The following is a 72,089-nucleotide window of genomic DNA, read 5'->3' on the forward strand; positions in this document are numbered from 1 at the left end:
TAGATCAACGGTTGCGATTAAATCTATTATTTTCTCAACACCAAAAGACCCCAAAACCTAAATTTCTAACCCATTCTTCTCCCCCTCTCCTTGGCAGCAGCCACACACTCTCTCTCTCTCCAGCGCCGCTCCTCCTTCTTTCTTTTTCCGGCCGGCGAGGCCATCATCCAGAGGTGGCAACGCCCCTCTGTCGCCACCCCTCTCCAGCCGCCTCCCTTCCCGTCCTTCTCCCTCTCCCCGCCTCCATCTTTTCTTTCTCTCCTCTCTTCCCTCTTTCCTTCTCTCCTCTTCTCCTCTCCGACGAAGTCAGGCGACCAGTGGCAGCTCCGGCAAAGTCAGCCGCTGGCCACCTCTTCTCCCTTTCTCTTTCTCTCCCGTCGACCCCGCTTCTCCCTCTTTCTCTCCCCTTCTCCTCTCTCCCCTCCCGTCTCGTCTTTTCCCCTTCCTCTTCCCCTTTCTCTCCTCCTTTTGCAGGGAAAACCGGCAGCAGCATCTCGACGAGACAGCAACAGCAGCATCTCGACGAGACAGCAGCAACAGCAGACTCAGGCGAGCCCTGTTTTTTCCTTTGTTTCCGGCCAGCAAGTTCAGCTAATGAACGGCGTAGATTCCATTGATATCTCAACATATTGCGGCTGATTTTAAGATGAATTTCAACAGATCCGTCTGGGTTAGTTTCTGTTTTAGTTTTTTTATTTAGATGTTTAATTCGCCTAATGTTATGCATGTTTTCAGAAATATTTTGCTATGAGTATGAAAATATATTTTGATTTTCTTGATCCCATGGACTGTTCTTGTTTATTTTTTTCTTGAAACTTCGCAAAGTACATGTGTTTTAGCCGTGTTGAAAACAATATTGTATGATAATCAGTTCCTGCCTCCCATTAAGTCTGCTAAATGTGATTTGGGTATTGACATGCTAAGTATATATTGGTTTCACTTTGATTATTATTTTTTATGATAACTCTTGTAATTTTCAATAGTAGTTGCAGATTTCTTATATCTTTTAAAATATTATTGTCATTTTTAATTGACTATTTTATTTTACCTTGATTGACTTCAAATATATTATTAGTTGTTATATTTTTAGAAAAGTGATATTTAATTAAGGTAAAAAGGATTGTACTGATTTTACTCTCTACTAGTTAAGGAAAATAAGTTTAATTGATCTATTTTTCCTTATGAATAAACATACTGATTCCTTACTTGTTTGTATTATGGTAATAAATTATTTTAAAATATTCAGATTTGGTCCTCTTTTATAATGAGGAAAACAATATATTTAATTGATTCCTTTAAGTATTTCTTTTCCTTATTTGTTTCCTCCTCCTTGCTATATAAATAAGGCCCCCTCCCTTCATCAACGGATACACTCATTCACTCTCAATCACAAGTTTTCTCATCACTCTTCCTTCTCTTATTGCTCTCTTGCTACTCTAACAATACATTAAGATTCCGGTAATTATTCAAGTGTTCTTCTTCGCTATTTTAATACTTTGTTCGAGTAAAAGTTAATCAATTTGTTTTGCTTGACTGGTAAGTATTCTTAACATTTACACTATCTTTACATTCACACGTTTGTGTAAGCCATTGTCTATTTTCTTTTATATGTAGAATTCGTCATTAAACAATTGCATATTGTCTCACCTTGACTAATAAATGTGATTACTTGTGTAGTTATTTGATTGCTTTGACAGGTTTCAAACTTGAAGTTCAAGTTGAAGATTAACCACGAAGAAAGATTTATTTGTTTATTTGAATCTCTCTCTCTCTCTCTCTCTCTCTCTCTCTATATATATATATATATATATATATATATATATATATATATATATATATATATATATATATATTCCTTCTTATTTTATTTATTCGAATGTTGTAACATTTGTAACTCTAAAGATCATATATATAAATTTATTTTGGGGATCGTCTAGGGGAGGGGGATTTACATGCCTACTTGTTCATTGTAATTTTTTTTAGAAATCATGCCTATAGGTTTGACTTTAACCACCTAGAATCATTGTTTGTAGGTGTTATAATCTAACCAATTTTCTATTTTCTTGACGCTTTTTTTAATAAGTCTAAATAAATAAAAAACTAGATTCCATTAATTTTTAATGTTAAAATCAAATCGTAATAATTTAGTAGGCTGATTATGTGTTTTAAAAAATGTTATAACTTTTTAGCATTGTCATACCACGCCCGACGTCGTCCTACCGTGTATGCTGTCCAAGGGCGGTGATGGCATGCCACGCCCGACGTCATCCGACCATGTGTGCTGTCCAAGGGCGGTGATGGCATGCCACGCCCGACGTCCTCCGACCGTCTGTGCTTTCCAAAGGAGATGATAGCATGCCACGCCCGACGTCGTCCTTTCTTGTGTGTTGTCCTTAGCCGTTGATGGCATTCCACGCTCTACGTCGTTCAACTGTGTTTCCCGTCCAAGGGCGATGATGGGATGCCACGCCTGATGCCGTCTAACTGTGTCAGCTAGTCCAAAGGCGATGATGGCATGCCAAGCCTGACATCATTCAACCTTGTTTGCCGTTCAAGGGCTATTATGTCATGCCACGCCCGAATTCGTTCGATCGTGTGTGCTGTCAAAAGGCGGAGATGGCATGTCACGCCCGACGTCGTTTGAGCGTGTGTGCTGCCCAAAGGCAGTGATGCCATACCACGCCCGACGTCTTTCGGTCGTGTGTGCTTCCCAAAGGCAAGATGACATGCCACGCCCGACGTCGTTCGATCGTGTGTGCTGTCCAAATACGGTAATGGCATGTCATGCCTGACGTCATTCGACCGTGTGTGCTGCCTAAAGGCGATGATGGCATGCCACGCCCGACGTCGTTCGACCGTGTGTGCTGTACAAAGGCGGTGATGTCATGCCACGCTTGACGTAGTCCGACCATGTGTGCTGCCCTAGGGCGGGGATGTCATGCCATGCCCGACGTCGTTCGACCGTGTGCTGTCCTTTGGCGGTGATGTCATGCCACGCCCGACGTTGCCGATTGTCTGTGCTGTCCAAGGTTGGTGATGTAATGCCATGCCTGACGTCGTTCGACCGTGTGTGCTGTACAAAGGCGGTGATGTCATCTCATGCCTGACGGTGTTTGACCGTGTGTGTTGTCCAAGGGCGGTGATGTCATGCCACGCCCAAAGTCGTCCGATCGTGTGTGCTGCCCAAAGGCGATGATGGAATGCCACGCCTAACGACGTTTGACCGTGTGTGACGTCTAAGGGTGGTGATGTCATGTCACGCCCGACGTCGTTCGACCGTGTGTGCTGTCAAAAGGCGGTGATGTCATGCCACGCCCGACGATGCCGACCGTGCGAGCAGTCCAAGAGCGGTGATGTCATGCCACGCTCGACGTCGTTTGACCGTTTGTTTTGCCTTAAGGCGATGATGGCATGCCACGCACGACGTCGTTCGACCGTGTGTGCCTGCCCCAAGGCGGTGATGTCATGCCACGCCTGACGTCGTTCGACCGTCTGTGCTATCCAAAGGCGGTGATGTCATCCACGCCTGACGTCGTTTGACCATTTGTGCTACCTTAAGGCGATGATAGCATGCCACACATGACATCATTCGACCGTGTGTGCTGTCCAAAGGCGGTGATGGCATGTCACGCTCAACGTCGTTCCACTGTGTGTGCTATCCAAAGGCGGTGATGTCATGCCACGCCCGACGATGTTTGACAGTGTGTGCTGCCCAAAGGCGATGATGGCATGCCACGCCCGACGTCGGTCGACCGTGTGTGTTGTCCAAAGGTGGTGATGTCATGCCACGCCCGACAAAGTCCGAATGGTGTGCTGTCCAAGGGCAGTGATGTCATGCCACGCTCGACGTCGTCCGACCGTACGTGCAGTCCAATGGCGCTGATGTCATGCTACGCCCACATCGTTCGACCGTGTGTTCTGTCCAAGGGCGGTGATGACAAGCCACGCCCAACGTCGTTTGACTGTGTGTGTTGTCCAAGCGCGGTGATGTCATGCTACGCCCAACGTTAAAGACCGTGTTTGTTATCCAAGGGCGGTGATGTCATGCCACGCTCGACGTCGTCTGATCGTGCGTGCAGTCCAAGAGCGGTGATATCATGCCATGCAAGACGTCGTTCGACCGTGTGTGCTTTCCAAAGGCGGTGATGTAATGCCACGCCCGACATTGCCGACCGTGTGTGCTGTCCAAGGGCGATGGTGGCATGCCACGCCCGAAGCCGTCCGACCGTCTGTGCTGTCCAAAGGAGATGATGGCATGCCACGCCCGACGTCGTCCGACTGTGTGTGCTGTCCAAAGGCGGTGATGGCATGCCACCCCCGACATCGTTTGACCGTGTTTGCCGTCCAAGGGCGGTGATGTCATGCCACGCCCAACGTCGTTCGACCCATTTTGCCATCCTAGGGCTATGATGGCATGCCACGCCCGACGTCGTTCGACCTTGTGTGCTGTCCAAGGGCTCTGATGGAATGCCTTGCCCAACGTCGTTCGATTGTATGTGCTGCCCAAAGGCGATGATGGCATGCCACGCCCAACGTCGTTCGATCGTGTGTGCTTTCCAAAGGCGGTGATGTCATGCCATGCCCGACGTCGTTCGACCGTGTGTGCTGCCCAAAGGCGATGATGGCATGCTACACCCGTAGTCATTTAACCGTGTGTACTGCCCAAGGTCCATGATGGCATGCCACGCCCGACGTTGCCGACTGTGTGTTCTGTCCAAGAGCGGTGATGTCATGCCATGCCTGACGTCGTTTGACCGTTTGTGCTGCCTTAAGGCGTTGATCGCATGTCACGCTCGACGTCGTTCGACCATGTGTGCTGCCTTAACGCGATGATGGCATGCCACGCCTGACGTCGTTCAACCGTGTGTGCTGCCCAACGCGATGATGGCATGCCACGCCCGACGTCGTCCGACCGTGTGTGCCTCCCAAGGGCAGTGAGGTCATGCAACGCCCGACGTCGTTCAACCGTGTGTGCTGCCCAAGGGCGGTGAGGTCATGCCATGCCCGACGTCGTTCGACCGTGTGTGCTGTCCAAGGGCGGTGATGTCATGCCACGAACGACGTCGTCCAACTGTGCGTGTAGTCCAATGGCGGTGATGTCATGCCACGCCCGACATCGTTCGACCGTGTGTGCTGTCCAAGGGCGGTGATGTCTTTCCACGCCTGACGTCATCCGACCATTTGTGTTGTCCAAGGGCGGTGATGTCATGCCACGCCCGACGTTGACGACCGTGTGTATTGTCCAAGGGTGGTGATGTTATGCCACGCACGACATTGCCGGCTGTGTGCTGTACAAGGGCGGTGATGTCATGCAACGCCCGACGTCGTCCGATCGTCCGTGAAGTCCAATGGCGGAGATATCATGTCATGCTAGACGTCGGTCGACCGTGTGTGCTGTCCAAGGGGGTGATTTAATACCTTGCCCGACGTTGCCGACCATGTGTGCTGTCCAAGGGCTATGATGGCATGTCACGCCCGATGACAGCCGACTGTTTGTGCTGTCCAAGGGCGATGATGGCATGCCACGCCTGACGCCGTCCGATCGTCTGTGCTTCCCAAATGAGATGATGGCATGCCACGCCCAACGTCGTCCGACTGTGTGTGCTATCCAAAGGCGGTGATGGCATTTCAACCCCGACGTTGTTCGACCGTGTTTGCCGTCCTAGGGCGATGATGGCATGCCACGCCCGACGCCGTCCGACTGTGTCAGCTAGTTTAAAACGATGATGGCATGCCACGCCTAACGTCGTTCAACCCTGTTTGCCGTCCAAGGGCTATAATGGCATGCCACGCCCGACGTCGTTCGACCGTGTGTGTTGTCCAAGGTCCATGATGGCATGCCACGCCCGACGTCGTTCGACTGTGTGTGCTGCCCAAAGGCGATGATGACATGCCATGCCCGACGTCGTTCCGACTGTGTGTGCTGTCCATGGGCGGTGATGTCATGCCACGCTTGACGTCGTCCGACTGTGCGTGTAGTCCAAGGGCAGTGATGTCATGCCACGCCCGACGTCGTTCGACCGTGTCTGCTGTCCAAGGGTGGTGATGTCATGCCACGTCCGACCATGCATGCAGTCCAAGAGCGGTGATCTTATGCCACGCCCCACGTCGTCCTACCGTGTGTGCTGTCCTAGGGCGGCGATGGCATGCCACGCCAAACGTCATCCGACCTTGTGTGCTGTCCAAGGGCGGTGATGGGATGCCACGCCTGACGTCGTCCGACCGTCTGTGCTGCCCAAAGGCGATGATAGCATGCCATGCTCGACTTCGTTTGACAGTGTTTGTTGTCCCAAGGCGGTGATGGCATTCCATGCTATACGTCGTTCGACCGTTTTTCCTGTCCAAGGGCGATGATGGCATGCCACGCCTGACGCCGTCCGACTGTGTCAGGTAGTCCAAAGGCGATGATGGTATGCCACGCCTAACATCGTTCAACCTTGTTTGCCGTTCAAGGGCTATGATAGCATGCCATGCCCGACGTTGTTCGACCGTATGTGCTGCCCAAAGGCGATGATTGCATGCCACGCCCGACGTCGTTCGATCGTGTGTGCTATCCAAAGGCGGCGTTGGCATGCCACGCCCGACGTCGTTCGATCGTGTTTGCCGTCGAAGGGCGATGATGGCATACCACGCCTGACGCAGTCTAACTGTGTCAGCTAGTCCAAAGGCGATGATAGCATAACACGCCTGACATCGTTCGATAGTGTTTGCCGTCTTAGGGCGGTGATGTCAAGCCACGCGCGATGTCGTCTGACTGTGCGTGCAGTCCAAGGATGGTGATCTCATGCCACACCCGATGTCATTCAACCGTGTGTGCTGTACATAGGCGGTGATATCATGGCACGCCCAACGTCGTTCGACCATGTGTGCTGTCCAAAGGCGGTGATGGCATGTCACGCCTGACGTCGTTTGAGCGTGTGTGCTGTCCAAAGGTGTGAGATGTCATGCCACGCCTGACGTCTTTCGACTCTGTGTGCTGCCCAAAGGCGATGATGGCATGCCCTACCCGACGTCGTTCGACCGTGTGTGTTGTCCAAAGGCGGTGATGGCATGTCACGCCTAACGTCGTTTGACCGTGATTACCGTCCATGGGCTATGATGGCATGCCACGCCCGGCGTTGTTCGACCGTTGGTGCTGCCCAAAGGCGATGATGGCATGCCACGCTCGACGTAGTTTGACCGTGTGTGCTGCCCAAAGGTGATGATTGCATGCCACGCCCGACGTTGTTCGACCGTGTGTGCTGTCCAAAGGAGGTGATGATATGTCACGCCTGATGTCGTTTGAAAGTGTGTTCTGTCCAAAGGCGGTGATGTCATGCCACGCCCGATGTCTTTCGACCATGTGTGCGGCCCAAAGGCGATAATAGCATGCCTTACCTGACGGTGATGGCATGTTATGCCTGACGTCGTTTGACCGTGTTTGTCGTCCATAGGCTATGATGGCATGCCACGCCCGATGTCGTTCGACCGTGTGTGCTGCCCAAAGGCGATGATGGCATGCCACGCCCGACGTCGTTCGACCATGTGTGCTGTCCAAAGGTGGTGATGTCATGCCACGCCCGACGAAGTCCTACCGTGTGTGCATCCATGGGCGGTGATGGCATGCCACGCCCAACGCCATCCGATCATGTGTGTTGTCCTAGGGCGGTGATGGCATGCCACGCCCAACGTTGTCCGACCGTCTGTGCTGCACAAAGGCGATTATAGCATGACACGCCCGACGTCGTCCTTCCGTGTGTGCTGTCCCTAGGCGTTGATGGCATGCCACACTCTACGTCGTTCGATCGTGTTTCCTGTCCAAGGGCGATGATGGCATGTCACGCCCGACATCGTTCCACCGTGTGTGTTGTCTAAAGGCGGTGATGTCATTTCACGCCCGACGTCGTTCGATCGTGTGTGCTGTCCAAAGGAGGTGATGTCATGCCACGCCCGATGTTGCCGACTGTGTGAGCAGTGTAAGGGCGGTGATGTCATGCCACGCCCGACGTCGTTTGACCAGTTGTTCTGCCTTAAGGCGATGATGACATGCCACGCTCGATGTCGTTCGACCGTGTGTGCCTGCCCCAAAGCGGTGATGTCATGCCACGCCTGACGTCATTCGACCGCGTGTGCTGTCCAAAGGCGGTAATGTCATGCCACGCCTGACGTTGTTCGACTGTGTGTGCTATCCAAAGGCGGTGATGTCATGCCACGCCTGACGTCGTTTGACCTTTTGTGCTGCCTTAAGGCGATGATGGCATGCCACGCATGACATCGTTCAACCGTGTGTGCTGTCCAAAGGCAGTGATGGCATGTCACGCTCAACGTCATTCGACTGTGTGTGCTGTCCAAATGCGGTGATTTCATGCCACGCTCCACGTCGTCCGACCGTGGGTGCTGCCAAAAGGCGATGATGGCATGTCAAACCCGACGTAGTCCGACCGTGTGTGTTGCCCAAGGGCGGTGATTTCATTCTACGCCCGATGTCGTCCGACCGTGTGTGCTTTCCAAGGGTGGTGATGTTATGTCACGCCTGACTTTGCCAACTGTGTGTGCTGTCCAAGGGCGGTGATGTCATCCCACGCCCGACGTTGCCGACCATGTGTGCTGTCCAATGGCGGTGATGTCATGCCAACCCAGACGTCGTCCGACCGTATGTGTAGTCCAAGGGCGGTGATGTCATGCCATGTCCGACGTTGTTCGACTGTGTGTGCTGTCCAAGGGCGGTGATGTCATGCAACGTCAGACCATGCGTGCAGTCCAAGAGCAGTGATCTCGTGCCATGCCCCACGTCGTCCTACCATGTGTGCAGTCCAAGGGCGGCGATGGCATGCCACGCCAGACGTCATCCGACCGTGTGTGCTCTCCAAGGGCGGTGATGGCATGCCACGGTTGACGTTATATGACCGTTCGTGCAGTCCTAGGGCGGTGATGTCACGCCACGCTCGACATCGTTCGACCGTGTGTTGTGTCCAAGGGCAATGACGGCATGCCACGCCTGACGTCGTTCGACCGTGTGTGCTGCCCAAAGGCGATGATGGCATTCCACGCCCGACGTCGTTCGACCCTATTTGCCATCCATGGGCTATGATGGTATGCCACGCCCGACGTCATTCGACCGTGTGTGCTGCCCAAAGACGATGATAGCATGCCACGCACGACGTCGTTCGACCGTGTGTGCTGTCCAAAGGAGGTGATGTCATGCCATGCCCGACATGGTCCTACCGTGTGTTCTGCCCAAGGGCGGTGAGGTAATGCCATGCCTTATATCGTCCGACCATGCGTGCTGTCCAAGAGCGGCGATGTCATGCCACTCCCGACGTCGTCCTACCGTGTATGCTGTCCAAGGACGGTGATGGCATGCCACACCCAACGTCATCCGACCATGTGTGCTGTCCAAGGGCGGTGATGGCATGCCACGCCCGACATCGTCCGACCGCCTATGCTGTCCAAAGGAAATTATGGTATTCCACGCCCGACGTCATCCTTTCTTGTGTGCTCTCCTTAGGCGTTGATGGAATGCCAATCTCTACGTCGTTCGACCATGTTTCCTGTCAGAATGCGATGATGGCATGCCACGCCCGGCGCCGTCCGACTGTGTCAGCTAGTCCAAAGGCGATGATGGCATGCCACGCCTGACGTCATTCAACCTTGTTTGCCGTTCAAGTGATATTATGGCATGCCATGCCCGACTTCGTTCGACCGTGTGTGGTGTCCAAGGGCCATGATGGCATTCCACGCCCGACGTCGTTCGACCGTGTGTGCTGCCCAAAGGCGATGATGGCATTCCACGCCCGATGTCGTTCGGCCGTGTTTGCTATCCATGGGCTACGATGGTATGCCACGCCCGACTTCATTCGACCGTGTGTGCTTCCCAAAGGCGATGATAGCATGCCACGCACGACGTCGTTCGACCGTGTGGCTGTCCAAAGGAGGTGATGTCATGCCACGCCCGACGTAGTCCGACCATGTATTCTTCCCAAGGGCGGTGATGTCATGCCATGGCAGATGTCGTCCGACCATGAGTGCTGTCTAAGAGCAGCGATGTCATGCCACGCCCGACGTTGCCGACCGTGTGTGCTGTCCTAAGGCGGTGATGTCATGCCACGCCCGATGTCGTCTGACCATGCGTGCAGTTCAAGGGCGGTGATGTCATGCCATGCCACGCATCATTCGACCGTGTGTGCTGTCCAATGGTGGTGATGTCATGCCATGCCTGACGTAGTCCGACCATGCATGAAGTCCAAGAGCGGTGATCTCATGTCACGCCCGACGTCGTCCCACCATGTGTGCTGTCCAAGGGTAGTGATGGCATGCCACGCCCGACGTCATCCGACCATGTGTGTTTTCCAAGGGTGGTGATGGCATGCCATGCCTGACGTCGTCCTTCCGTGTGTGCTGTCCCAAGGCGTTGATGGCATTCCACACTCTACATCATTCGACCGTGTTTCTCGTCCAAGGGCGATGATGGCATGCACGCCTGACGCCGTCCGATGGTGTCAGCTAGTCCAAAGGCGATGATAGCATGCTACGCTCGACGTCATTTAACCTTTTTTGCCGTTCAAGGGCTATGATGGCATGCCACGACCAACTTCGTTCGATCGTATGTGGTGTCCAAGGTCCATGATGGCATGCCACACCCGACGATGTCGACCGTGCGTACTGCCCAAAGAAGATGATGGCATTCCACGCCCGACGTTGTTCGACCATGTTTTCCATCCAAGGGCGACAATGACATGCCACGCCCAATGCCGTCCGACCGTTTGTGCTGCCCAAAGGTGATGATGGCATGCCATGCCCAGCGTCGTTCGACCGTGTATGCTGTCCAAAAGCGGTGATGGCATGTCAAGCCCGACGTTGTTCGACCGTGTGTGTTGTCCAAAGGCGGTGATGTCATGCCACGCCCCACATCTTTCGACTATGTGTGCTGCCTTAAGGCGATGCTGGCATGCCACGCCCGACGTCGTTCGACCGTGTGTGCTGCCCAAAGGTGATGATGGCATGCCACGCCCGACGTAGTTCGACCGTGTGTGCTGCCCAAAGGTGATGATGGCAAGCCACGCCCGACGTCGTTCGACCGTGTGTGGTGTCAAAAGGCGGTGATGGCATGTCACGCTCGACGTCGTTTGACAGTGTGTTGTCATGAACTTTTCAATTCGGACAATACTCTGTGCGGCACTTGACGGTTTGCTCATGGTTCTTTAACGATCTCACAAACTCAAGTAAGCCTTTCACTACTTTGGATCGCTAAGAGAAATAGAAGGAAAGACAAAACACTGTTTTGGAAGAAAAGACTTGTATTCAAATGTTGGTGGATGTATTACAAATACAATGGCTACCTATTTATACTACTCTAAACAATAAGAGTAAATAAATACTAAACTATATACAATCCCCTAAGTCCATGCCCACAAGACATGCTTCTAAGTTTTCCAAAAAGGGACTCCTAGCTGCTCCCTAGTCTGCCCCACGTTCCAGAGGCCCAGCACAAGCCCCTCCAAGGCTGGAACCTGCCGCCTCCCCACATGCTATAACTGCTGAAATGGTCGTAACTGATGAAACGGCTATAACTGCTGAAACTGCCTGTAACGGCTGAAACGCCTGACCCTCTGTCTGCTGCCAGCTTGGACGCTTGCCCCTTTGCTTGCTGGCCGTTTTGGGCTGTCTATTCCCCTTGCACAGGCTGCTGGCTGCCTAGACGGGTCGCGATCTACCTAGGTATCTGGCGGGTCGTGACAAACTCCCCCACCTGATGATGCGACGACCGCGTCGAATTGCGTTCGTATCGGCGTTGAGTTCTACTGGGCGACCATCAACTCGCGTACTCGATCATTTCCTTCGAGCAGCCTCTTCATCGATGTCCCGACCTTTCTCGCCCCAATCTTCCAAACTTCCTCATTCAACGGAGGCAAGTGCTCCAGCGGCTTCTTCATCACGTCAGCGTTCTTACTCGGAACCTTCTTCCTGCGCGGTGACAAGGTCGTTCCAGGACAATTGTCTTCTCTCGAACTTGCAATGGTCGCTGCTGGTGTTAAGCTTCTTCTCACGTCGACCCTATCGAGCTTCATGGCTGTCAGTCTAGCCTATCCCTCCGTTGCCTGCGCCTTCACCATGGGAATTGCATATTCCCTTCCTTTCTCCATGATTGTCAATTTTTGGAGATGAGGATCGATAACTGCATGGCACTGCTGGAAGAACTTCTGCCCAAGAATAACATCAAATATATTGATGGGGGAGACGATGAACTTGGTTTTCCCTTGCCAATCGCCTACCATGATGTTCACCCCGTGCGCAACTCCAACTATAGGAGTCGGTGATGGGTTGACAGTTTTGATTTGGGCGTTGCTTGCAGTATATCGCAACCCCAACCTCTTTCCTACCGTCTTGGTCATAACATTGACCTCCGTATCGGTGTCGACCAACGCACGAGCAATCTTCCCATTGACCGTGATGTCGACTGTTTGTGCACACGCCTTAGACTTCACAAGTCCCTTCTCAGCATTCTTCAGCTCTGCTTGCCTTGGCTTATCTTGCCTAGGCCACGTCGATGGTTGCTCAATCACAGCTCCGCATAGGCTTACCATGCCCAACTGCTTAGTCTCCCCTACTTCCTCTTGGGCTTTCTCTTCCTTCCGCTCACGAAGGATAGCACCAAGACTTTTCAGTTCATGGCATCTTTTGTAACCATGCAGCCCTTTGCATATGAAGCAACCATCCTTGGAATCCCTTACCGTGTTGCAACGATCTCCGGGCTTCTTGCTTCTAGACCCGTAGGTGTCACGCCTCTTGGGTTGTGGCCTTTGCTCCTTGCCTTTGCCACTGTCTTCCCCACTATCATCATGACTGCCTACCTCGTCGTCCTCATTGGCACTAAAAGACTTCTCCTGCCTGAAGTCGATCCAGGCTTCAGCATGCGTGATGGCGTCGTCTATGGTCCTGACTTTCCGCCGTTCCAACTCCGTTCTGGCCCAATTTTGCAGCCCATCCATTAAGTAGAACAATGCGTCGTCGTCCCTGAGGTTGGGAATCTGAAATGTAAGGGTGGTAAACTCCAGCACATACGCGCGTATGCTGCCCTTCTGTCTCAACTCCCACATCATCCGCTTTGCCTCATACACAACGTTGCTAGGGAAGAACGACTTCTTGGAATCCACACGGAACTGCTCCCATGTGTTCAACGCGCATGTCCCCTTTGCGATGTCAGACTCTTTACGCTTCCACCATAGCATGGCCAACTCCGAAAGATACAACACAGCCGTGTTGATCTTGTTTATGTCACTACGAACCCGCATACACTTGAAGTAATTTTCCAAGTGCCAAAGGCAATTATCCACGTCTTGCGCGTCATGGACGCCTTTGAAGACAGGTGGCTTGGGCGCCTCAACTCTGGCTTCCCTTTCCCAGTCACGTGATGAGGATCCACCAACCTCTATATCCTCCTGGAGTGCTGCCACTTCGGCCTTAAGCGACTCAACTGCGCCAAGTGCTTCCTTAAGCCTGAACTCTTAGGAAGTAATGGCCTCCTTTGTCTCGTACTCGGCTCGCTGGCGTGCCTCTAACTCCTTCCGGACGCTCTCAACTTCCTCAAGGGAGTACTCTTGAAGAGTTTGAGATTTCTGTCCGTTCTGTTCAAGCGCTGGCCTATGATCTCAACAGCTTGCCTTGCCATTTCGACCCTTGCAATCCACTCCGGTCCGACAGTAACGTCCACGGAGTCCTCGTCGGTGTCTTCGTCACTTCCATCGATAATCTGGGGTGGGAGAGATGTTTGCCCTTCGCTTGGGGTAGGAACACTTGGTGGAGGAACATTTGGTGGAAGATCGGGCAGATTGGGTTCATTACCCGTCTGTTGCTTCTTCCCTTTCTTGTTCTTCTTGCCACCATCATTGCGGACGTTGGGGGTGCTGCTAGCGCCGTCTCCTTTGTTCGTCGTTCTCTTACGATGAACCTGCTCTGATACCAATTGTCACAGACTTTTCAATTCGGACAATACTCCGTGTCGCACTTGACGGTTTGCTCACGATTCTTTCACGATCTCACAAACTCAAGTAAGCCTTTCACTACTTTTGATCGCTAAGAGAAATAGAAGGAAAGACAAGACTATTTTGGAATAAAAGACTTGTATTCATATGTTGGTGGATGTATTACAAATACAATGACTACCTATTTATACTACTCTAAACACTAAGAGTAAATAAATACTATACTATATAAAAGCCCCTAAGTCCATGCCCACAATACATGCTTCTAAGTCTTCCAAAAAGGGACTCCTAGCTGCTCCCTAGTCTGCGCCACGTTCTAGAGGCCCTGCACAAGCCCCTCCAAGGCTGGAACCTGCTGCCTCCTCACATGCTGTAACTGCTGAAACGGTCGTAACTGATGAAACAACTGTAACTGCTTGTAATGGCTGAAACGCCTGACCCTCTGTCTGCTGCCTGCTTGGATGCCTGCCCCTTTGCCTGCTGGCATTTTTGGGCTGCCTTTCCCCCTTGCACAGGCTGCTGGCTGCCTAGACGAGTCACGATCTGCCTGGGTATCTGGCCGGTCGTGACAGTATGCTATCCAAAGGCGTGAGATGTCATGCCACGCCCGGCGTCTTTAGACAGTGTGTGCTGCCCAAAGGCAATGATGGCATGCCCTACCCAACGTCGTTCGACCGTATGTGTTGTCCAAAGGCGGTGATGGTATGTCACACCTGACATCATTCGATTGTGCTTGCCGTCCATGGGCTATGATGGCATGCCACGCCCAATGTCGTTCGACCGTGTGTACTGCCCAAAGGCGATGATGGCATGCCACGCCCGACGTCGTCGACCATTTGTGCTACCCAAAGGCGATGATGGCATGCCACGCCCGACGTAGTTAGACCGTGTGTGCCACCAAAGGTGATGATGGCATGCCACGCCCGACATTGTTCGACCGTGTGTGCTGTCCAAAGGCGGTGATGGCATGTCACGTCCGACGTCGTTTGACCGTGTGTGCTGTCCAAAGGCGGTGATGTCATGCCACGCTCGACGTCTTTCGACCGTATGTGCGGCCCAAAGGCGATGATGGCATGCCACGCCCGACGTTGTTCGACCATGTGTGCTGTCCAAAGGCGGTATGTAATGCCACGCCCGACATAGTCCTACCGGTGTGATCTGTCCAAGGGCGGTGTTGTCATGCCACGCCCAACGTCATCCGACAATGTATTGTCCAAGGGCGCTGATGGCATGCCACGCCCGACGTTGTCCAACTGTCTGTGCTGCCCAAAGGCGATGATCGCATGACACGCCCAACGTCGTCCTTCCGTGTGTGCTGTCCCTAGGTGTTGATGCAAGCCACGCTCTACGTCGTTCGACCATGTTTCCCGTCCAAGGGAGATGTTGGCATGCCACGCCCGACGTCGTCCGACTGTGATAGCTAGTCCAAAGGCGATGATGGCATGCCACGCCGACGTCGTTCAACCTTATTTTCCGTTCAAGGGCTATGATGGCATGCCTTGCCCGACTTCGTTCGACCATGTGTGGTGTCCAAGGGCCATGACGGCATGCCACGCCCGACGTCGTTCAACCGTGTGTGCTGCCCAAAGGCGATGATGTCATTCCACGCCCGACGTCGTTCGACCATGTTTGCCGTCCATGGGCTATGATGTAATGCCACACTCGACGTCGTTCGACCGTGTGTGCTGCCCAAAAGGCAATGATGTCATGCCACGCCCGACATAGTCCGACCGTGTGTGCTGCCCAAGGGCGGTGATGTCATGCCATGCCCGATGTCGTCCGACTGTGTGTGCTGTTCAAGGGCGGTGATGTCATGCCATGCTCGACGTTGCCGATTGTGTGTGCTGTCCAAGGGTGGTGATGTCATGCCATGCCTGACGTCGTTCAAGCGTGCGTGCCGTCCAAGGGCGGTGATGTCATGCCATGCCTAATGTCGTTCGACCGTGTGTGCTGTCCAAGGGGGGTGATGTCATGCCACGCCCGACGTCGTCCATACGTGCATGCTGTCCTAGGGCGGTGATTTCATGCCACGCCCGACGTCGTTCGACCGTTTGTGCTGCCCAAAGGCGATGATGGCATGCCACGCCCGCTGTCGTTCCACCGTGCGTGCTGCCCAAAGGCGGTGATGGCATGTCATGTCCGACGTCATTCGACCGTGTGTGCTGTCCAAAGGCGGTGATGCCATGCAACGCCCAACGTCGTTCGACTGTGTGTGCTGCCCAAAGGCGATGATGGCATGCCACACCCGACGACATTCGACCGTGTGTGCTGTCCAAAGGCGATGATGGCATGTCACGCCTGACATCATTCGACCGTGTTAGCCGTCTAAGGGATATGATGGCATGCCACACCTGACGTCATTCGATCGTGTGTGCAACCTAAAGGCGATGATGGCATGCCACGCCCAACGTCGTTCGACCGTGTGTGCTATCCATAGGTGGTGATGTCATGCCACACCCGACGTAGTCCAACCGTGTGTGCTGCCCAAGGGCGGTGAGGTCATGCCACGCCCGACGTCGTACTACCGCGTGTGTTGTCCAAGGACGGTGATGGCATGCCACGCCCGACGTCATCCAACTGTGTGTGCTGTTCAAGGGCGGTGATGGCATGCCACGCCCGATGTTGTCTGACCGTCTCTGCTGCCCAAAGGCGATGATAGCAGGCCCGGCGTCGTCCTTCCGTGTGTGATGTCCCAAGGCGTTGATGGCATGCCATGCTCTACGTCGTTTGACTGCGTTTCCCATCCAAGGGCGATGATGGCATGCCACGCTCGAAGCCGTCCGACTGTGTGAGCTAGTCCAAAGGCGATGATGGCATGCCATGCCCGACTTCGTTCAACCTTGTTTGTCGTTCAAGGGCTATGATGGCATGCCACGCCTGACTTCGTTCGACCGTGTGTGGTGTGCAAGGGCTATGACGGCATGCCACGCCGACGTTGTTCGATCGTGTGTGCTGCCCAAAGGCGATGATGGCATTCCATGCTCGACGTCGTTTGACCGTGTTTGCCGTCCATGGGCTATGATAGCATGCCACGCTTGACGTCGTTCGATCGTGTGTGCTGCCTAAAGCCGATGATGGCATGCCATGCCCGACGTGTTCGACCGTGTGTACTGTCCAAAGGCGGTGATGTCATGCCACGCCCGACGTAGTCCTACCGTGTGTGCTGTCTAAGGGCGGTGATGGCATGCCACGCCAGACGTCATCCGACCGTGTGTGCTATCCAAGGGCGGTGATGGCATGCCACACCCGACATCGTACGACCGTATGTGTTGCCCAATGGCGATGATAGCATTCCAAGCCCGATGTCGTTTGACCGTTTGTGCTGCCTTATGGCAATAATGGCATGCCACGCTCGACGTCGTTCAACCGTGTGTGCTGCGTAAAGGCGGTGACGTCATGCCACGCCCGATGTCGTTCGACCGTGTGTGTTGTCCCTAGGCGGTGATGGCATGTCATGCCCGACGTTGTTCCACCGTGTGTGCTGTCCAAAGAAGGTTATGTCATGTCACGCCCGACTTCATTTGACCATGCGTGGTATCCAAAGGCGGTGATGTCATGCCACGCCCGACGTTGCCGATTGTGCAAGCATTCAAAGGGAGGTGATGTCATGCCACGCCCGACATCACATGACCGTTTATGCTACCTTAAGGCGATGATGGCATGTCACGCTCGACGTCATTCAACCATGTGTGCTGCCCCAAGGCGGTGATGGCATGCCACGCCCGACGTTGCCGACTGTGTGTTCTGTCCAAGGGCGGTGATGCCATGCCACGCGTGACGTTGCCGACAGTGTGTGATGTCCAAGGGCGATGATGTCATGCCACGCCCAACGTTGCCTACCGTGCGTGCAGTCCAAGGGCAGTGATGTCATACCACGCCCGACATCGTTCGACCGTGTGTGCTTCCCAAACGCGATGATGGCGTGCCACGCCCGATGTCGTTTAACCGTGTTTGCCGTCCAAGGGAGATGATGGCATGCCAATCTCGACGCCGTTCGACTGTATGAGCTAATCCAAAGGTGATGATGGCATGCCACGCTCGACGTTGTTCGACCGTTTGTGCTGCCCAAAGGCGATGATGGCATGCCACGCCCGATGTTGCCGATCGTGTGTGCTGTCCAAGGGCGGTGATGTCATTCCACGCCCAACGTCACCGAACGTGTGTGCTGTCCAAGGGAGGTAATGGCATGCCACGCCCGATGTTGCCGACCGTGTGTGCTGCCCAAGGGCGGTGATGTCATGCCACGCCCGACGTAGTCCGACTGTCTGTGTTGTCCAAGGGCGGTGATGGCATGCCACGCCTGACGTAGCGGACTGTGTACTCTGTCCAAGGGCGGTGATGCCATGCCACGCCCGACGTTGCCGAGCGTGTGAGTTGTCCAAGGGCGGTGATCTCATACCACGCCCGACATTTCCGATCGTGCGTGCAGTCCAAGGGCGGTGATGTCATGCCACGCTCGACATCGTTTGACCGTTTGTGCTGCCTAAAGGCGATGATGGAATGCAACGCCCGACGTCGTTCGACCGTGTGTGCTTCCCAAACGCGATGGTGGCATGCCACGCCCAACGTTGTTCGACCGTATGTGCTGCCCAAAGGTTATGATGGCATGCCACACCCGATGTTGCCGATCGTGTGTGTTGTCCAAGGGTGGTGATGTCATTCCACGCCCGACGTTGCCGAACGTGTGTGCTGTCCAAGGGCGGTAATGTCATGCCACGCCCGATGTTGCCGACCGTGTGTGCTGCCCAAGGGCGGTGATGTCATGCCACGCCCGACGTAGTCCGACTGTCTGTGCTGTCCAAGGGCGGTGATGGCATGCCGCGCCCTACATAGCCGACTGTGTGCTCTATCCAAGGGCGGTGATGCCATGCCACGCCCGACGTTGCGAGCGTGTGTGCTGTCCAAGAGCGGTGATGTCATGCCACGCCCAACGTTTCTGATCGTGCGTGTAGTCCACGAGCGGTGATGTCATGCCACGCTCAACATCGTTTGACCATTTGTGCTGCCTAAAGGCGATGATAGAATGCAACGCCCGACGTCGTTCGACCGCGTGTTCTTCCCAAACGCGACGATGGCATGCCACGCCCGACGTCGTTCTACTGTGTGTGCTGCCCAACGCGATGATGGCAAGCCACGCCCGACGTAGTCCGACCGTGTGTGCTGCCCAAGGGCAGTGAGGTCATGCCACGCCCGATGTCGTTTGACCATGTGTGCTGTCCAAGGGCGGTGATGTCATGCCACGCCCGATGTCGTAAGACCGTGCGTGCAATCCATGGGCGGTGATGTCATGCCACACCCGACGTAGTCCTACCGTGTGTGCTATCCAAGGGCTGTTATGTCATACCACGCCCGACGTCGTCCGACCGTGTGTGCTGTCCAAGGGCGGTGATGTCATGCCACGCCCAACGTTGCCGGCTGTGTGCTGTCCAAGGGCGGTGATGTCATGCCACGCCCGACGTCGTACAATCGTGCGTGCAGTCAAAGGGCAGTGATGTCATGCTATGCCAGACGTCGTTCGACCGTGTGTGCTGTCCAAGGGCGGTGATGGCATGCCACGCCCGACGTCGTTCGACCGTGTGTGCTTTCCAAGGGCGGTGATGGCATGCCACGCCTGACGTCATTCGACCGTCAGAGCAGAACAAAGGCGTATTTTGCAGTCCACGCCTGTTCTATGCAGGACTTGTATGATGCCGCTTGGCCGCGAACGTGATGTGTACGCAGACCCATTTTCCCCTTGACATCTAACTTGGCTTTAAAAATCGCACTTGACATTCCTAAAAGCTCTTATAGTGACATGTCATTAGTCCCTTAATATGTCATTAGGCTTGATAAGTGAACTTAACATCACAAAAACCTCGCAACGGGGCTTAGTTATTGGACAAGTGTTTGACCGTCGTAGAACGTATAGCTCAACACTTTGCGGCAGACTAATGAACTTCACGTGCCATGTTACTTCCGGTACATATATTTCAACACTTAGTTATTTTTTCCCCTACCAAGGATGCAAGCAGCACGCGAGCCTCTCATTTGAAAAGTTAGAAATGATTGGATTTCATTTTGGGGGAGGGGGAGTGTGGGGGGGACGAATCATAGCGACAAAGGGCTGAATCTCAGTGGATCGTGGCAGCAAGGCCACTCTGCCACTTATTAAACACCGTCGCGTATTTAAGTCGTCTACAAAGGTTTCTACCCGCCGCTTGATGGAAATTGTACTTCAAGGTGGTCACCGCGACGCTTCCGTCGCAGCGACTTAGCCAACAATTCGTGCCCTTGGGGGACATAGGCCCCTACTGTGGTTCAGCAAGCAGACGGCGGGTGCATGCGTCGCTTCTAGCCCGGATTCTGACTTAGAGGCGTTCAGTAATAATCCCGCACACGGTGGCTTCGCACCACTGGCTTTTCAACCAAGCGCGATGGCCAATTGTGTGAATCAATGGTTCCTCTCGTACTAGGTTGAATTACTATTGCGACACTGTCATCAGTAGGGTAAAACTCACATGTCTCACGACGGTCTAAACCCAGCTCACGTTCCCTATTGGTGAGTGAACAATCCAACACTTGGTGAATTCTGCTTCACAATGATAGGAAGAGCCGACATCGAAGGATCAAAAAGCAATGTTGCTATGAACGCTTTTCTACCACAAGACAGTTATCCCAGTGGTAACTTTTCTGACACTTCTAGATTTTAATTTCGAAGGTCTAAAGGATCGTTAGGACATGCTTTCACGGTTCGTATTTGTAATGGAAATCAGAATCAAACGAGCTTTTACCCTTTTTTACCACACGAGATTTCTGTTCTCGTTGAGCTCATCTTAGGACACCTGCGTTATCTTTTAAAAGATGTGCCGCCCAAGCGAAACTCCCCACCTGACAATGTCTTCCTCCCAGATCAGCCCGCGAAGCGAGCCTTTGGTACAAAAAGAGGGGCGGTGTCCCACTTCCAATTCACGGAATAAGTAAAATAACGTTAAAAGTAGTGATATTTCACTTTCGCCTTTCGACTCCCACTTATATTACACCTCTCAAGTCATTTGATAAAGTCAGACTAGAGTCAAGCTCAACAGGGTCTTCTTTCCCGCTGATTCTTCCAAGCCCGTTCCCTTGGCTGTGGTTTCGCTGGATAGTAGACAGGGACAATGGGAATCTCGTTAATCCATTCATGCGCGTCACTAATTAGATTACGAGGCATTTCGATACCTTAAGAGAGTCAGAGTTACTGCTACCGTTTACCCGTGCTTGGTTGAATTTCTTCACTTTGACATTCAGAGCACTGTGCAGATATCACATTGCGTAAACATCCGTTGGGACCATCGCAGTGCTTTGTTTAAATTAAACAGTCGGATTCCCCTTGTACGTACCAGTTCTGAGTTGGTTATTCGACGCCCGAGGAAGGCCCCCGAAGGAACCGCCCCCAATCCTTCCCCCGTATGGCACGCGGCGACACGGTCTCGCCGCGGGAGCAGGTCGAGCATTCCACCGACAACCGACGGGTTCGGGACTTTGACCCCCGTGCACAACCCTCAGAGCAAATCCTTTTCCCAAAGTTACGGATCCATTTTGCCAACTTCCCTTGCTTACATTGTTCCATCGACCAGAGGTTGTTCATCTTGGAGACCTGATGCGGTTATGAGTATGACCGGGCATGGACGGCATTCGGTCCTCCGGATTTTCAAGGGCCGCCAGGGGAGCACCGGACACCATGCGATGTGCGGTGCTCTTCGAGCCGCTGGACCCTACCTCAGGCTGAGCCGATTCCAGGGTGGGCAGGCTGTTAAACAGAAAAGATAACTCTTCCCGAGGCTCCCGCCGACATCTTCGGACAGGCCCCTCCATACATGGCCTTACGTGCGCTGTGCATGTGGCGCCTAGTGTTAGTCGTAACAGGAGCTCAAGAACTCGCCACTCACTAAAAGCACTGCCATTTCCACACTAAACGCCATTATAAACCGATCTTAAGAAGTTCCCTCGGCGGCGCACGTTCGCCCCGCAGACGTCGCTGGCATGTTTTTGTAAGCACCAAAAGGCATAGCACGGACGAGCCATGCATGTCGTCAAGCGCCCACGCAGCACGCCTACTAAGCCCACAAGACGCCCGTGACGTCCGCCTTGTAACGCCTCAGTCGCCCGGCCGACGTCGTCGGCATGTGTTTGCAAGCGCCCAGCGGCGTAGCACGGACGAGCCATGCATGCAATCAAGCGCCCACACAACACGCCTACTAAGCCCACATGACGCCCTTGATGTCTTCCTGCTTTCGCCTTAGTTTCCCCGCAGACGTCGCTGGCATGTTTTTGTTGACGCCCAACGACGTAGCACGGACAAACCATGCATGCCGTCAAGAGCCCGCGTAGCACACCTACTAAGCCCACAGGACGCCCATGACGTCGGCCTGCCACCGCCTCAAATGCCCCACAAACGTCGCGGGCTTGTTTTTGTAAACGCCGAACAACGTAGCACGGACGAACCATGCATTCCATTAAGCGCCCATGCAACGCGCCTACTAAGCCCATAGGACACCCTTGACGTTTGCCATCCTTCGCCTCAGCCGCCCCGCAAACGTCGCTAGCACATTTTTGTAGACGCCCAACGGCGTAGCATGGACGAGCCATGCATTGCATCACGCGCCCACGCAGCACGCCTACTAAGCACACAGGACGCCCTTGACGTCCGCCTGCCTTTGCCTCACTCGACCCGTCGACATCGCCGACGTGTTTTTGTAAATGCCCAACACCATAGCACGAACAAGCCATGCATGCCATCAAGTGCAGCATGCCTACTAATCCCAAAGGACGCCTATGCCGTCTGCCTGCCTGCGCCTCAGTCTGCCTCCAACACCTCTACCCCCCTTATATATGCTTAAAAAAGTTTTACCCATGTGACAGGAGTAGACATGGATTTTTCAGAGAATCATAATGGAAATGTACAACCAAAATATGCACGTTCAAAGGTACAAACACACATTAGCTTTCATAAATGACTTCAATATATATAAAAAAAGTTCAACATTTTTTTAATGTTTATTTTTTTTTGAAAATTCTGAAAAATTAGTAATAAATTAATAAAAAATAGGGAAAATATTAGAAAAAATATGAAATCAACTCCGAAAATTCACAAATAATTATGGGAACCTTAAAATAAAAAATTTAATAAATTTTAATTTTTAAAAGGAGACATAAAAAATTAAAAAGCGTAAAAATAAATTATAAAATAATGATTAATAGTTGGAAAAATACAGAAATGCCCGAAAACACTTCTAAACATGTCAAATTAATGATAAAATATATATTTGCACAAATAAAAGATGTTTCAATATCGTACGAATTGTAAAAGTAATAAAAATAATGTGAAAGAGCCACGTTTGGTGGAAACGTTAGAGAATATATAATGGAAAGTCGATGAATATGTTTGTTATGCATGGAGGTTGTTTCAAAATGCTTTGATTTATGTACGACATGAACATCCGCATCTATCGTCTAGAACTCGAACAATGTCACGCAAGCCAAGACCGATGCGGGCCACGGCTGACCACTGTGTGCAGGCACGTCCAACGACGGTCGGCTGTTCGTGCTTTCCAAGGTCTATGATGGCATGCTACGCCCGACGATGGCCGACCGTCTGTGCTGTCCAAGGGCGATGATGGCATGCCACGACCGACACCGTCTTACCGTCTGTGCTGCCCAAGGGTGAAGATGGCATGCCACGCCCGACGTCGCCCGACCGTGTCAGCTAGTCCAAAGGCGATGATGGCATGCGACGCTTAATGTCGTCCGACCGTGTCAGCTAGTCCAAAGGCGATGATGGCATGCCACGCCCGACGTCGTTTGACCGTGTGTGCTGTCCAAGGGCTATGATGGCATGCCACGCCCGACGACGGCCAACCCGCCGCGCCCTCCTATTCATCGGGACCAGGCACTTGCCCTGACGACCGGGTGTACATCGCGCGCTTAAGCTCCATCCATATTCGGGGCTAGTTGATTCTGCAGGCGAGTTGTTACACACTCCTTAGCGGATTTCGACTTCCATGACCACCGTCCTCCTGCCTTAATTCACCAACACCCTTTGTGGGATCTAGATTAGCGCGCAGTTTGGCACTCTAACCCGGCTTCCGATTCATCCTGCATCACCAGTTCTGCTTACCAAAAATGGCCCACTTGGAGATCTTGATTCCGTGGCGCGGCTCAACAAAGTCGTCGCACCGTCCTACCTATTTAAAGTTTGAGAGTAGGTCGAGGGCGTTGCGCCGCCGAGGCCTCTAATCATTGGCTTTACCCGATAGAACTCGCACGCGAGCTCCAGCTATACTCAGGGAAACTTCGGACGAAACCAGCTACTAGACGGTTCGATTAGTCTTTCGCCCCAATACCCAAGTCAGATGATCGATTTGCACGTCAGTATCGTTGCGGGACTCCACCAGAGTTTCCTCTGGCTTCACCCCGCTCAGGCATAGTTCACCATCTTTCGGGTCCCGACAGGTATGCTCACACTCGAATCCTTCTCAGAAGATCAAGGTCAGTCGGTGGTGCACCCCTCAGGGGGATCCCACCAATCAGCTTCCTTACGCCTTACGGGTTTACTCGACCGTTGACTCGCACACATGTCAGATTCCTTGGTCCGTGTTTCAAGACGGGTCGAATGGGGAGCCCATAAGCCAGCGTCTGAAGCGCGCAGATGCCGAAGCACACCAGAGGCGCGCGCTGCCTTCCACAATCGGGGAGACGGGATTCCATGGTCGTATTGAGAGCCCGGGATTTGTCCTCCCCACCAATCCACGTTGGTCCACGCCCCGAGTCAATCGGCGGACCGACTCGTCACCTTTCCACATCCTATCGGGGCGCATCGCCGGCCCCCATCCGCTTCCCTCCCGATAATTTCATGTACTCTTTGACTCTCTTTTCAAATTTCTTTTCATCTTTCCCTTGCGATAGTTGTTCGCTATCGTTCTCTCGCAAGTATTTAGCCTTGGACAGAATTTACCCCCCGTTTTGGGCTGTATTTCCAAACAACCCAACTCGTAGACAGAGCCTCGTGGCGCGATAGGGTTCGGTCACGACAGGGATCTCACCCTGTCCGGTGCCCCCTTCCAGGGGACTTGGGCCCGATCCGCCGCTGAGAACGCTTCTTCATACTACAATTCGGACGACAGAGACGCTCGATTCTAAGGCTGGGTTGTTCCCGGTTTGCTTGCCGTTATTAGGGGAATCCTTGTAAGTTTCTTTTTCTCTGCTTATTGATATGCTTAAACTCAGCGGGTAATGCCGCCTGACCTGGGGTCGCGGTCGGAGCGCTTGGTGAGGCGCAGTGAGGGTCGGGGAGTCCGGACGCGCGACGGGCTGTAGTCGCGACAACAAGAGAGAATTGAGTTTCAACAACCCCTTGCCGAGACGTCCGTCAACGTGGACTCACATTTAGGCCGGGCACACGGGAGGCCAGCTTTCGCCTCCGCGTTCAGCCTTGCGACGTGCACGGGAGGACAACGCAATGCGTGACGCCCAGGCAGACGTTCCCTCGGCCAAACAGCTTCGGGCGCAACTTGCGTTCAAAGACTCGATGGTTCAAGGGATTCTGCAATTCACACCAAGCATCGCATTTCGCTACCTTCTTCATCGATGCGAGAGCTGAGATATTCGTTGTCGAGAGGTGTTTGTGTTATCAGAGCAGCGCGCATCCCCCCATGATCCGTGAATAGGGCGCGAGGGGAGGGCTGTCGATTGTAGTATTCCTTGGCGCTTTCCGTGCCGGGGTTCAGTGGTCGCCCGAAGAGCTTGCGCACGTCGGGCGACAGGAGGGAGGCGGACAACGAGCGAGCGCCGCCCCCAGGTGTTTAAAACGAGTTCACAGGTTGTTCTGCTGTACAGGTTTCGACAATGATCCTTCCGCAGGTTTACCTATGGAAACCTTGTTACGACTTCTCCTTCCTCTAAATGATAAGGTTCAATGGACTTCTCACGACTTCGCGGGCAGCAAACCGCCCATGTCGCCGCGATCCGAACATTTCACTAAATTATTCAATCGGTAAGAGCGACGGGCGGTGTGTACATAGGGCAGGGACGTAGTCAACAGGAGCTGATGACTCGCGCTTACTAGGAATTCCTCGTTGAAAACCAATAAATGCAATGATATATCCCTATCACGATGAAATTTCAAAGATTACCCGGGCCTGTTGGCCAAGGCTATAAGCTCGTTGAATAATAAGTGTAGCGCGCGTGCGACCTATAACATCTAAGGGCATCACAGACCTGTTATTGCCTCAAACATCCGCGGCCTAAAAGGCCGTAGTCCCTCTAAGAAGCTTGCCGAGAAGGGATACCTCCGCATAGCTAGTTAGCAGGATTTGGTCTCATTCGTTAACGGAATTAACCAGACAAATCCTTCACCAACTAAGAACGACCATGCACCACCACCAGTAGAATCAAGAAAGAGCTCTCAGTCTGTCAATCCTTACTATGTTTGGACCTTGTAAGTTTCCCCGTGTTGAGTCAAATAAAGCCGCAGGCTCCACACATGGTGGTGCCCTTCCGTCAATTCCTTTAAGTTTCAGCCTTGAGACCATACTCCCCCCAGAACACAAAAACTTTGATTTCTCATAAGGTGGCGGCAGAGTCCTAAAAGCAACATCCGTCGATCCCTGGTCAGCATCATTTATGGTTGAGACTAGGATGGTATCTAATCATCTTCCAACCCCCAAATTTCATTCTTGGTTAATGAAAATATTCTTGGAAAATGCTTTCGCAGTTGTTCATCTTTCATAAATCCAAGAATTTCACCTCTGACTATGAAATACGAATGCCCCCGACTGTCCTTGTTAATCATTACTCCGATCTTGAAAGCCAATGTAATATGACCGAAATCCTATAATGTTATCCCATGCTAATGTATACTGAGCGTAGGCTTTCTTTGAGCACTCTAATTCTTCAAAGTAACAGCGTCGGAGGCACGACCCGACCATTTAATGCCATGAGCGCATCGCCCGACAGAAGGGACGAGACGACTGGTGCACATCTAGGGCGGACTGGACGGCCCATCCCAAAGTCCAACTACGAGATTTTTAATTCCAACAACTTAAATATACGCTATGGGAGCTGGAATTACCGCGACTGCTGGCACCAGACTTGCCTTCCAATGGATCCTCATTAAGGGATTTAGATTGTACTCATTCCAATTACCGGACTCATGGAGCCCAGTATTGTTATTTATTGTCACTACCTCCCCGTGTCAGGATTGGGTAATTTGCACGCCAGCTGCTTTCCTTGGATGTGGTAGCCGTTTCGCAGGCTCCCTCTCCGGAATCGAACCCTAATTCTCCGTCACCCGTCACCACCATGGTAGGCCACTGTCCTACCATCAAAAATACATAGGGCAGAAATTTGAATGATGCATCGAGTTATCATGAATCATCGCAGCAACTGGCAGAGCCCGCATCGACCTTTCATCTAATAAATGCATCCCTTCCAGAAGTTGGGGTGTGTTGCACGTATTAGCTCTAGAATTAGTACGGTTATCCGAGTAGTCGATACCATCAAACAAAGTATAGCTGATTTAATGAGCCATTCGCAGTTTCACAGTCTGAATTTGTTCATACTTACACATGCATGGTTTAATCTTTGATACAAGCATATGACTACTGGCAGGATCAACCAGGTAGCATTCCTCAAAAATGTCACGCGCCGCATGAGACCGGCGTGCCCTTTCGGTCACGGTCGGTCTAAGGTAAGTGCGATAGTCATTTGCAAGGAGAATTTGTTTTGGGCAGATAGAAGCCGATGAAGGCCCCATGCCCACTATATATCTAACGTATCTGAGAATTCGAGATGCTGCTCACGGATTACGCCATTGTACGACGAAGCAAGGGAAGGCGTAGGACGCAAAAGCGTCTTTTGGGTTCACCCCGCACATGGGACTCGAAGGGAGAAAGGCCACCATTTGCACATGCACAATGCCTAGGCATTAGGTATCCAGCACAAGATTCCGACGTCCGACCAGCCTAGATTGAACTTCATCCGCCACCGATTTGGCATGCGAGTTAAGACGTCGCTTCTCGAAATAGGGATCCAACCTACCAACAAATGCCCAATACCACTCATGAGCCATAGCTGAATAGCTCCGTCAATGCACGCTCGACATCCACCCCGACGCTCGACATGAGATGTCGTGTGAAGACGCCGATGCCTTATTTGAAAGGCCAATGCTACACCCGCTGTTGCACTCCTGCCCAAGGGAGTTGAGAATTTAATCACCGCAAAGATTGTTGGAGGAAGACCAAGGTTCACACAAGGGAACCGCCCATGACGTCGTTCGACCGTGTGCGCAGTCCAAAGGCGGTGATGGCATGCCACGCCCGATGTCGTTTGACCGTGTTTGCCATTCAAGGGCTATGATGTCATTCCACGCCCGAAGTTGTTCGACCGTCTGTGCTGCCCAAAGGAGATGATGGCATGCCACGCCCGACGTCGTTCGACCATGTGTGCTGCCCAAAGGCGAAGATGGCATGCCACGCCCGACGTCGTTCAACCGTGTTTTCCGTCCAAGGGCGATGATGGCCTGCCAAGCCCGATGTCGTCCGACTGTGTAAGCTAGTCCAAAGGTGATGATGGCATGCCACGCCCGACGTCGTTCGACCGTTTGTGCTGCCCAAAGGCGATGATGGCATGCCATACCCAACGTCGTTCGACCGTGTGTGTTGCCCAAAGGCGATGATGGCATGCCACGCCCGACGTCGTTCGACCGTGTGTGCTGTCCAAAGGCGGTGATGGCATCTCACGCCCGATGTCGTTCGACCGTGTGTTCTTTCCAAAGGCGATGATTTCATGCCATGGTCGATGCACTCCGACCGTGTGTGCTACCCAAGGGCGGTGATGTCATGCCACGACTAACATCGTCCGACCGTGTGTCCAAGGGTGGTGATGTCATGCCACACTCGACGTTTCTGACAGTGTGTGTTGTCCAAGGGCGGTGATGTCATGCCACGCCCGACATTACCGACCGTGTGTGTTGTCCAAGGGCGGTGATGTGTTGCCACACCCGACGTCGTCTGACCGTGCATGCAGTCCAAGCCGTGGTGTCATGCCACGCCCGACGTCGTTCAATCTTGTGTGCTGTCCAAGGGCGGTGATGTCATGCCACACTTGACATAACCCGACCTTGCGTGTAGTCAAAGGGTGGTGATGTCAACCCACGCCTGACGTTGTCCAACCGTATGTGCTATCCAAGGGCGGTGATGGCATGCCACGCCCGCCGTCCTCCGACCATGTGTGCTATCCATGGGCGGTGATGGCATGCCACGCCAGACGTCGTCCTACCATGTGTGCTTTCCAAGGGCAGTGATGGCATGCCACGCCCGACGTCATTCGACCATGTGTGTTGTCCAAGGGCGGTGTGGCATGCCACGGTCAACGTTGTATAACCGTTTGTGCTGCCAAAAGGCGATGATAGCATGCCACGCCCGACGCCGTCGGACTGTGTGTGCTGTCCAAAGGCGGTGATGGCATGCCACGCTCTACGTCGTTCGACCGTGTTTCCCGTTCAAGGGCGATGATGGCATGCCACGCCTTACACCGTCCAACTGTGTCAGCTGGTCCAAAGGCGATAATGTATGCCACGCCCGACGTCGTTCAACCTTGTTTGCTGTTCAAGGGCTATGATGGCATGCCACGCCCGACGTCGTTTGACCGGGTGTGCTATCCAAGGGCCATGATAGCATGCCACGCCCGACGTCGTTCGACCGTGTGTGCTGACCAAAGGCGATGATGCATGCCACAGCCGACGTCTTCCCGTCGTGTTTGCTGTTCAAGGGCGATGATGGCATGCCACGCCCGACGCCGTTCGACTGTTTGTGCTGCCCAATGGTGATGCTTGTATGCCACGCCCGACGTCGTTCGACCGTGTGTGCTTTCCAAAGGCGGTGATGGCATGTCGCGCCCGACGTCATTCGACCGTGTACGCTGTCCAAAGGAGGTGATGTCATGCCACGCTCGACGTCTTTCGACCATGTGTGTTGCCCAAAGGCGATGCTGGCATGCCACGCTTGACATCGTTCGACCGTGTGTGATGCCCAAAGGTGATGTTGGCATGCCACGTCCGACGTGGTTCGACCGTTTGTGCTTCCCAAAGGCGATGATGGCATGCCACGCCCGACGTAGTTCAACCGTGTGTGCTGCCTAATGGTGATAATGGAATGCCACGCCCGACGTCATTCGACCTTGTATGCTGTCCAAAGGCGGTTATGGCATGTTACGCCCGACGTCGTTTGACCGTGTGTGCTGCCCAAAGGCGGTGATGTTATGCCACACCTGAAGTCTTTGATCATATGTGCTCCCCAAAGGCGATGATGGCATGCCACGCACAACGACGTTCAACCGTGTGTGACGTCCAAGCGTGGTGATGTCATGCCACTCCCGACGTCGTTCGACCGTGCGTGCCGTCCAAGGGTGGTGATGTCATGCCAGGCTCGACGTCGTTCGATCGTGTGTGCTATCCAAAGGCGATAATGGAATGCCACGCTCGACATCGTTCGACCGTGTGGGCTGTCCAAAGGCGGTGTTGGCATGTTACGCCCGACGTCGTTCGACCGTGTCTGCTGTCCAAAGGCGGTGATGTCATGCCACGCACAACGTCGTTCGACCGTGTGTGCTGCCCAAAGGCGATGATGGCATGCCACGCCCGATGACGTTCGACTGTGTCAGCTAGTTTAAAAGCGATGATGGCATGCCATGCCCAACGTCGTTCGACCCTGTTTGCTGTCCAAGAGCTATGATGGTATGCCACGCCCGACGTTGTTTGACCCTGTGTGTTGTCCAAGGTCCATGATGGAATGCCACACCCGACGTCATTAGACCGTGTGTGCTGTCCAAGGGCTCTGATGGCATGCCTTGCCCGACATCGTTCGAGCGTATGTGCTACCCAAAGGCGATGATGGCATGCCATGCCCGACGTCGTTCGACCATGTCTGCTGTCCAAAGACGGTGATGTCATGCCATGCCCGACGTCGTTCGATCGTATGTGCTGCCCAAAGGCGATGATGCATGCCACACCCGACGTCGTTCTACCGTGTTTGCTGTCCAAGGGCGATGATGGCATGCCACGCCCGACGCCGTCCGACCGTTTCTGCTTTCCAAGGGCGGTGATGGCATGCCACGCCCGACGTCGTCCGACCATCTGTGCTGTCCAAAGGAGATGATAGCATGCCACGCCCGACGTCACACGTCTAGAGGCCTTGAACAAGCCTCTCCAAGGCTTGAAACTGCCGCCCCTTCACCTGTAGAAACGGCTGAAACTGCCTCCAACGGCTGTAACTGCCTTTAACGGCTGTAACTACTTGTAACAGCTGAAACGCCTGACCCTTTGTCTGCTGCCTACTTGGACGCCTGCCCCTTTGCCTGCTGACCATTTTTGGGCTGTTTGTCCCCTTGCAAAGGCTGCTGGCTGCCTAGACGGGTCGTGATCTTCTTGGGTATCAGGCGGGTCGTGACAATAGGCTATGATGGCATGCCACGCCCGATGTCGTTTGACAGTGTGTGCTGCCCAAAGGCGATGATGGCATGCCACACCCGACGTCATTCGACCGTGTGTGCTATCCAAAAGCGGTGATGTCATGCCACGCCCGACCTAGTCCTACCGTGTGTGCTGTCCAAGGGCGGTGATGGCATGCCACGCCCAACGTCATCCGACCATGTGTGCTGTCCAAGGGCGGTAGTGGCATGCCACGCCCGACGTCGTCCGACCGTCTGTGCTGCCCAAAGGCGATGATAGCATGACACGCCCGACGTCGTCCTTCCCTGTGTGCTGTCCCTAGGTGTTGATGGCATGCCACGCTCTACGTCGTTCGACTGTGTTTCCCGTCCAACGGTGACGATGGCATGCCACGCTCGACGCCGTCCGACTGTGTCAGCTAGTCCAAAGGCAATGATGGCATGCCACGCCCGATGTCGTTCCACCTTGTGTGTTGTCTAAAGGCGGTGATGTCATGTCACGCCTGACGTCATTCGACCGTGTGTGCTGTCCAAAGGCGGTGATGTCATGCCACGCCCGACGTTGCCGACCGTGCGAGCAGTCCAAGGGCGGTGATTTCATGCCATGCTCGACGTCGTTTGACTGTTTGTTCTGCCTTAATGCGATGATGGCATGCCACGCTCGACGTCGTTCGACCATGTGTGCCTGCCCCTAGGCGACGATGTCATGCCACGCCTGACGTCGTTCGATCGCCTGTGCTGTCCAAAGGCGGTGATGTCATGCCACGCCTGACGTCGTTTGACCATTTGTGCTGCCTTAAGGCGCTAATGGCATGCCACGCATGACATCATTCGACCGTGTGTTCTGTGCAAAGGCGGTGATGGCATGTCACGCTTGACGTCGTTCCACTGTGTGTGCTGTCCAAAGGCGGTGATGTCATGCCACGCCCGATGTCGTTCGATTGTGTGTGCTGCCCTAAGGCGATGATGGCATGCCACGCCCGAAGTCGGTCGACTCTGTGTGTTGTCCAAAGGCGGTGATGTCATGCCACGCCCGACGATGTCCGACTGTGTGTGCTGTCCAAGGGCAGTGATGTCATGCCACGCCCGACGTCGTCCGACCGTACGTGCAGTACAAGGGCGGTGATGTCATGCTACGCCCGACATCGTTCGACCGTGTGTTCTGTCCAAGGGCAGTGATGTCAAGCCACGCCCGACGTCGTCTGACCATGTGTGTTGTCCAAGGGCGGTGATGTCATTCTACGCTCGACGTTAAAGACCGTGTTTTTTATCCATGGGCAATGATGTCATGCCACGCTCGAGGTTGTCTGTTCGTGCGTGCAGTCCAAGGGCGTTAATGTCATGCCATGCCAGACGTCGTTTGACTGTGTGTGTTGTCCAAGGGCGGTGATGTAATGCCGTGCCCGACATTGCCGACCGTGTGTGCTGTCCAATGGCGATGATGGCATGCCACTCACGAAGCCGTTCGACCGACTGTGCTGCCCAAAAGAGATGATGGCATGCCACGCCCGACGTTGTCCGACTATGTGTGTTGTCCAAAGGCGGTGATGGCATGCCACCCCCGACATCGTTTGACCGTGTTTGCCGTCCAAGGGTGATGATGGCATACCACGCCCGACGCCGTCCGACTGTGTCAGCTCGTTTAAAAGCGATGATGGCATGCCACGCCCGACGTTGTTCGACCGTGTGTGTTGTCGAAGGTCCATGATGGAATGCCACACCCGATATCGTTCGACCGTGTGTGCTGTCACAGGGCTCTGATGGCATGCCTTGCCCAACGTCGTTCGATCGTATGTGCTGCCCAAAGGCGATGATGGCATGCCACTCACGACGTCGTTCGATCGTGTGTGCTTTCCAAAGGCGGTGATGTCATGTCATGCCCGACGTCGTTCGACCGTGTGTGCTGCCCAAAGGCGATGATGGCATGCCACACCCGAAGTGGTTTAACCGTGTGTGCTGCCCAAAGGCGGTGATGGCATGCCACGCCCGATGTTGCCGACTGTGTGTTTTGTCCAAGAGCGGTGATGCCATGCCACGCCCGACGTTATCGACCGTGTGTGCTTTCCAAGGGCGGTGATGTCATGCCACGCTCGACGTTGCCGACCGTGCGTTCACTCCAAGGGCAGTGATGTCATGCCACGCCTTACATCGTTTGACCGTTTCTGCTGCCTTAAGGAGATGATCGCATGTCACGCCCGACGTCGTTCGACCATGTGTGCTGCCTCAACGCGATGATGGCATGCCACGCCCGACGTAGTCCGACCGTGTGTGCTGCCCAAGGGCGGTGTGTTCATGCAACGCCCAACGTTGTTCGACCGTGTGTGCTGCCCAAGGGCGGTGAGGTCATGCCATGCCCGACATCGTTTGACCGTGTGTGCTGTCCAAGGGCAGTGATGTCATGCCACGCCTGACGTCGTCCGACCGTTTGTGCTATCCGAGGGCGGTGATGTCATGCCACGCCCGACGTTGACGACCATGTGTATTGTCCAAGGGTGGTGATGTCATGCCACGCACGACATTGCCGGCTGTGTGCTGTCCAAGGGCGGTGATGTCATGCAACGCCCGACGTCGTCCGATCGTCTATGCAGTCCAAGGGCGGTGATGTCATGCCATGCTAGACATCGTTCGACTGTGTGTGCTGTCCAAGGGCGGTGATTTAATGACTCGCCAGACGTTGGTGACTGTGTGTGCTATCCAAGGGCTATGATGACATGTCACGCCCGATGACAGCCGACCGTTTGTGCTGTCCAAGGGCGATGATGGCATTCCACGCCCGACGCCGTTCGACCGTCTGTGCTGCCCAAATGAGATGATGGCATGCCACGCTTAATGTTGTCTGACTGTGTGTGCTGTCCAAAGGCGGTGGCTACCCCCGACGTCGTTCGACCGTGTTTGCCGTCCTAGGGTGATGATGGCATGCCACGCCCGACGCCGTCCGACTGTGTCAGCTAGTTTAAAAGCGATGATGGCATGCCACGCCTGATGTCGTTCGACACTGTTTGCCGTCCAAGGGCTATAATGGCATGCCACGCCCGACGTCGTTGGACCGTGTGTGTTGTCCAAGGTCCATGATGGCATGCCACGCCCGACGTCATTCGACTGTGTGTGCTGCCCAAAGGTGATGATGGCATGCCATGCCCGACGTCGTTCCGACCGTGTGTGCTGTCCAAGGGCGGTGATATCATGCCACGCTTGACGTCATCCGACTGTGCGTGTAGTTCAAGGGCGATGATGTCATGCCACGCCCGACGTCGTTCGATCGTGTGTGCTGTCCAAGGGCGGTGATGTCATGCCACGTCTGACCATGCGTGCAGACCAAGAGCAGTGATCTCATGCCACACCCCACGTCATCCTACCGTGTGTGCTGTCCAAGGGCGGCGATGGCATGCCACGCCAGACGTCATCCGACCTTGTGTGCTGTCCAAGGGCGGTGATGGTATGCCACGCCCGACGTCGTACGACAGTTTGTGCTGCCCAAAGGCGATGATAGCATGCCACGCCCGACGTCGTCTGACCGTGTTTGCTATCCCAAGTCGGTGATGGCATTCCACGCTCTACGTCTTTTGACCATTTTTCCCATCCAAGGGCGATGATAGCATGCCACGCCTGACGCCGTCCGACTGTGTCAGCTAGTCCAAAGGCGATGATGGTATGCCACGCCCAACGTCGTTCAACCTTGTTTGTCGTTCAAGGGCTAAGATAGCATGCCACGCCCGACGTCGTTCGACCGTGTTTGCTATCCAAGGGCCATGATGGCATGCCACGCCCGACATCGTTCGACCGTATGTGCTGCCCAAAGGCGATGTTAGCATGCCACGCCCGACGTCGTTCGATCATGTTTGTCGTCCAAGGGCGATGATGGCCTACCACGCCTGACGCAGTCCAACTGTGTGAACTAGTCCAAAGGTGATGATGGCATAACACGCCCGACATTGTTCGATCGTGTTTGCCGTCCAAGGGCGGTGATGTCATGCCACGCGCGATGTCGTCTGACTGTACGTGCAGTCCAAGGGTGGTGATCTCATGCCACGGCCCACGTCGTTCAACTGTGTGTGCTGTACAAAGGAAGTGATATCATGCCACGCCCCGTCCAACGGAGATGATGGCATGCCACACCCGATGCCGTTCGACTGTGTGAGCTAGTCCAAAGGCGATAATGGGATGCCACGCCCAACGTCGTTCGACCGTGTGTGCTGCAAAAAGGCGATGATGGCATGACAAAACTGACGTAGTCCGACCGTGTGTGCTGCCCAAGGACGGTGATATCATCTCACGCCCGACATTGCCGACCTTGTGTGCTGTCCAAGGGCAGTGATGTCATGCCCAGCCAGACATCGTCCGACTGTGCGTGTAGTCCAAGGGCGGTGATGTCATGCAACGCCCGACGTCGTTCGACCGTGTGTGCAGTCCAAGGGCGGTGATGTCATGCCACGTCCGACCATGGGTGCAGTCTTAGAGCGGTGATCTGATGCCATGCCCCACGTAGTCCTACCGTGTGTGCAGTCCAAGGGCGGTGATGGCATGCCACGCCAGACGTCATTCGACCTTGTGTGCTATCCAAGGGCAGTGATGGCATGCCACGCCCAACGTCGTATGACCGTTTGAGATGCCCAAAGGAGATGATAGCATGCCACGCCCGACGTCGTCTGACCGTGTGTGCTGTCCCAAGGCGGTGATGGCATGCAACGCTCTACGTCGTTCAACCGTGTTTCCCGTCCAAGGGCGATGATGGCATGCCACGCCTTATACCGTCCAATTGTGTCAGCTAGTCCAAAAGCGATAATGTATGCCACGCTCGATGTCATTCAACCTTGTTTGCCGTTCAAGGGCTATGATGGCATGCTACGCCCGACGTCATTCGACCGTGTGTGCTATCCAAGGGCCATGATGGCATGCCACGCCCAACGTCGTTCGACCGTGTGTGCTACCCAAAGGCGATGATGCATTCCACACCCGACGTCGTTCGACCTTGTTTGCCGTTCAAGGGCTATGAATGCATGCCACGCCCGATGTCGTTCGACTGTTTGTGCTGCCCAAAGGTGATGATGGCATGCAACACACCCAACGTCGTTCTACCGTGTGTGCTTTCCAAAGGCGGTAATGGCATGTCGCGCCCGACGTTGTTCGACTGTGTGCCCTGTCCAAAGGAGGTGATGTCATCCCACGCTCGACGTCTTTCGACCGTGTGTGCTGCCCAAAGGCGATGCTGGCATGCCACGCCCGACGTCGTTCAACCGTGTGTGCTACCCAAAGGTGATGTTGGCATGCCACGCACGACGTCGTTCGACCGTTTGTGCTTCCCAAAGGCGATGATGGCATGCCACACCCGACGTAGTTCAACCGTGTGTGCTGCCCAAAGGTGATGATGGCATGGCACGCTTGACATCATTCGACCGTGTGTGCTGACCAAAGGCGGTGATGGCATGTCACGCCCGACGTTGTTTGACCGTGTGTGCTGCCCAAATGCGGTGATGTCATGCCACGCCCGACGTCATTCGATCGTGTGTGCTGCCCAAAGGCGATGATGGCATGCCACACACAAGGACGTTCGACTGTGTGTGGCGTCCTAGGGTGGTGATGTCATGCCACGCCCGACGTCGTTCGACCGTGCGTGCCGTCCAAGGGCGGTGATGTCTTGCCAGGCCTGACGTCGTTCGACCGTGTGTGCTATCCAAGGGCGGTGATGTCATGCCACGCCCGACGCTGTCCGACTGTGCGTGCAGTCCTAGGGCGGTGATGTCATGCCACGCCTGACGTCGTTCGACCGTTTGTGCTGCCCAAAGGCAATAATGGCATGCCACGCCAAACGTCGTTCGACCGTGTGTGCAGCCCAAAGGTGATAATGGAATTCCACGCTCGACGTCATTCGACCGTGTGTGCTGTCCAAAGGCGGTGTTGGAATGTCACGACCGACGTCGTTTGACCATGTGTGCTGTTCAAAGGCGGTGATATCATGCCACGCCCAACGTCGTTCGACCGTGTGTGCTGCCCAAAGGCGATGATGACATGCCACGCCCGATGACGTTCGACTGTGTGTGCTGTCCAAAGGCGGTGATGGCATGTAACGCCTTACGTCTTTTGACAATTTCTGCTGCCTTATGGCGATGATGGCATGCCACGCATGACATCGTTCAACCGTGTGTGCTGTCCAAAGGCGGTGATGGCATGTCACGCTCGACGTCGTTCCACTGTGTGTGCTGTCCAAAGGCGCTGATGTCATGCCATGCTCGACGTCGTTTGACTGTGTGTGCTGCCCAAAGGCGATGATGGCATGCCACGCCCGACATCGGTCGACCGTGTGTGTTGTCCAAAGGCGGTGATGTCATGCCACGCCCGACGAAGTCCGACTGTGTTTGCTGTCCAAGGGCAGTGATGTCATGCCACGCCCGACGTCGTCCGACCGTACGTGCAGTCCAATGGCGGTGATGTCATGCTACGCCCGACATCGTTCGACCGTGTGTTCTGTCCAAGGGCAGTGATGTCAAGCCACGCCCAACGTCTTCTGACCGTGTGTGCTGTCCAAGGGCGGTGATGTCATGCTACGCCCGATGTTAAAGACCGTGTTTGTTATCCAAGGGCGGTGATGTCATGGCACGCTCGACGTCGTTTGATCGTGCGTGCAGTCCAAGAGCGGTGATGTCATGCCATGCCAGACGTCGTTCGACCGTGTGTGCTGTCGAAGGGCAGTGATGTAATGCCATGCCCGACATTGCCGACCGTGTGTGCTGTCCAAGGGCGATGATGGCATGCCACGCACGAAGCCGTCCGACCGTCTGTGCTGCCCAAAGGAGATGATAGCATGCCACGCCCGACGTCGTATGACTATGTGTGTGGTCCAAAGGCGGTGATGGCATGCCACCCCCGACATCGTTTGACCGTGTTTCCCGTCCAAGTGAGATGATGGCATGCCACCCCCGACGCCGTCCGACTGTGTCAGCTCGTTTAAAAGCGATGATGGAATGCCATGCCCAACGTCGGGCATGCCACACCCGACGTTGTTCGACCGTGTGTGTTGTCCAAGGTCCATGATGGACTGCCACACCCGACGTCGTTCGACCGTGTGTGCTGTCCAAGGGCTCTGATGGAATGCCTTGCCCGACATCGTTCGATCGTATGTGCTGCCAAAAGGCGACGATGGCATGCCACGCTCGACGTCGTTCGATCCTGTGTGCTTTCCAAAGGCGGTGATGTCATGCCATGCCCAACGTCGTTCGACCCTGTGTGCTGCCCAAAGGCGATGATGGCATGCCTCACCCGTAGTCGTTTAACCGTGTGTACTGCCCAAGGGCCATGATGGCATGCCACGCCCGACGTTGCCGACTGTGTGTTCTGTCCAAGAGCGGTGATGCCATGCCACGCCCGACGTTATCGACCGTGTGTGCTGTCCAAGGGCGGTGATGTCATGTCACGCTGAACTTTGCCGACCGTGCGTGCAGTCCAAGGGCGGTGATGTCATGCCACGATTGACGTCGTTTGACCGTTTGTGCTGCCTTAAGGCGATGATCGCATGTCACGCCCGACGTCATTCGACCGTGTGTGCTGCCCAAAGGCGATGATGGCATGCCACACCCGTAGTTTTTTAACCGTGTGTACTGCCCAAGGACCATGATAGCATGCCACGCCCGACGTTGCCGACTGTGTGTTCTGTCCAAGAGCGGTGATGCCATGCCACGCCCGACGTTATCGACCGTGTGTGCTGTCCAAGGGCGGTGATGTCATGCCACGCTCAACGTTGCCGACCGTGCGTGCAGTCCAAGGGCGGTGATGTCATGCCACGCCAAGACGTCGTTTGACCATTTGTGCTGCCTTAAGGCAATGATCGCATGTCACGCCCGACGTCGTTCGACCATGTGTGCTGCACAAAGGTGATGATGGCATGCCACACCCGTAGTCGTTTAACCGTGTGTACTGCCCAAGGGCCATGATGGCATGCCACGCCCGACGTTGCCCACTGTGTGTTCTGTCGAAGAGCGATGATGCCATTCCACGCCCGACGTATCGACCGTGTGTGCTGTCCAAGGGTGGTGATGTCATGTCACGCTGAACGTTGCCGACCGTGCGTGCAGTCCAAGGGCGGTGATGTCATGCCACGCGTGACGCCGTTTGACCGTTAGTGCTGCCTCAAGGCGATGATCGCATATCACGCCCGACGTCGTTCGATCGTTTGTGCTGCCTAAAGGCGATGATGGCATGCTGCACCCGTAGTCGTTTAACCGTGTGTACTGCCCAAGGGCCATGATGGCATGCCACGCCCGACGTTGCCGACTGTGTGTTCTGTCGAAGAGCGGTGATGCCATGCCACTCCCGACGTTGTCGACCGTGTGTGCTGTCCAAGGGCGGTGATGTCATGCCACGCTCAACGTTGCCGACCGTGCGTGCAGTCCAAGGGCGGTGATGTCATGCCACGCCTGACGTTGTTTGACCGTTTGTGCTGCCTCAACGCAATAATGGCATGCCATGCCCGATGTCGTTCGACCGTGTGTGCTACCCAACGCGATGATGGCATGCCACGCCCGATGTAGTCCGACCGTGTATGCTGCCCAAGGGCGGTGAGGTCTTGCCACGCCCGACGTCGTTGGACCGTGTGTGCTGCCCAAGGGCGGTGAGGTCATGCCATGCCCGACGTCGTTCGACCGTGTGTGCTGTCCAAGGGCGGTGATGTCATGCCACGAACGACGTTGTCCAACCGTGCGTGCATTCCAATGGTGGTGATGTCATTCCACGCCTGTCATCGTTCGACCGTGTGTGCTGTTCGAGGGCGATGATGTCATGCCACGCTCGACGTCCGACCGTTTGTGCTGTCCAAGGGTGGTGATGTCATGCCACGCGCGATGACGACTGTGTGTATTGTCCAAGGGTGGTGATGTCATGCCACGCATGAGATTGTCGGCTGTGTGCTATCCAAGGGGGGTGATGTCATGCAACACCCGACGTCGTCCGATCGTCCGTGCAGTCCAAGGGCAGAGATGTCATGCCATGCTAGACGTCGTTCGACCGTGTGTGCTCTTAAAGGGGGGGATTTAATGCCTCGCCCGACGTTGCCGACCGTGTGTGCTGTCCAAGGGCTATGATGGCATGTCACGCCCGACGATAGCCGACCGTTTGTGCTGTCCAAGGGCGATGATGGCATGCCACGCCTGACGCCGTCCGACCGTCTATGCTTCCCAAATGAGATGATGGCATGCCACGCCCGACGTCGTCCGACTGTGTGCGCTGTCCAAAGGCGATGATGGCATTTCACCCCCGACGTTGTTCGACCGTGTTAGCCGTCCTAGGGCAATGATGGCATGCCACGCCCGACGCCATCCGATAGTGTCAGCTAGTTTAAAAGCGATGAAGGCATGCCACGCCTGACGTCATTCGACCCTGTTTGCCGTCCAAGGGCTATAATGGCATGCCACGCCTGATGTTGTCTGACCGTGTGTGCAGTTCAACGGCGGTGATGTCATGCCACGCCCGATGTCGTCCGACCGTGTGTGCTGTCCCAGGGCGGTGATGGCATGCTACGCCTGACGTCGTTCGACCGTGTGTGCTGTCCAAGGGAGGTGATGGCATGCCACGCCTGACGTCATTCGACCGTCAGAGCAGAACAAAGGCGTATTTTGCAGTCCACGCCTGTTCTGCGCAGGACTTGTTTGATGCTGCTTGGCCACGAACGTGCTGTGTACGCAGACCCATTTTCCCCTTGACATGTAACTTGGCTTTAAAAATTGCACCTGACATTCGTAAAAGCTCTTATAGTGACATGTTATTAGTCCCTTAATATGTCATTAGGCTTGATAAGTGAACTTAACGTCACGAAAACCTCACAACGGGGCTTAGTTATTGGATAAGTGTTTGACCGTCGTAGAACGTATAACTCACCACTTTGCGGCAGACTAATGAACTTCACGTGCCATGTTACTTCCGGTACATATATTTCAACACTTAGTTATTTTTCCCCTTCCAAGGATACAAGCAGCACGCGAGCCTCTCATTTGAAAAGTTAGAAATGATTGGATTTGATTTTGGGGGAGGGGGAGTGTGGGGGGTGGGGGACGAATCGGAGCGATTAAGGGCTGAATCTCAGTGGATCGTGGCAGCAAGGCCACTCTGCCACTTATTAAACCCCGTCGCATATTTAATTCATCTACAAAGGATTCTACCCGCCGCTCGATGGAAATTGTACTTCAAGGCGGTCACCGCGACGCTTCCGTCGCAACGAATTAGCCAACAATTCGTGCCCTTGGGGGACATAGGCCCCTACTGCGGTTTGGCAAGCAGACGGCGGGTGCATGCGTCGCTTCTAGCTCGGATTCTGACTTAGAGGAGTTCAGTCATAATCCCGCACACGGTAGCTTCGCACCACTGGGTTTTCAACCAAGCGCGATGGCCAATTGTGTGAATCAATGGTTCCTCTCGTACTAGGTTGAATTACTATTGCGACACTGTCATCAGTAGGGTAAAACTCACATGTCTCACGACGGTCTAAACCCAGCTCACGTTCCCTATTGGTTAGTGAACAATCCAACACTTGGTGACTTCTGCTTCACAATGATAGGAAGAGCCGACATCGAAGGATCAAAAAGCAATGTCGCTATAAACGCTTTGCTGCCACAAGACAGTTATCCCAGTGGTAACTTTTCTGACACTTCTAGCTTTGAATTCCGATGGTCTAAAGGATCGTTAGGCCATGCTTTCACGGTTCGTATTCGTAATGGAAATCAGAATCAAATGAGCTTTTACCCTTCTTTACCACACGAGATTTCTGTTCTCGTTGAGCTCATCTTAGGACACCTGTGATGTGCCGCCCAAGCGAAACTCCCCACCTGTCAATGTCTTCCTCCCAGATGGCCCGCAAAGCGAGCCTTTGGTCCAAAATGAGGGGCAGTGCCCCACTTCCAATTCACAGAATAAGTAAAATAACGTTAAAAGTAGTGGTATTTCACTTTCGCCTTTCGACTCCTACTTATATTACACCTCTCAAGTCATTTGATAAAGTCGGACTAGAGTCAAGCTCAACAGGGTCTTCTTTCCCCGCTGATTCTGCCAAGCCCGTTCCCTTGGCTGTGGTTTCGCTGGATTGTAGACAGGCACAATGGGAATCTCGTTAATCCATTCATGTGCGTCACTAATTAGATTACGAGGCATTTGGATACCTTAAGAGAGTCATAGTTACTGCCGCCGTTTACCCGCGCTTGGTTGAATTTCTTCACTTTGATATTCTGAGCACTGTGCAGATATCACATTTCGTAAACATCCATTGGGACCATCGCAATGCTTTGTTTAAATTAAACAATCGGATTCCCTTGCCTACATTGTTCCATCGACCAGAGGTTGTTCACCTTGGAGACCTGATGCGGTTATGAGTACGACCGGGCATGGACGACATTCGGTCCTCCGGATTTTAAAGGGCCGCCGGGAGAGCACCGGAAACCATGCGATGTGCGGTGCTCTTCGAGCCGCTGGACCCTACCTAAGGCTGAGCCGATTCCAGGGTGGGCAGGCTGTTAAACAGAAAAGATAACTCTTCCCGAGGCTCCCGCCGACATCTCCGGACAGGCCCCTATCCATACATGGCCTTACGTACGCTGTGCATGTGGCGCCTAGTGTTAGCCGTAACAGGAGCTCAAGAACTCGGCACTCACCAAAAGCACTGTTGTTTCCACACCAAACGCCATTATAAACCGATCTTGAGAAGTTCCCTCGGCGGTGCACGATCGCCCCGCAGATGTCGCTGGCATGTTTTTGTAAGCGCCCAGAGGCATAGCTCGGACGAGCCATGCATGTCGTCAAGCGCCCACGCAACACGCCTACTAAGCCCACAAGACGCCCATCACGTCCGCCTTGTAACGCCTCAGTCGCCTTGCAGACGTCGTCGGCATGTGTTTGCAAGCGCCCAGCGGCGTAGCACGGACGAGCCATGCATGCAATCAAGCGCCGACGCAACAAGCCTACTAAGCCCACATGACGCCCTTGATGTCTGCCTTCTTTCGCCTCAGTGGCCCCGCAGACATCGTTGGCATGTTTTTGTTGATGCCCAACGGCGTAGCACGGACAAACCATGCATGCCGTCAAGCGCCCGCGTAGCACACCTATTAAGCCCACAGGACGCCCATGACGTCCGCCTGCCACTGCCTCAAATGCCCCACAGACGTCGCGGGCTTGTTTTTGTAAACGCCGAACAGTGTAGCACGGACGACCCATGCATTCCATCAAGCGCCCCCGCAATGCGCCTACTAAGCCCACAGGACACCCTTGACGTTCGCCATCCTTGGCCTCAGCCGCCCCGCAAACGTCGCTAGCACAGTTTTGTAGACGCCCAACGGCGTTTCATGGACGAGCCATGCATTGCATCAAACGCCCACGCAGCACGCCTTCTAAGCACACAGGACGCCCTTGACGTCCGCCTTCCTTTGCCTCACTCGACCCGTCGACATCGCCGACGTGTTTTTGTAAATGCCCAACACCATAGCACGAACAAGCCATGCATGCCATCAAGCGCAGCATTCTTACTAAGCCCAAAGGACGCCTATGCCGTCTGCCTGCCTGTGCCTTAGTCTGCCTCCAACACCTCTACCCCCCTTATATATGCTTAAAAAAGTTTTACCCATGTGACAGGAGTAGACATTGATTTTTCAGAGAATCATAATGGGAATGTACAACCCAAATATGCACGTTTAAAGGTACAAACACACATTAGCTTTCATAAATGACTTCAATATATATTAAAAAAAATTCAACATTTTTTTTAATTTTTTTTTGAAAATTCTGAAAAATTAGTAATAAATTAATAAAAATAGGGAAAATATCAGAAAAAATATGAAATCAACTCCGAAAATTCACAATAAATATGGGAACCTTAAAATAAAAAATTTAATAAATTTTAATTTTTAAAAGGAGACGTAAAAAATTAAAAAGCGTAAAAATAAATTATAAAATTATGATTAATAGTCGGAAAAATACAGAAATGCTCGAAAACACTTCTAAACATGTCAAATTAATGATAAAATATATATTTGCACAAATAAAAGATGTTTCAATATCGTACAAACTGTAAAAGTAATAAAAATGATGCGAAAGAGCCATGTTTGGTGGAAACGTTAGAGAATAGATAATGGAAAGTCGATGAGTATGTTTGTTATGCATGGAGGTTGTTTCAAAATGCTTTGATTTATGTACGGCATGAACATCCGCATCTATCGTCTAGAACTCGAACAATGTCGTGCAAGCCAAGAGCGATGCGGGCAGGCCACGGCTGACCAATGTGTGCAGGCACGTGTGACGACGATCGACTGTTCGTGCTTTCCAAAGGCGATGATGGCATGCCACGCCCGACGTCGTCTGACCATGTGTGCTGTCCAAGGGCTATGATGGCATGCCACGCCCGACAACGGCCGACCTGCCGCGCTCCTATTCATCGGGACAAGGCACTTTCCCTGACGACCAGGTGTAGATCGCGCGCTTAAGCTCCATCCATTTTCGGGGCTAGTTGATTCGGCAGGCGAGTTGTTACACACTCCATAGCGGATTTCGACTTCCATGACCACCGTCCTCCTGTCTTAATTGACCAACACCCTTTGTGGGATCTAGGTTAGCGCGCAGTTTGGCACTCTAACCCGGCTTCCGATTCATCCTGCATCGCCAGTTCTGCTTACCAAAAATGGCCGCCCACTTGGAGCTCTTGATTCCGTGGCGCGTCTCAACAAAGCAGTCGCACCGTCCTACCTATTTAAAGTTTGAGAGTAGGTCGAGGGCGTTGCGCCGCCGAGGCCTCTAATCATTGGCTTTACCTGATAGAACTCACACGCGAGCTCCAGCTATACTCAGGGAAACTTCGGATGGAACCAGCTACTAGACGGTTCGATTAGTCTTTCGCCCCAATACCCAATTCAGACGATCGATTTGCACGTCAGTATCGCTGCGGGCCTCCACCAGAGTTTCCTCTGGCTTCACCCCGCTCAGGCATAGTTTACCATCTTTCGGGTCCCGACAGGTATGCTCACACTCGAACCCTTCTCAGAAGATCAAGATCGATCGGCGGTGTACCCCTCAGGGGGATCCCACCAATCAGCTTCCTTACGCCTTATGGGTTTACTCGACCGTTTACTCGCACACATGTCAGATTCCTTGGTCCGTGTTTCAAGATGGGTCGAATGGGGAGCCCACAAGCCAGCGTCTGGAGCATGCAGATGCCGAAGCACACCAGAGGCGCGCAGTGCCTTCCACAATCAGGGAGACGGGGTTCCATGGTCGTATTGAGAGCCCGGGATTTGTCCTCCCCACCAATCCACGTTGGTCCATGCCCCGAGTCGATCGGCGGACCGGCTCGTCACCTTTCCACATCCGATCGGGGTGCATCGCCGGCCCCCATCTGCTTCCCTCCTGATAATTTCAAGTACTCTTTGACTGTCTTTTCAAATTCCTTTTCATCATTCCCTTGCGGTAGTTGTTCGCTATCGTTCTCTCGCAAGTATTTAGCCTTGGACGGAATTCACCCCCCGTTTTTGGCTGCATTTCCAAACTACCCAACTCGTAGACAGAGCCTCGTGGTGCGATAGGGTTCGGTCACGACAGGGATCTCACCCTGTTCGGTGCCCCCTTCCAGGGGACTTGGGCCCGATCCGCCGCTGAGAACGCTTCTCCAAACTACAATTCGGACGACAGAGACGCCCGATTCTAAGGCTGGGTTGTTCCCGGTTTGCTCGCCCTTATTAGGGGAATCTTTGTAAGTTTCTTTTCCTCCGCTTATTGATATGCTTAAACTGAGCGGGTAATGCCGCCTGACCTGGGGTCGCGGTCGGAGCGCCTGGTGAGGCGCAGTGAGGGTCGGGCAGTCCGGACGCGCGATGGGTGGTGGTCGCGACAACAAGAGAGAATTGAGTTTCAACAACCCCTTGCCGCGACGTCCGTCGATGTGGACTCACATTTAGGCCGGGCACACGGGAGGCCAGCTTTCGCCCCCGCGTTCAGCCTTGCGACGTGCACGGGAGGACAACGCGATGTGTGACGCCCAGGCAGACGTTCCCTCGGCCAAATAGCTTCGGGCGCAACTTGCGTTCCAAGACTCGATGGTTCACGGGATTCTGCAATTCACACCAAGCATCGCATTTCGCTACCTTCTTCATTGATACGAGAGCTGAGATATTCGTTGTCGAGAGTAGTTTGTGTTATCAGAGCAGCGCGCATCCCCCCATGATCTGTGAACAGGGCGCGAGGGGAGGGCTGTCGATTGAAGTATTTCTTGGCTCATTCCGCGCCGGGGTTCGATGGTCGCCTGAAGAGCTTGCGCGTGTCGGGCGATAGGAGGGAGGGGCACAACGAGCGAGCGCCACCCCCAGGTGTTTAAAATGAGTTCGCAGGTCGTTCTGCTGTACAGGTTTCGACAATGATCCTTCCGTAGGTTCACCTATGGAAACCTTGTTACGACTTCTCCTTCCTCTAAATGATAAGGTTCAATGGACTTCTCACGACTTCGCGGGCAGCGAACCGCCCATGTCGCCGCGATCCAAAAATTTCACTAAATCATTCAATCGGTAAGAGCGACGGGCGGTGTGTACAAAGGGCATGGACGTAGTCAACGGGAGCTGATGACTCGCGCTTACTAGGAATTCCTCGTTGAAAACCAATAAATGCAATGATATATCCCTATCACGATGAAATTTCAAAGATTACCCGGGCCTGTTGGCCAAGGCTATAAGCTCGTTGAATAATCAGTGTAGCGCGCGTGCGGCCCATAACATCTAAGCGCATCACAGACCTGTTATTGCCTCAAACATCCGCGGCCTAAAAGGCCATAGTCCCTCTAAGAAGCTGGCCGAGAAGGGATACCTCCGCATAGCTAGTTAGCAGGATGAGGTCTCATTCGTTAACGGAATTAACCAGACAAATCCTTCACCAATTATGAACGGCCATGCACCACCACCAGTACAATCAAGAAAGAGCTCTCAGTCTGTCAATCCTTACTATGTTTGGACCTAAAGCCGCAGGCTCAACTCATGGTGGTGCCCTTCCGTTAATTCCTTTAAGTTTCAGCCTTGCGACCATACTCCCCCCAGAACCCAAAAACTTTGATTTCTCATAAGGTGGCGGCGGAGTCCTAAAAGCAACATCCGTCGATCCCTGGTCAGCATCGTTTATGGTTGAGACTAGGACGGTATCTAATCATCTTCGAGCCCCCAAATTTCGTTCTTGGTTAATGAAAATATTCTTGGCAAATGCTTTCGCAGTTGTTCATCTTTCATAAATCCAAGCATTTCACCTCTGACTATGAAATACGAATGTCCCCGACTATCCTTGTTAATCATTACTCCGATCCTGAAGGCCAACGTAATATGACCGAAATCCTATAATGTTATCCCATGCTAATGTATACAAAGCGTAGGCTTTCTTTAAGCACTCTAGTTCTTCAAAGTAACAGCGTCGGAGGCACAACCCGGCCATTAAACGCCATGAGCACATCGCCCGACAGAAGGGACGAGACGACCGGTGCACATCTAGGGCGGACCGGCCGGCCCATCCCAAAGTCCAACTACGAGATTTTTTATTGCAACAACTTAAATATACGCTATGGGAGCTGGAATTACCGCGACTGCTGGCACCAGACTTGCCCTCCAAAGGATCCTCGTTAAGGGATTTAGATTGTACTCATTCCAATAATCGGACTCATGGATCCCAGTATTTTTATTTATTGTCACTACCTCCCCGTGTCAGGATTGGGTAATTTGCACGCCAGATGCTTTCCTTGGATGTGGTAACCGTTTCACAGGATCCCTCTTCAGAATCGAACCCTAATTCTCCATCACCCGTCACCACCATGGTAGGCCACTGTCCTACCATCAAAAGTTCATAGGGCAGAAATTTGAATGATGCGTCGAGTTATCATGAATCATCGCAGCAACTGGCAGAGCCCGCATCAACCTTTTATCTAATAAATGCATCGCTTCCAGAAGTCGGGGTTTGTTGCACGTATTAGCTCTAGAATTAGTACAGTTATCCGAGTAGTAGATACCATCAAACAAAGTATAACTGATTTAACGAGCCATTCGCAGTTTCACAGTCTGAATTTGTTCATACTTACACATGCATGGTTTAAGTATATGAATACATGCAGGATCAACCAGGTAGCATTCCTCAAAAACATCACGCGCCGCATGAGACCGGCGTGCCCTTTCGATCACGGTTGGGTCTAAGGAAAGCGCGATAGTCATTTGCAAGGAGCATTTGTTTTGGGCAGATAGAAGCCGATGAAGGCCCCACACCCACTATATCTACCGTATCTGAGAATTTGAGGCGCCGCTCACAGATTACGCCATTGTACGACGAAGCGAGGGAAGGCGTGGGACGCAAAAGCGTCTTTTGGGTTCACCCCGCACATGGGACTCGAAGGGAGAAAGGCCACCATTTGCACGTGCACAATGCCTAGGCATTAGGTATCCAACACAAGATTCCGACTTCCGACCAGCCTAGATTGCGCTTTATCCGCCACCAAATTGGCATGCGAGTTAAGACGTCGCTTCTCGAAATAGGGATCCAACCTACCAACAAATGCCCAATACAACTCATGCGCCATAGCTGAATAGCTCCGTCAATGCACGCTCGAGATCCATCCCAACACCCGACATGAGATGTCATGCAAAGACGCCGATGCCTTCTTTGCAAGGCCAATGCTACACCCGCCGTTGCACTCCTGCCCAAGGGAGTTGAGAATTTAATCACTGCAAAGATTGTTGGAGGAAGACCAAGGTTCACACAAGGGAACCGCCCACGACGTCGTTCGACCGTGTGCGCAGTCCAAAGGCGGTGATGGCATGCCACGCCCGAAGTTGTTTGACCATCTGTGCTGCCCAAAGGCGATGATGGCATGCCACGCTCGACGTCGTTCGACCGCGTGTGCTGTCAACAGGCGGTGATGTCATGCCACGCCCCACGTCGTTCGACCATGTGTGCTGCCCAAAGGCGATGATGGCATGCCATGCCCAACGTCGTTCGACTGTGTTTTCTGTCCAAGGGAGATGATGGCATGCCAAGCCCGATGCCGACCGACTGTGTGAGCTAGTCCAAAGGCGATGATGGCATGGCACGCCCGATGTCGTTCGACCGTTTGTGCTGCCCAAAGGCGATGATGGCATGTCATGCCAAACGTCGTTCGACCGTGTGTGCTGCCCAAAGGCAATGATGGCATGCCACGCCCGACGTCGTTCGACCGTGTGTGCTGTCCAAAGGCGGTGATGGCATCTCACGCCCGACGTCGTTCGACCGTGTGTACTGTCCAAAGGTGGTGATGTCATGCCATGCCTGACATCGTTCGACCGTGTGTGCTGCCTAAAGGCGATGATGGCATCCCAATCCCGACGTCGTTCGACCGTGTGTGCTTTCCAAAGGCGGTGATGGCATGTAACGCCTGATGTATGACCGTGTTTGTCGTCCAAGGGCTATGATGGCATGCCACGCCCGATGTTGTTCTACCGTGTGTTCTTCCCAAAGGCGATGATGGCATGCCACGCCTGACGTCGTTCGAGTGAGTGTGCTGTCCAAAGGCGGTGATTTCATGCCATGGTCGATGCACTCCGACTGTGTGTGCTACCCAAGGGCGGTGATGTCATGCCACGATCGTCATTGTTCGACCGTGTGTCTAAGGGTGGTGATGTCATGCCACACTCAACGTTGCTAACCGTGTGAGCTGTCCAAGGGCGGTGATGTCATGCCACGCCTGAAGTTGCTGGCCGTGTGTGTTGTCCAAGGGCGGTGATGTGTTGCCTAACCCGACATCGTCTGACCGTGCATGCAGTCCAAGCGGTGGTGTCATGCCACGCCTGACATCGCCAGACCTTGCGTGTAGTCAAAGGGTGGTGATGTCATGCCACGCCTGACGTTGTCCGGCCGTATGTGCTGTCCAAGGGCGGTGATGGCATGCCACGCCCGTCGTCCTACGACCATGTGTGCTATCTAAGGGCGGTGATGGCACGCCACGCCCGACGTCATCTACCGTGTGTGCTTTCCAAGGGCAGTGATGGTATGCTACGCCCGACGTCATCCGACCATGTGTGCAGTCCAAAGGCGGTGATGGCATGCCACGGTCGACATCGTATGACCGTTTGTGCTGCCAAAAGGCGATGATAGCATGCCACGCCCGAGGTCGTCTGACTGTGTGTGCTGTCCCAAGGCGGTGATGGCATGCCACGCTCTACGTCGTTTGACCGTGTTTCCCATCCAAGGGTGATGATGGAATGCCACGCCTTACGCCGTCCAACTGTGTCAGCTGGTCCAAAGGCGATAATGTATGGCACGCCCGACGTCGTTCAACCTTGTTTGCCGTTCAAGGGCTATGATGGCATGCCACGCCCGACATCGTTCGACCGTGTGTGCTATCCAAGGGCCATGATGGCATGCCACGCCCGACCTCATTCGACTGTGTGTGCTGCCCATGACGATGATGCATGCCACACCCGACGTCGTTCGACCATGTTTGTCGTTCAAGGGCGATGATGGCATGCCACGCCCGACGCCGTTTGACTGTTTGTGCTGCCCAAAGGTGATGATGGCATGCCACGACCGACGTCGTTCGACCGTGTGTGCTTTCCAAAGGCTGTGATGGCATGTCGCGCCCGACGTCATTCGACCGTGTGCGCTGTCCAAAGGAGGTGATGTCATGCCACGCTCGACGTCTTTCGACCGTGTGTGTTGCCCAAAGGCGATGCTGGCATGCCACGCCCGACGTCGTTCGACCGTGTGTGATGCCTAAAGGTGATGTTGGCATGCCACGCCTGACGTGGTTCGACCGTTTGTGCTTTCCAAAGGTGATGATGGCATTCCAAGCCCGACGTAGTTCGACCGTGTGTGCTGCCCAATTGTGATGATGGCATGCCACGCCCGACGTCATTGGACCTTGTGTGCTGTCCAAAGGTGGTGATGGCATGTCATGCCCGACGTCGTTTGACCGTGTGTGCTGCCCAAAGACGGTGATGTTATGCCACGCCCGACGTCATTCAATCGTGTGTGCTGCCCAAACGCGATGATGGCATGCCACGCCCAACGACGTTCGACCGTGTGTGACATCCAAGGGTGGTGATGTCATACCACTCCCGACGTCGTTTGACCGTGCGTGCCGTCCAAGGGCGGTGATGTCATGCCAGGATCGACGTCGTTTGACCGTGTGTGCTATCCTAGGGCGGTGATGTCATCCCACGCCCGACATCGTCCGACCGTGCGTGTAGTCCTAGGGCGGTGATGTCATGCCACGCACGACGTCGTTCGACCGTTTTTGCTGCCCAAAGGCAATAATGGCATACCACGCCAGACGTCGTTCGACCGTGTGTGCTGCCCAAAGGCGATAGTGGAATGCCACGCTCGACGTCGTTCGACCATGTGGGCTATCCAAAGGCGGTGTTGGCATGTCACGCCCGACATCGTTTGACTGTGTGTGCTGTCCAAAGGCGGTGATGTCATGCCACACCCAACGTTGTTCGACCGTGTGTGCTGCCCAAAGGCTATGATGGCATGCCACGCCCGACGACGTTCGACCGTGTCAGCTAGTTTAAAAGCGATGATGGCATGCCACGCCCAACGTCGTTCAACCCTGTTTGCTGTCCAAGGGCTATGACGGCATGCCACGCTCGACATTGTTCGACCCTGTGTGTTGTCCAAGGTCCATGATGGAATGCCACACCCGACGTCATTCGACTGTGTGTGCTGTCCAAGGGCTCTGATGGCATGCCTTGGCCGACGTCGTTCGACCGTATGTGCTGCCCAAAGGCGATGATGGCATGCCATCCCCGACGTCGTTCGACCGTGTGTGCTGTCCAAAGGCGGTGATGTCATGCCATGCCCAACGTCGTTCGACCGTGTGTGCTGCCCAAAGGCGATGATTCATGCCACACCCGACGTCGTTCTACCGTGTTTGCCGTCCAAGGGCGATGATGGCATGCCACGGCCGACGCCATCCGACCGTTTCTGCTGCCTAGAGGTGATGATGGAATGCCACGCCCGACGTCGTTCGACCGTGTATGCTTTCCAAAGGAGATGATGGCATGCCACGCCCGACGTCGTACGACAGTGTGTGCTGTCCAAAGGAGGTGATGGCATGCCACCCCCGACGTCATTCAATGGTGTTTGCCGTCCAAGGGAGATGATGGCATGCCATGCCTGACGCCGTCCGGATGTGTCAGCTAGTTTAAAAGCGATGATGGCATGCCATGCCCAATGTCGTTCGACCCTGTTTGCCGTCCAAGGGCTATGATGGCATGCCACGCCCGACGTTGTTCGACCCTGTGTGTTGTCCAAGGTCCATGATGGAATGCCACACCCAACGTCGTTCGACCGTGTATGTTGTCCAAGGGCTCTGATGGCATGCCTTGCCCGACGTCGTTCGACCGTATGTGCTGCCCAAAGGTGATGATGGCATGCCACGCCCGGCGTCGTACGACCGTGTGTGCTGTCCAAAGGCGGTGATGTCATGCCATGCCCGACGTCGTTTGACCGTGTGTGCTGCCCAAAGGCGATGATGGCATGCCACGCCCGAAGTCGTTTAATCGTGTTTGCCGTCCAAGGGAGATGATGGCATGCCAAGCCTGACACCGTCTGACTGTGTGAGCTAGTCCAAAGGCGATGATGGGATGCCACGCCTGACGTCGTTTGACCGTTTGTGCTGCCGATAGGCGGTGATGGCATGCCAAGCCCGACGTCGTTCGACCGTGTGTAGTGCCCGAACGCGATGATGGCATGCCACACCCGACGTTGCCAACCGTGTTTGCTGTCCAAGGGCGGTAATGTCATGCCACGCTTGATGTTGCCGACCGTGTGTGCTGCCCAAGGGCGGTGATGGCATGCCACTCCCGACATTGCCGACTGTGTATTCTGTCCAAGGGAGGTGATGCCATGCTACGCCTGACGTTATCGACCGTGTGTGCTGTCCAAGGGCGGTGATGTCATGCAACACCTGACGTTGCCGAACGAGCGTAAAGTCCAAGGGAGGTGATGTCATGCCACGCCTGACGTCGTTTGACTGTTTGTGCTGCCTTAAGGCGATGATGGCATGCAACGCCTGACGTCGTTCGATCGTGTGTGCTGCCTCAACGCGATTATGGCATGCCACGCCCGACTTCGTTCGACCGTGTGTGCTTCCCAACGCGGTGATGGCATGCCACGCCCGATGTAATCCGACCGTGTGTGCTGCCCAAGGGCGGTGAGGTCATGCCACGCCCGATGTCGTTTGACCGTGTGCGCTGTCCAAGGGCGGTGATGTCATGCCACGCCCGACGTCGTTCGACCGTGCATGCAGTCCAAGGGCGGTGATGTCATTTTACGCTCGACATCGTTCGAACGTGTGTGCTGTTCCAGGGGGTGATGTCATGCCACGCCCGACGTCGTCCGACTGTGTGCTGTCCAAGGGCGGTGATGTCATGCCACACCCGACGTTGCCTGCTGTGTGCTGTGTTAAGGGCGGTGATGTTATGCCACGGTCGACGTTGTTGGCTGTGTTCTTTCCAAGGGCGGTGATGTAATGCCACGCACGATGTTGCCGACCGTGTGTGTTGTTTAAGGGCTATGATGGCATGCCACACCCGACGCCGTCCGACTGTGTCAACTAGTTTAAAAGCGATGATGGCATGCCACGCCTCACGTCGTTCGACCCTGTTTGCCGTCCAAGGGTTATCATGGCATGCCGCGCCCGACATCGTTCAACCATGTGTGTTTTCCAAGATCCATGATAGCATGCCACGCCCGACGTTGTTTGATCGTTTGTGCTTCCCAAAGGCGATGATGGCATGTCATGCCCGACGTTGTTCCACCGTGTGTGTTGTCGAAATGTGGTGATGTCATGCCATGCCCGACGAAGTCCGACCGTGTGTGCTGTCTAAGGGCAATGATATCATTCCACGCCCGACGTCATCCGACCGTGCGTGCAGTCCAAGGGCGGTGATGTCATGCCACGCCCGACATCGTTCAACCGTGTGTTCTGTCCAAGGGCAGTGATGTCAACCCACACCCGACGTCGTTCGACTGTGTTTGCCGTCCTAGGGTGATGATGGCATGCCACGCCCGACGCTGTTCGACTATGTCAGCTAGTTTAAAAGTGATGATGGCATGCTATGACTGACATTGTTCGACCCTGTTTGCCGTCCAAGGGCTATGATGCCATGCCACGCTCGACGTCGTTCGACCGTGTATGTTGTCCAAGGTCCATGATGGCATGTCACATCCGACGTTGTTCGACTGTGTGTGCTGCCCAAAGGCGATGATGGCATGCCATGTCCGACGTTGTTTCGACCGTGTGTGCTGTCCAAGGGCGGTGATTTCATGCCACGCTTGACGTCGTCCGACTGTGCGTGTATTCCTATGGCGGTGATGTCATGCAACTCCCAACGTCGTTCAACCGTGTGTGCTGTCCAAGGGCGGTGATGTCATCCTATGTCTGACCATGCGTGTAGTCCAAAAGCGGTGATCTCATGCCACGCCCCACATCGTCCTACAATGTGTGCTGTCCGAGGGCGGCGATGGCATGACACGCCAGACGTCATCCGACCTTGTGTGTTCTCCAAGGGCGGTGATGGCATGCCTCGCCTGATGTCGTCCGACCGTCTGTGCTGCCCAAAGGCGATGATAGCATGTCACACCCGACGTCGTTTGACCGTGTGTGCTGTCCCAAGGCGGTGATGGCATGCCACGCTCTATGTTGTTCGACCGTGTTTCCCGTCAAAGGGTGGTGATGTCATGCCACGCCCGACGTCGTTCGACCATATGTGTCATCCAAGGGCGGTGATGGCATTCCACGCCCGACGTTGTTCGACCGTGTGTGCTGCCCAAGGGCGGTGATGTCATGCCACGCCCGACGTCGTCTGACCATGCATGCCCTAGGGCAGTGATGTCATGCCACGCCCGACGTCGTTCGATCGTGTGTGGTGTCCAAGGGCCATGATGGCATGCCACGCCTGACGTCGTTCGACCGTGTGTGCTGCCCAAAGGCGATGATGGCATTCCACGCCCGACGTCGTCCGACCGTGTTTTCCATCCATGGGCTATGATGGTATGCCATGCCCGACGTCATTCGACTGTGTGTGCTGCCCAAAGACGATGATTGCATGCCAAGCACGACGTCGTTCTACCATGTGTGCTGTCCAAAGGCGATGATGTCATGCCACGCCCAACGTAGTCCAACTGTGTGTTCTGCCCAAGGGCGGTGATGTCATTCCTTGCCCGACGCCGTCCGACCATGCGTGCTGTCCAAGAGCGCCGATGTCATGCCACGCCGATGTCGTCCTACCGTGTATGATGTCCAAGGGCGGTGATGGCATGCCACGCCCGACGTCATCCGACCAAGTGTGCTGTCCAAGGACGGTGATGGCATGCCACGCCAAATATCGTCCGACCGTCTATGCTGCCTGAAGGAGATGATAGCATGCCACGCTCGACGTCGTCCTTTTTTGTGTGCTGTCCTTAGGCGTTGATGGCGTGCCACGCTCTATGTCGTTCGACCGTGTTTCCCGTCAAAGGGCGATGATGGCATGCCACGCCTGACGTCATTCAACCTTGTTTACCATTCAAGGGCTATGATGGCATGCCACGCCCGAATTCGTTCGACCGTGTGTGCTGTCTAAAGGAGGTGATGTGATGTCACGTCTGACATCGTTCGACTGTGTGTGCTACCCAAAGGCGGTGATATCATTCAACGCCCGACGTCTTTCAAACGTGTGTGCTTCCCAAAGGTAAGATGGCATGCCACGCCCGACGTGTATCGACCGTGTGTGTTGCCCAAAGGCGATGATGGCATTCCACGCCCGACGTCGGTCGACCGTGTTTGCCATCCATGGGCTATGATGGTATGCCACGCCCGACGTCATTCGACCGTGTGTGCTGCCCAAAGACGATGATAGCATGCCACGCACGACGTCGTTCGACCGTGTGTGCTGTCCAATAGAGGTGATGTCATGCCATGCCCGACGTAGTCCGACCGTGTGTTCTGCCCAAGGGCGGTGATGTCATGCCATGCTTGATGTCGTCCGACCATGCGTGCTGTCCAAGAGCGGCGATGTCATGCCATGCCCGACGTCGTCCTACGGTGTATGCTGTCCAAGGGCGGTGATGGCATGCCACACCCGACGTCATCCGACCATGTGTGCTGTCCAAGGGCGGTGATAGCATGCAACACCCGACGTCGTCCGACCGTTTGTGCTGCCCAAAGGAGATGAGGGCATTCCACGCCCGACGTCATCCTTTCTTGTGTGCTGTCCTTAGGCGTTGATGGCGTGCCACGCTCTATGTCGTTCGACCGTGTTTCCCGTCAAAGGGCGATGATGGCATGCCACGCCCGACGCCGTTCGACTGTGTCAGCTAGTCCAAAGGCGATGATGGCATGCCACGCCTGACGTCATTCAACCTTGTTTGCCGTTCAAGGGCTATGATGGCATGCCACGCCCGACTTCGTTCGACCGTGTGTGGTGTCCAAGGGCCATGATGGCATGCCACGCTCGACGTCGTTCAACCGTGTGTGCTGCCCAAAGGCGATGATGGCATTCCACGCCCGACGTCGTTCGACCGTGCTTGCCATCCATGGGCTATGATGGTATGCCACGCCCGACGTCATTCGACCGTCTATGCTTCCCAAAGGGGATGACGGCATGCTACGCTCGACGTCGTTCGACCGTGTGTGCTGTCCAAAGGAGGTGATGTCATGCCACGGCCGATGTTGTCCGATCGTGTATTCTGCCCAAGGGCGGTGATGTCATGCCATACCCGATGTAGTCCGACCATGATTGCTGTCCAAGAGCAGCGATGTCATGCCACGCCCCACGTTGCCGACCATGTGTGCTGTCCAAAGGCGGTGATGTCATGCCACGCCCGATGTCGTCTCACCGAGCGTGTAGTTCAAGGGCGATGATCTCATGCCATGCCACGCATCATTCGACCGTGTGTGCTGTCCAAAGGTCGTGATGTCATGCCATGCCCGACGTAGTCCGACCATGGGTGCAGTCCAAGAGCGGTGATCTCATGTAAAGCCCGACGTCATCCCACCGTGTGTGCTGTCCAAGGGTAGTGATGGCATGCCACGCCCGACGTCATCCGACCATGTGTGCTGTCTAAGGGTGGTGATGGTATGCCACGCCCGACGTCGTCCTTCCGTGTGTGCTGTCCCATGGCATTGATAGCATTCCACGCTCTACGTCATTCGACCGTGTTTCCCGTCCAAGGGCGATGATGGCATGCCACGCCCGACGCCGTCCGATGGTGTCAGCTAGTCCAAATGCGATGATGGCATGCCACGCCCGACGTCATTCAACCTTGGTTGCCGTTCAAGGGCTATGATGGCATGCCACGCCTGACGTGGTTCGACCGTTTGTGCTTTCCAAAGGTGATGATGGCATTCGAAGCCCGACGTAGTTCGACCGTGTGTGCTGCCCAATTGTGATGATGGCATGCCACGCCCGACGTCATTGGACCTTGTGTGCTGTCCAAAGGTGGTGATGGCATGTCATGCCCGACGTCGTTTGACCGTGTGTGCTGCCCAAAGACGGTGATGTTATGCCACGCCCGACGTCATTCGATCGTGTGTGCTGCCAAAAGGCGATGATGGCATGCCACTCCCAACGACGTTCGACCGTGTGTGACATCCAAGGGTGGTGATGTCATGCCACTCCCGACGTCGTTCGACCGTGCGTGCCGTCCAAGGGCGGTGATGTCATGCCAGGATCGACGTCGTTCGACCGTGTGTGCTATCCTAGGGCGGTGATGTCATGCCACGCCCGACGTCGTCTGACCGTGCGTGTAGTCCTAGGGCGGTGATGTCATGCCACGCCCGACGTCGTTCGACCGTTTTTGCTGCCCAAAGGCAATAATGGCATGCCACGCCAGACGTCGTTCGACCGTGTGTGCTGCCCAAAGGCGATAGAGGAATGCCACGCTCGACGTCGTTCGACCATGTGGGCTATCCAAAGGCGGTGTTGGCATGTCACGCCCGACATCGTTTGACTGTGTGTGCTGTCCAAAGGCGGTGATGTCATGCCACGCCCAACGTTGTTCGACCGTGTGTGCTGCCCAAAGGCTATGATGGCATGCCACGCCCGACGATGTTCGACCGTGTCAGCTAGTTTAAAAGCGATGATGGCATGCCACGCCCAACGTCGTTCGACCCTGTTTGCTGTCCAAGGGCTATGACGGCATGCCACGCTCGACATTGTTCGACCCTGTGTGTTGTCCAAGGTCCATGATGGAATGCCACACCCGACGTCATTCGACTGTGTGTGCTGTCCAAGGGCTCTGATGGCATGCCTTGGCCGACGTCGTTCGACCGTATGTGCTGCCCAAAGGCGATGATGGCATGCCATCCCCTACGTCGTTCGACCGTGTGTGCTGTCCAAAGGCGGTGATGTCATGCCATGCCCAACGTCGTTCGACCGTGTGTGCTGCCCAAAGGCGATGATGCATGCCACACCCGACGTCGTTCTACCGTGTTTGCCGTCCAAGGGCGATGATGGCATGCCACGGCCGACGCCGTCCGACCGTTTCTGCTGCCTAGAGGTGATGATGGAATGCCACGCCCGACGTCGTTCGACCGTGTATGCTTTCCAAAGGCGGTGATGGCATGTTGCGCCCGACGTCATTCGACCGTGTGCACTGTCCAAAGGAGGTGATGTCATGCCACGCCCGACGTCTTTCGACCGTGGGTGCTGCCCAAAGGCGATGCTGGCATGCCACGCCCGACGTCGTTTGACCGTGTGTGCTTCCCAAAGGTGATGTTGGCATGCCACACCCGACGTCGTTCGACCGTTTGTGCTTCCCAAAGGCGATGATGGCATGCCACGCCCGACATAGTTCGACCGTGTGTGCTATCCTAAGGCAATAATAGAATGCCACGCTTAACGTCGTTCGACCGTGTGTGCTGTCCAAAGGCGATGATGGCATGCCTTGCCCGACGTCGTTCGACCGTGTGTGCTGTACAAAGGTGGTGATGTCATGCCACACCTGACGTATCCGACCGTGTGTGCTGCCCAAGGGCAGTGATGTCATGCCATGCCCGACGTCGTCCGACCTTGTGCTGTCTGTTGACACCCAATTCTGACTGACCTTTGACCATTTTAGGAATACTATTCGATTAAATATGTATTTTAAATTTTAGAATTTTTTAACCCACTTTGCTTGAAAATTATATGTTTTAGTATGTTTTACTTTATAAAGTTATCGTAAATATCATTAAAATATTTTTAAATTATTAATGAATTTCAAATGTTAAAATTTAAATGATTTTCAATTATATATAAAAATATTTTAATATATGTAGTATTTTATTTAAATAGTAAGTCCTACACTTTCCTTAAATTTTAAATTCTAGCCTATTCTATCGTAATTTCTTTCAATTCTAGCTACTCCAATTAAGTTTTTATTACAATCATAGCCTCTCTCTCATTTCAATTCTAGCCATTTTAATTGCAATTGTAGCCATTCCATATGTAATCCAATCTGATTTCAATACATCTCAACTTTAAATCTCATCCATCTATTTTATTAATCGAATCCTAGACCCTCATTTCAAATTAGATCAACAGTTGTGATTAAATCTATTATTTTCTCAACACCAAAAGACCCCAAAACCTAAAATTCTAACCCATTCTTCTCCCCCTCTCTTTGGCAGCCGCCACACTCTCTCTCTCTCTCTCTCTCTCCAGCACCGCTCCTCCTTCTTCTTTTTTCCGGCCGGCGAGGCCATCATCCAGAGGTGGCAACGCCCCTCTGTCGCCACCCCTCTCCAGCCGCCTCCCTTCCCGTCCTTCTCCCTCTCCCCGCCTCCATCTTTTCTTTCTCTCCTCTCTTCCCTCTTTCCTTCTCTCCACTTCTCCTCTTCGACGAAGTCAGGCGACCAGTGGCAGCTCCGGCATAGTCAGCTGCTGGCCACTTCTTCTCCCTTTCTCTTTCTCTCCCATCGGCCCGCTTCTCCCTCTTTCTCTCCCCTTCTCCTCTCTCCCCTCCCATCTCTTCTTTTCCCCTTCCTCTTCCCCTTTCTCTCCTCCTTTTGCGGGGAAAACCGGCAGCAACATCTCGACGAAACAGCAGCAGCAGCATCTCGACGAGACAGCAGCAACAGCAGACTCCGGCGATCCTTGTTTTTTCCCTTGTTTCCGGCCAGCAAGTTCAGCTAATGGACGGCGTAGATTCTATTGATATCTCAATATATTGCGGCTGATTTTAAGATGAATTTCAACAGATCCGTCTGGGTTAGTTTCTGTTTTAGTTTTTTTATTTAGATGTTTAATTCGCCTAATGTTATGCATGTTTTCAAAAATATTTTTCTATGAGTATGAAAATATATTGTGATTTGCTTGATCCTATGGACTGTTCTTGTTGATTTTTTTCTTGAAAATTTGCAAAGTACATGTGTTTTAGCCGTGTTGAAAACAATATTGTATGATAATCAGTTCCTGCCTCCCATTAAGTTTGCTAAATGTGATTTGGGTATTGACATGCTAAGTATATATTGGTTTCACTTTGATTATTATTTGTTATGATAAGTCTTTTAATTTTCAATAGTAGTTGCAGATTTCTTATATCTTTTAAAATATAATTGTCATTTTAATTGACTATTTTATTTTACCTTGATTGACTTCAAATATATTCTTAGTTGTTATATTTTTAGAAAAGTGATATTTAATTAAGGTAAAAAGGATTGTACTGATTTTACTCTCTACTAGTTAAGGAAAATAAGTTTAATTGATCTATTTTTCCTTATGAATAAACATACTGATTCCTTACTTGTTTGTATTATGGTAATAAATTATTTTAAAATATTCAGATTTGGTCCTCTTTTATAATAAGGAAAACAATATATTTGATTGATTCCTTTAAGTATTTCTTTTCCTTATTTGTTTCCTCCTCCATACTAAAAAAATAAGACCCCTCCCTTCATCAACGGATACACTCATTCACTCTCAATCACAAGTTCTCTCATCACTCTTCCTTCTCTCATTACTCTCTTGCTACTCTAACAATACATTAAGATTCCGGTAATTATTCAAGTGTTCTTCTTCGCTATTTTGCTACTTTGTTCGAGTAAAAGTTAATCAATTTGTTTTGCTTGACTAGTTAGTATTCTTAACATTTACACTATCTTTTCATTCACACGTGTGTGTAAGCTATTGTCTTTTTTTTATATGTAGAATTCGTCATTAAACAATTGCATATTGTCTCACCTTGACTAATAAATGTGATTACTTGTGTAGTTATTTAATTGCTTTGACAGGTTTCAAAGTTGTTGTTCAAGTTGAAGATTAACCACGAAGAAAGATTTATTTGTTTATTTGAATCTCTCTCTCTCACCCTCTCTCTCTCTCTCTAAATATATATATATATATATATTTTCTTCTTATTTTATTTATTCGAATGTTGTAACATTTGTAACTCTAAAGATCATATATATAAATTTATTTGGGGGATCGTCTAGGGGAGGGGGATTTACATGCCTACTTGTTCATTGTAAATTTTTTTAGAAATCATTCCTATAGGTTTGTCTTTAACCACCTAGAATCATTGTTTGTAGGTGTTATAATCTAACAAATTTTCAATTTGCTTGACGCTTTTGTTAATAAGTCTAAAAAAATAAAAAAAATAAAAAACTAGATTCCATTAATTTTTGAATGTTAAAATCAAATCGTAATAATTTAGTAGGCTGATAAGGTGTTTTAAAAAATGTTATAACTTTTTAGCATTGTCATACCACGCCCGACGTCTTCCTACCGTGTATGTTGTCCAAGGGCGGTGATGGCATGCCACGCCCGACGTCATCCGACCATGTGAGCTGTCCAAGGGCGGTGATGGCATGCCACGCCCGACGTCGTCCGACCGTCTGTGCTGTCCAAAGGAGATGATAGCATGCCACGCCCGACGTCACACGTCTAAAGGCCTTGAACAAGTCTCTCCAAGGCTTGAAACTGCCACCCCTTCACTTGCAGAAACGGCTGAAACTGCCTGCAACGGTTGTAACTGCCTGTAACGGCTGTAACTGCTTGTAACAGCTGAAACACCTGACCCTTTGTCTGCTGCCTACTTGGACGCCTGCCCCTTTGCCTGCTGGCCGTTTTTGGGCTATCTTTCCCCTTGCACAGGCTGCTGGCTGCCTAGACGGGTCGCGATCTGCCTGGGTATCAGGCGGGTCGTGACAATAGGCTATGATGGCATGCCACGCCCGATGTTGTTTAACCGTGTGTGCTGCCCAAAGGCGACGATGGCATGCCACGCCCGACGTCGTTCGACCGTGTGTGCTATCCAAAAGCAGTGATGTCATGCCACGCCCGACCTAGTCCTACCGTGTGTGCTGTCCAAGGGCGGTGATGGCATGCCACGCCCAACGTCATCCGACCATTTGTGCTGTCCAAGGGCGGTGATGGTATGCCACGCCCGACGTCGTCCGACCGTCTGTGCTGCCCAAAGGCGATGATAGCATGACACGCCCGACGTCGTCCGACTGTGTCAGCTAGTCCAAAGGCAATGATGGCATGCCATGCCCGACGTCGTTCCACCGTGTGTGTTTTCTAAAGGCGGTGATGTCATGTCACGCCCGACGTCGTTCAACCGTGTGTGTTGTCCTAAGGCGGTGATGTCATGCCACGCCCGATGTTGCCAACCGTGCCAGCAGTCCAAGGGCGGTGATGTCATGCCACGCTCGACGTCGTTTGACTGTTTGTTCTTCCTTAAGGCGATGATGGAATGCCACGCTCGACGTCGTTCGACCGTGTGTGCCTGCCCCAAGGCGGTGATGTCATGCCACGCCTGATGTCGTTCGATCGTCTGTGCTGTCCAAAGGCGGTGATGTCATGCCACGCCTGACGTCGTTCAACCTTGTTTGTCGTTTAACAGCTATGATGGCACGCCACGCCCAACTTCGTTTGACCGTGTGTGGTGTCTAAGGGCCATGACGGCATGCCAAGCCCGACGTCATTCGATCGTGTGTGCTGCCCAAAGGCGATGATGGCATTCCACGCCCGACGTCGTTCAACCGTGTTTGCCATCCATGGGCTGTGATGGCATGCCATGCCGACATCATTCGACCGTGTGTGCTGCCCAAAGGTGATGATGGCATGCCACGCCTGACGTCATTTGACCGTGTGTGCTGTCCAAAGACGGTGATGTCATGTCATGCTCGACGTAGTCTGACCGTGTGTGCTGCCCACGGGCGGTGATGTCATGCCATGCCCAATGTCGTCTTACCATGTGTGCTGTCCAATAGCAGCGATGTCATGCCACGCCCGACGTTGCCGACTGTGTGTGCTGTCCAAAGGAGGTTATGTTATACCACACTTTATGTCGTCTGACCGTGTGTGCAGTTCAAGGGCGATGATGTCATGCCATGCCACGCGTCGTTCTACCGTGTGTGTTGTCCAAAGGTGGTGATGTCATGCCACGTCCGACGTAGTCCGACCATGCGTGCAGTCCAAGAGCAGTGATCTCATACCACGCCCGACGTTGTCATACCGTGTGTGCTGTCCAAGGGCAGTGATGGCATGCCACGCCCGACATCATCCAACCATGTGTGCTGTCCAAGGGCGGTGATGGCATGCCACGCCAGACGTCGTCCGACCGTCTGTGCTGCCCAAAGGAGATGATAGCATGCCACGCCCGACGTCGTCCTTCCTTGTGTGTTGTCCTTAGGCATTGATGGCATGCCACGCTGTATGTCATTTGAGCGTGTTTCCCGTCCAAGGGCGATGATGGCATGCCACGCCCGATGCCATCCGACTGTGTCAGCTAGTCCAAAGGCGATGATGGCATGCCACGCCTGACGTCATTCAACCTTGTTTGCCGTTCAAGGGATATGATGGCATGCCACGCCCGACTTCGTTCGACAGTGTGTGCTGTCTAAAGGCGGTGACGGCATGTAACGCCCGACGTCGTTTGACCGTGTGTGCTGCCCAAAGGCAGTGACGTCATACCACGCCCGACGTCTTTCGACTGTGTGTGCTTCCCAAAGGCAAGATGGCATGCCACGCCCGATGTCGTTCGACCATGTGTGTTGTCCAAAGGCGGTGATGGCATGTCACGCCTGACGTCGTTCGACCGTGTTTGCCGTCCATGGGCTATTATGGCATGCCCCGCCAGACGTCATTCGATCGTGTGTGCTGCCCAATGGCGATGATGGCATGCCACGCTCAATGTTCTTCGATCGTGTGTGTCGTACAAAGGCGGTGATCTCATGCCACGTCTGACGTAGTCCAACCGTGTGTGTTGCCCAAGGGCGGTTATGTTATGCCATGCCCGATGTCGTCCGACCGTGTTCTGTCCTATGGCGGTGATGTCATGCCACGCCCTATGTTGCCGATTGTCTGTGCTGTCCAAGGGCGGTGATGTCATGCCACGCCCGACGTCGTTTGATCGTGCGTGTCGTCCAAGGGCGGTGATGTCATGCCACGCCCGACGTTATTCGACCGTGAGTGCTTCACAAAGGCAAGATGGCATGCCATGCCTGACGTCGTTCGACCGTGTGTGCTTTCCAAAGGCAGTGATGGCATGTCGCGCTTGATGTTGTTCGACCGTGTGCACTGTTCAAAGGAGGTGATGTCATGCCACGCCCAACGTCTTTCGACCGTGTGCTGCCCAAAGGCGATGCTGGCATGCCACGCCCGACGTCGTTTGACCGTGTGTGCTTCCCGAAGGTGATGTTGGCATGCCACGACCGACGTCGTTCAATTGTTTGTTCTTCCCTAAGGCGATGATGGCATGCCACGCCCGACGTAGTTCGACCGTGTGTGCTGCCCAAAGGCGATAATGGAATGCCACGCTCGACGTCGTTTGACCGTGTGTGCTGTCCAAAGGCGATGATGGCATGCCACGCCCGACGTCGTTCAATCGTGTGTACTGTACAAAAGCGGTGATGTAATGCCACGCCTGACGTAGTCTGACCGTGTGTGCTGCCCAAGGGCGGTGATGTCATGCCATGCCCGATGTAGTCCGATCGTGTGCTGTCCTATGGCGGTGATGGCATGTCACGCTCGACGTCGTTCGACCGTGTGTGCTGTCCAAAGGCGGTGATGTCATGCCACGCCCGATGTCTTTCGACTGTGTGTGCTACCTTAAGGCGATTATGGCATGCCACGCTCGACGTCGTTCAACCGTGTATGCTGCCCAAAGGTGATGATGGCATGCCACGCCCGACGTCGTTCGACCGTTTGTGCTGCCCAAAGGCGATGATGGCATGCCACGCCCGACGTAGTTCAACCGTGTGTGCTGCCCAAAGGTGATGATGTAATGCCACGCCCGACGTCGTTCTTCCGTGTGTGTTGTCCCAAGGCGTTGATTGCATGCCACGCTATACGTCGTTCGACCATGTTTCCCGTCTAAGAGCAATGATGGCATGCCACACCCGACGCCGTCTGAGTGTGTCCGCTAGTCCAAAGGCGATGATGGCATGCCACGCCTGACGTCGTTCAACCTTGTTTGTCGTTCAAGGGCTATGATGGCTTGCCACGCTCGACCTCGTTCGACCGTGTGTGGTGTCCAAGGACCATGACGGCATGCCACGCCCGACGTCGTTCGACCGTGTGTGCTGCCCAAAGGCGATGATGGCATTCCACGCCCGACATCATTCGACCGTGTTTGCCATCTATGGGCTATGATGGTATTCCACGCCCGACGTCATTCGAGCGTGTGTGCTGCCCAAAGGCGATGATGGCATGCCACGCACGACGTCGTTCGACCATGTGTGCTGTCTAAAATAGATGATGTCATGCCACGCCCGACGTAGTCCGACCGTGTGTACTGTCCAAAGGCGGTGATGTCATGCCACGCCCAATGTCGTCTAACCGTGCGTGCAGTTCAAGGGAGGTGATGTCATGCCATGCCACGCGTCTTTCGATCGTGTGTGCTGTCCAAAGGTGGTGATGTCATGCGACGCCCGACGTAGTCCGACCATGCGTGCAGTCCAAGAGCGGTGATCTCATGCCACGCTCGATGTCGTCCCACCCTGTGTGTTGTCCAAGGGCAGTGATGGCATGCCACGCCCGACGTCATCCAACCATGTGTGCTGTCCAAGGGCGGTGATGGCATACCACACCCGACGTCGTCCTTTTGTTTGTGCTGTCCTAAGGCGTTGATGACATTTCACGCTCTACGTCGTTCTACCGTGTTTCCCATCCAACGGCGATGATGGCATGCCACGCCCGACGCAGTCCGATGGTGTCAGCTAGTCCAAAGGCGATGATGGTATGCCACGCGCGACGTCATTCAACCTTGTTTGCCGTTCAAGGGCTATGATGGCATGCGACGACCAACTTCGTTCGATCGTGTGTGGTGTCCAAGGGCCATGATGGCATGCCACGCCCGACGATGTCAACCGTGCGTACTGCACAAAGGAGATGATGGCATTCCACGCCCGACGTCGTTCGACCGTGTTTACCGTCCAAGGGCGACGATGGAAAGCCACGCCCGATGCCGTCCAACCGTTTGTGCTGCCCAAAGGTGATGATAGCATGCCATGCCTAGCGTCGTTCGACCGTGTGTGCTGTCCAAAGGCGGTAATAGCATGTATCGCTCGACGTCGTTCGATCGTGTGTGCTGTCCCAAGGCGGTGATGTCATGCCACGCCCGATGTCTTTCGACTGTGTGTGCTGCCTTAAGGCGATGCTGGCATGCCACGCCCGACGTCGTTCGACCGGGTGTGCTGCCCAAAGGTGATGATGGCATGCCATGCCCGACGTCGTTCGGCCGTTTGTGCTGCCCAAAGGCGATAATGGCATGCCACGCCCGATGAAGTTCGACCGTGTGTGCTGCCCAAAGGAGATGATGGCATTACACGCCCGACATCTTTCGACCGTGTGTGCTGTCCAAAGGCGGTGATGGCATGTCACACCCAACGTTGATTGACCGTGTGTGCTGTCCAAAGGCGGTGATTTCATGCCACGCCTGACGTCTTTCGACCGTGTGTGCGGCCCAAAGGCGATGATGGCATGCCCTACCTAACGTCATTCGATCGTGTGTGCTGTCCAAAGGAGGTGATGGCATGTCACACTTCACGTCGTTCGACTGTGTTTGTCGTCCATAGGCTATGATGGCATGCCACGCCTGACGTCGTTCGACCGTGTGTGCTGCCCAAAGGCGATGATGGCATGCCCTACCTAACGTCATTCGATCGTGTGTGCTGTCCAAAGGCGGTGATGGCATGTCACACTTGACGTCGTTCGACCGTGTTGTCGTCCATAGGCTATGATGGCATGCCACGCCTGACGTCGTTCGACCGTCTGTGCTGCCCAAAGGCGATGATGGCATGCCACGGTCGACGTCGTTTGACCGTGTGTGTTGTCCAAAGGTGGTGATGTCATGCCACGCCCGATGTAGTCCTACTGTGTGTGCTGTCCAAGGGCGGTGATGGCATGCCACGCCCAACGTCATCCCACCATGTGTGCTGTCCAAGGCGGTGATGGCATGCCACACCCGACGTCGTCTGACTGTCTGTGCTGCCGAAGGGCGATGATAGCATGATCAGCCCAACATCGTCCTTCTGTGTGTGCTGTCCCTAGGCGTTGATGGTATGCCACACTCTACGTTGTCGACCGTGTTTCCCGTCCAAGGGCGATGATGGCATGCCACGCCCGACGCCGTCCAACTGTGTCAGCTAGTCCAAAGGCGATGATGGCATGCCACGCCCGACGTTGTTCCACCTTGTGTGTTGTCTATAGGCGGTGATGTCATGTTACGCCTGACGTCGTTCTACGGTGTGTGTTGTCTAAAGGCGGTGATGTCATGCCAGGCCCAAAGTTGCCGACCGTGCGAGCAGTCCAAGGGCGATGATGTCATGCCACGCCTGACGTTAACGACCGTGTGTGTTGTCTAAGGGCGGTGATGTCATGCCACGCTTGAATTCGTCTGATCGTGCGTGCAGTCCAAGGGCAGTGATGTCATGCCATGGCAGACGTCGTTCTACCGTGTGTGCTGTCCAAGGGCGATGATGTAATGCCACGCCCGACGATGGCTGATAGTTTGTGTTGTCAAAGGGCGATGATGGAATGCCACACCCGAAGCCGTCCGACCGTCTGTGCTGCCCAAAGGAGATGATGGCATGCCACGCCCGACGTCATACGACAGTGTGTGCTGTCCAAAGGCGGTGATGGCATGCCACCCCCGACGTCATTCAATGGTGTTTGCCGTCCAAGGGAGATGATGGCATGCCATGCCTAACGCCGTCCGGATGTGTCAGCTAGTTTAAAAGCGATGATGGCATGCCATGCCCAATGTCGTTCGACCCTGTTTGCCGTCCAAGGGCTATGATGGCATGCCACGCCCGACGTTGTTCGACCCTGTGTGTTGTCCAAGGTCCATGATGGAATGCCACACCCAACGTCGTTCGACCGTGTATGCTTTCCAAGGGCTCTGATGGCATGCGTTGCCCGACGTCGTTCGACTGTATGTGCTGCCCAAAGGCGATGATGGCATGCCACGCCCGGCGTCGTACGACCGTGTGTGCTGTCCAAAGGCGGTGATGTCATGCCATGCCCGACGTCGTTTGACCGTGTGTGCTGCCCAAAGGCGATGATGGCATGCCACGCCCGAAGTCGTTTAATCGTGTTTGCCGTCCAAGGGAGATGATGGCATGCCAAGCCTGACACCGTCTGACTGTGTGAGCTAGTCCAAAGGCGATGATGGGATGCCACGCCTGACGTCGTTTGACCGTTTGTGCTGCCGAAAGGCGATGATGGCATGCCAAGCCCGACGTCGTTCGACCGTGTGTAGTGCCCGAAGGCGATGATGGCATGCCACACTCGACGTTGCCAACCGTGTTTGCTGTCCAAGGGCGGTAATGTCATGCCACGCTCGATGTTGCCGACCGTGTGTGCTGCCCAAGGGCGGTGATGGCATGCCACTCCCGACATTGCCGACTGTGTATTCTGTCCAAGGGAGGTGATGCCATGCTACGCCTGACGTTATCGACCGTGTGTGCTGTCCAAGGGCGGTGATGTCATGCAACACCTGACGTTGCCGAACGAGCGTAAAGTCCAAGGGAGGTGATGTCATGCCACGCCTGACGTCGTTTGACTGTTTGTGCTGCCTTAAGGCGATGATGGCATGCCACGCCTGACGTCGTTCGATCGTGTGTGCTGCCTCAACGCGATTATGGCATGCCACGCCCGACTTCGTTCGACCGTGTGTGCTTCCCAACGCGGTGATGGCATGCCACGCCCGATGTAATCCGACCGTGTGTGCTGCCCAAGGGCGGTGAGGTCATGCCACGCCCAATGTCGTTTGACAGTGTGCGCTGTCCAAGGGCGGTGATGTCATTCCACGCCCGACGTCGTTCGACCGTGCATGCAGTCCAAGGGCGGTGATGTCATTTTACGCTCGACATCGTTCGAACGTGTGTGTTGTTCCAGGGGGTGATGTCATGCCACGCCCGACGTCGTCCGACTGTGTGCTGTCCAAGGGCGGTAATGTCATGCCACACCCGACGTTGCCTGCTGTGTGCTGTGTTAAGGGCGGTGATGTCATGCCACGGTCGACGTTGCTGGCTGTGTTCTTTCCAAGGGCGGTGATGTAATGCCACGCACGATGTTGCCGACCGTGTGTGTTGTTTAAGGGCTATGATGGCATGCCACACCCGACGCCGTCCGACTGTGTCAACTGGTTTAAAAGCGATGATGGCATGCCACGCCTCACGTCGTTCGACCCTGTTTGCCGTCCAAGGGTTATCATGGCATGCCGCGCCCGACATCGTTCAACCATGTGTGTTTTCCAAGATCCATGATAGCATGCCACGCCCGACGTTGTTTGATCGTTTGTGCTTCCCAAAGGCGATGATGGCATGTCATGCCCGACGTTGTTCCACCGTGTGTGTTGTCGAAATGTGGTGATGTCATGCCATGCCCGACGAAGTCCGACCGTGTGTGCTGTCTAAGGGCAATGATATCATTCCACGCCCGACGTCATCCGACCGTGCGTGCAGTCCAAGGGCGGTGATGTCATGCCACGCCCGACATCGTTCAACCGTGTGTTCTGTCCAAGGGCGGTGATGTCAACCCACACCCGACGTCGTTCGACTGTGTTTGCCGTCCTAGGGTGATGATTGCATGCCACGCCCGACGCTGTTCGACTATGTCAGCTAGTTTAAAAGTGATGATGGCATGCTACGACTGACATTGTTCGACCCTGTTTGCCGTCCAAGGGCTATGATGCCATGCCACGCTCGACGTCGTTCGACCGTGTATGTTGTCCAAGGTCCATGATGGCATGTCACATCCGACGTTGTTCGACTGTGTGTGCTGCCCAAAGGCGATGATGGCATGCCATGTCCGACGTTGTTTCGACCGTGTGTGCTGTCCAAGGGCGGTGATGTCATGCCACGCTTGACGTCGTCCGACTGTGCGTGTATTCCTATGGCGGTGATGTCATGCAACTCCCAACGTCGTTCAACCGTGTGTGCTGTCCAAGGGCGGTGATGTCATCCTATGTCTGACCATGCGTGTAGTCCAAAAGCGGTGATCTCATGCCACGCCCCACATCGTCCTACAGTGTGTGCTGTCCGAGGGCGGCGATGGCATGACACGCCAGACGTCATCCGACCTTGTGTGTTCTCCAAGGGCGGTGATGGCATGCCTCGCCTGATGTCGTCCGACCGTCTGTGCTGCCCAAAGGCGATGATAGCATGTCACACCCGACACCGTTTGACCGTGTGTGCTGTCCCAAGGCGGTGATGGCATGCCACGCTCTATGTTGTTCGACCGTGTTTCCCGTCAAAGGGTGGTGATGTCATGCCACGCCCGACGTCGTTCGACCATATGTGTCATCCAAGGGCGGTGATGGCATTCCACGCCCGACGTTGTTCGACCGTGTGTGCTTCCCAAGGGCGGTGATGTCATGCCACGCCCGACGTCGTCTGACCATGCATGCAGTCCTAGGGCAGTGATGTCATGCCACGCCCGACGTCGTTCGATCGTGTGTGGTGTCCAAGGGCCATGATGGCATGCCACGCCTGACGTCGTTCGACCGTGTGTGCTGCCCAAAGGCGATGATGGCATTCCACGCCCGACGTCGTCCGACCGTGTTTTCCATCCATGGGCTATGATGGTATGACATGCCCGACGTCATTCGACTGTGTGTGCTGCCCAAAGACGATGATTGCATGCCAAGCACGACGTCGTTCTACCATGTGTGCTGTCCAAAGGCGATGATGTCATGCCACGCCCAACGTAGTCCAACTGTGTGTTCTGCCCAAGGGCGGTGATGTCATTCCTTGCCCGACGCCGTCCGACCATGCGTGCTGTCCAAGAGCGCCGATGTCATGCCACGCCGATGTCGTCCTACCGTGTATGATGTCCAAGGGCGGTGATGGCATGCCACGCTTGACGTCATCCGACCATGTGTGCTGTCCAAGGACGGTGATGGCATGCCACACCTGATATCGTCCGACCGTCTATGCTGCCTGAAGGAGATGATAGCATGCCACGCTCGACGTCGTCCTTTCTTGTGTGCTGTCCTTAGGCGTTGATGGCGTGCCACGCTCTATGTCGTTCGACCGTGTTTCCCGTCAAAGGGCGATGATGGCATGCCACGCCTGACGTCATTCAACCTTGTTTACCATTCAAGGGCTATGATGGCATGCCACACCCGAATTTGTTCGACCGTGTGTGCTGTCTAAAGGAGGTGATGTGATGTCACGTCTGACATCGTTCGACTGTGTGTGCTACCCAAAGGCGGTGATATCATTCAACGCCCGACGTCTTT

The 72,089-nt window shown here is 53.9% G+C and overlaps 1 protein-coding gene, 2 non-coding genes and 2 pseudogenes across 3 annotated transcripts; all 5 read right to left on the minus strand.

The window, feature by feature from the left end:
• Positions 1-20,043: 20,043 nt before the first annotated feature.
• Positions 20,044-25,232, minus strand: LOC138339777 (28S ribosomal RNA; annotated as a pseudogene).
• A 210-nt stretch (positions 25,233-25,442) lies between these two features.
• Positions 25,443-25,598, minus strand: LOC112940634 (5.8S ribosomal RNA). Its single transcript, XR_003244963.2, has one exon. It is a non-coding gene; the product is annotated as a 5.8S ribosomal RNA (ribosomal RNA).
• Positions 25,599-41,461: 15,863 nt separating this feature from the next.
• Positions 41,462-46,200, minus strand: LOC138339789 (28S ribosomal RNA; annotated as a pseudogene).
• Positions 46,201-46,410: 210 nt separating this feature from the next.
• LOC138339900 (5.8S ribosomal RNA) lies at positions 46,411-46,566 on the minus strand. The gene has a single exon (XR_011212779.1). It is a non-coding gene; the product is annotated as a 5.8S ribosomal RNA (ribosomal RNA).
• A 13,535-nt stretch (positions 46,567-60,101) lies between these two features.
• Positions 60,102-60,455, minus strand: LOC138339296 (uncharacterized). Its single transcript, XM_069290888.1, has one exon. The coding sequence runs from the start codon at positions 60,453-60,455 to the stop codon at positions 60,102-60,104; it is 354 nt and encodes a 117-aa protein (XP_069146989.1).
• Between the last annotated feature and the right edge of the window lie 11,634 nt (positions 60,456-72,089).

The sequence above is a fragment of the Solanum lycopersicum genome, chromosome 11 (assembly GCF_036512215.1).
Source record: "Solanum lycopersicum chromosome 11, SLM_r2.1".
In the NCBI taxonomy this organism is placed as follows: Eukaryota; Viridiplantae; Streptophyta; class Magnoliopsida; order Solanales; family Solanaceae; genus Solanum; species Solanum lycopersicum.

Coding starts and splice junctions, on each gene's coding strand:
- LOC138339296 (XM_069290888.1), bottom strand. CDS start 60,455: ATGCTGCTGCTGCTGTTTCGTCGAGATGTTGCTGCCGGTTTTCCCCGC.